Below are 72,089 nucleotides of genomic sequence, written 5' to 3' on the forward strand. Positions count from 1 at the left end.
GGGTCAGACTTGGGAGCCTGGTGAGCACATAGGGTTTTCAACCCACAATAATTAAATTCTTTATTTTCATCAAATCATTCAACTCGATTACCCATTCCTGTTATCCTCACTTTTTGTCCCTAAAGCATCTAATTAAAGGGACATATCCTAAGGAGTATCTTCGTGATAGACAATAATGCTTTGGGGATTCCTCAACAATATATGTCAATAAGGAAACCATGAGGAGGATGGAGTACACTTTGTGAACACTTAATTCAAAAACACCTACAGGTTGCAAGCTTGCTAGTGTTACATTATACTGTCTAGAATAGTCCGTGGTCGTCATCTATACTCCACTAAACGACTGGATCATCTTTAAAGTCAAGGACTCTTATCATTTATCTTATCTTTCATCTTTCATCATCTATATCAGCTTTCATCTACCCATCTTTACCTAACATAATTATAGGTATAAAATACATATACAATTTAAATCAAGTAAAACATGTATAACCCATTCATCCAACATAGATATCAGGAACATAGATAATAGGCACATACAACATGTAATTTATATTAAATAAATCATATCTATGTGTAAGATGAAAGCAACTATGCACTCACTTGTTAAAGTGACGACTCGAAATTCGAACACTGGTTCGCTTCTAGCAACTGTCTTTTCCTTTGACGTAACCTAGTATCATTATCATTACGTCTTAGTCTAATATTTATTGCGACTAATTATTAGTCTAGATTCATCATTAATTAAAAGTATATTTCAAGATCTATGAAGTAAGGATCATCCAAGCATGACTGTTGGGAGGCAGGATCATTTCAGCGTATAGCTTTTCTAAAATCCAACAACCAAGCCAACGTGACCATTCTAGGCCCCTCTCCCGTAAGTAGATCAATCATTATAACGACTTGGAATCACTGATAAATATTTCTTATAGGTTCATAATAAAGATAATGAACTTAAACATAAGTTATACTTAAAGTACGGTAAACATAACTCAACTTACATGTGGTTTAGCGAGAAACCGAACTCTGCGTGGACATAACTTCTAACCTGAAAGCTCTATTTCTCGGGGATTTATGGCGCTCCGAGGCTTCACTAATAACACTTAGGAAGTGCTAGAGAAAGGAATTGAGGCCTGGGGGGGGGGGGTGGTAGAGAGTAAAATGGAATGGTGTGAAGAAAAGAGTAAAAATCAAGTTCTATTTATAAGTTGCCAATACGTAGGGCGTACTCAAAAATTACGCGGCGTGTAATGGGTTTTTAAGGGTTCTGTGCAGCATACATATCCATTACACTAGCCATAATGCACTACAGCATCTGGTGGCAAGCCGTGGGGAGAGAGGTGGGTGCCAGATCGCGACACGTATCGCCCTCTTGTTAATCTTAAAATTATTAATCTTGTAAAATCCATAACTTTCGCATACGAGCTCCGTTTTTGACGTTATTTATATCCACGTGCAGCTATCGATGAGATCTACAAATTTCATTTAGGCGACGGTGGCTAATTTTGAATTTATTTTTAAAGTTATATTTTAGCCGGCTTAGACAGTTAAAGTCCGTTAAAAATTCATAATTTTATCATCCGACGTCCGTTTTCGACTGTCTTTATATCCTTGAGCTCTTATTAATGAGATCTTCAATTCTCATTTTGATTTTGTCGACTAATAATCGATCTATCTAAAATTCGATTTCCGAACTGTACACTGTTATTCGAAAAATCATAACATTCTCAAATGAAGTCAGATTTGGACGTTCTCTATATGCATGCTCCCGGTTTAACGACTACTACGACTTTTGTTTAGATTGATAAGTCTAAAAAGTATTTTTGTCAAAAATTTACTTTTTACAATACATGGAGCCGTGTCGGTTTAATCGTGAAACTTCGATGAGTCATAACTTCTTTGTTATAAGTCAGATTTCGGCGTTCCTTATATCTCCAGAATCTTTGTTGCGACTACTTCAACTTTATTCAAAGATATTGGCTCTATAATTATTTTATTTTAGACACATATTTATTCTTATTTTATTATATTGTTATAAGCACATATATTGCACATAATTTACACATAAATAGCATAATACTCAAATAATTCTTTTTCATTACTTCAAAATAGGTTACAATTGTTGACCCTTACTATTACATCATCATAATAATGCTTAGCCAGAATCGCGGACATTACAATTTTCTCCCCCTTAGGATGATTCTGTTCCGAAATCATGCATCAACAAACAGATGTGGATAGAGACTCATCATGTCACTCTCTATCTCCCAGGTGAGGTTCGACCCATTGAATGTTTCCATCGCACTAGAACTAATTCGACCATCTTGTGTGACAATTTCTTCATCTTAATTACAGTCAAAAATCGCTTCAGGCTCCTCAATTAACCTCCTATCTTCAGCAATCCTTAACTCCGAAAGTGGAATTATATTAGGAACTTCTCCCGTGAACTTCCTTAAATAACACACATGTAATGCCTCAAATTTCATGACAAAATTTCCATTTTTAATCCTCAAAATATTACTCATAAAGTAAAGTCATCACATATATTGTAAGTTATTATAAAAACAATATCAGAGTATCCCAAAATCCTCAAATCTCCATAAGCCGACGGATGTGTACAATCATGCCTCCGCCTTCTTGCATTCCTGAGATGTACTTGAAACATATTTGACACAAAAACTGTAAGCACGAAGCTTAATGAGTTACCTAAAATACCACATACACAAATAATAAGCCTCTCATGGCTATGTCTCGATATGGACCCTCGGGTTATGTGTCTCAGTGAAGACCCTCTAGTCTCATGGCTCGATATGGACCTTCGGTCATGTGTCACAGTGAAGACCCTCCAGTCTCACGGCTCGGTATGGACCTTCCAATTATGTGTCACAGTGAAGACCCTCTAGTCATAGCTCAACATATATACAAAATAATATAACATCATAAGTTACAAAGACATAAAGCATAATATCACATAAAGCAGATAAGACTCTCCGGTCAGTAATACAAATAAGACCTTCCGATCGATAATATAAATAAGACCCTCCAGTCAACAACATAGATAAGACCCTCCGGTCAATAACACAAATAAGACCCTCGGGTCACTCATGAATTACCACACATGTAAGAACAGTGAGAAGACTCACCTCAACGCTTCACGATTAATCCTACACTGTCGTTGTTGCTACTAATCACTCTTGATCTGATCCAAACACCCAACACCATAATCAATAACTAAACAAGGATAGACTCCATCCCAAGGACCAAAGATAGCCCATATAAGCAAGCCCACTAATGACCCAAACCCATTGGGCCCACCACAGCCCAAAACCAAAGGATTCACAAGGGCCCACTAATGGCCCAATCTTCCAAATTAGGCCCAACCCTATATGGACCTAAACCAAAATCCAAATAATCCCTAGTCGCAAAAAGTTGATCTCAGATGGCCCAAAAAGGCCCAACGCAAAAAAGTGGCCCAAGAACGCGAAGCCCAAAACACTACAAGTCCAAGCCCAGCTGAATGTAGTGCGTTGGGCGTACACAGTGAACCAGATCGCGACTCATACACAGTACGCTGGGCGTACCAACTCTTACGCGGGGCGTAACTCGACTTAACCAAAATTGATTTCCTGACTTAACCAATTAAGCTCTTTGCATCCAAACTTCAGGGACTTCGAAATTCACTCTTAACTGATAAAGTTGGCAACTTTATCAGTTTGCACGTCTTAAAGAGGCTCAACAATGCAAATTAATCCTTAAGACCCATAAAAACCACCTTAACACATACATGGTCTATTCATAAGCGTCAAGCAAGCACCTTTATGAACTAATGACCTCATAGATACTAAGAGTAGCAACTCAAAGCCCCTGGAGTGATGGCAAACCACTAGATCTCACCCATGAGACCAAAATGGGACCAAAACTCATATAATACTAGATCTAAGTTTCAAATGAGCAAGGTTTGAGCTTTATACCTCTAATGAGCTAGAAATGAAGAAGAGAGTTCAGATCTACAAGACTTCCCTTTGATCCACCAACTTGCATCAAGTCCCAAATCTTGAATGAACACCAAAACCCATTAAGATGCACACAAGGAGCTCACAATACTCTTGGAGGAGGCTAGGGTTTGTAATTAGGGTTTTAGAACCATGGAGTCTGATACATAAGGGAGTCTTGAGGTTATAATGATATTTATGTTGGAATAGTGTCTAAGCCCGTAACTATATTTGGTATGTACTTGACCCGGTTGTGCATGGTCCTTTTGGGTTGCCTTCTCCAAAGCAACTTGACAAGGTAATTTAAGGAGAAAGAGAGAGTATTATGATTTATTAATATATTATAAGAATAATATATTAAAGGAGAAATCATATTTATTTAATTAGTATTGGTCATAAATTAATTAGGAATTAATTTGGTGATCAAAAGAGATTAATTGAATAAAGGGTTATAAACTGTCAAATGTATGATAGTTGAGTTTTGGGTTAAGGAAACCTAATGGGCTTAAAGGGGAACGAAATTATGATGAGTAACCATGATATTTTCGTCCAAGGCCTTATTCCAGAAGGTTCCATGGGCTGCTTGCTGGCTAAGCTGTCCATTAGGGTTTAGACTAAAACCCTAGTAACCTGTAAGTATAAATTTGACCCCTAGGGCATTGAATTCGGCTACACCTTGATTCTAAGTGATCCCTAGGCCGATTTCTAGCCTCTCTCTCCCTCTCTCATATTACCTTCTCGCTTGTGGGGTTTGTGAACCATTAGAGGAGTTGCATTTGTGACTCTAAGCTCAAGAGAAGAAGAAAGAGAAGATCTAAGCCAACAATTGAAGAGGTAAACATCTAGATCTGATTCTATATGTTATTTTTGTTGTTTATATGCCAGATTAGGGTTTGTAAGTCTTGGAATCAAAGCATGTTCAATAGTGAAACCTAGATCCAAGCATTAGGGTTTGTATGAGCACATAGGAATGTTTCTTATGCATAAAACCCATCAATTTATATAGTGCCCAAACCCTAAAAATAAGGTTTGGCATCCTTATCATTACGTTGGGCGTACCTTTAGGTACACTTGGTGTACCGAGTTCATCCGCGCGTCCCTTTGCTTGACACATGGGACTAAACTGCCAACTTATTCCACCAAGGGCCAAACTTGCCAAAACTTCAAACTATCATAACTCCTTAGTTATAAGTCTGTGTCCAAAGAACCCTATATCCACGAAAAGGTGGCGAGAAGCCCTACGCTTCTAGAAACACATCATAGCCTTAAAACTCCTCGAACAAAAATCCAAAATTCATAAAAGATCGATCCAACTCCTTTATCGATACTCTTGGGCTCTGAAGCACAATCCGAACTCTTTTATCACACAAGCTACCTTATCCATATCCAAAGTTGGCCTAGACTTTCTCCCTTACAGCCTCAAAACCTTCTCATACCCAGATTACGACCCACGAGCCTTAAATCACAAAACAATCTGAAACAGGATGTTACAATACATGGAAAGTGTTATGAATACCATCCAGTTCTTCTGGTAATTCCAGTTTGTAAGCTTGGTTCCCAAACCTCTGAAGAACCTTGAATAGCCTAATAAATCTTGGACTCAACTTTCCTCTCTTTCCAAATCTTATAATTCCCTTCCACGGTGAGACTTTGAGTAACATTCAATCTCCGACTTCGAAATTCATTGGTCGTCGCTTCTTGTCAGCATAACTCTTTTGGCGATCTTGAGCCGCTAACATCCTTTCTGTAATCACTTTTAGCTTTTCAGTAGTCTGATGGAATATTTCGGGACCCATAAACTTCCTTTCTCCGACTCAAAACCAACAAGACGACGTACGACACTTATGTCCATACAAGGCTTTATAAGGTGCCATCTTAATGTTCGAATGATAACTATTGTTATAGGAAAACTCTAGTAGGGGTAAATGCTCATGCCAATTACCTTAAAATTCTAGGGTACATGCTCTTAACATATCTTCCAGTGTTTGAATTGTCCTTTCACTATGACCATCATGTCACACCCCCAAACCAAGGATGGCGGAAACGTCCGGGGGTGGCGAACTTCATGTGTAGTATCATAACGAGTATAATAGTGCTCATAGTAAATACAACCATCATAAATATAATTGAAACAGTTACATTGTAGCATGTGTTCATATATTTCAAAATCAATTACATTATGATGACAAAGTGAAATGTTTGGTGTCTGAGCGTCCCATCCTCAAAAGCTGTTGTTTATTTGGTTCACTGAATTCCTGAGAATACAAGTAGTTTCGAAAAAGTGTCAACAATTAAGTTGGTGAGTTCATAAGCTTTTGAAGGTGATGCTAAAATCATTTTCTTTGTAAAAGTGATTTTGTTAAAAAAAATCCAATATTTCCCTTATAAAATGCATTGTAGTCTTAAAAGTCAAGTCCGAAATGTACAAGTATTTTTCCATACTTAAAGTAATTTATGCAAGTTTAAATCAACATAAACTCGTTTAATTTAGAAGTAAAACCCGTAAATCTTATGTTTTGTTAATACCCCATGTGAGTTATTATAACCATACTATGACTTAGACAGCCTCGTAATACGACGTTCTTCAGGCGTCGCAAAGTTAAATGACACTTGTCACCCCAGACCTGCCGGTCTAGCTGTTGCATGCAACTCAGGTGTGGGTTTGTTAGACCCAATATAGATCTATACACAACTATCACACTGTCCCTACAAGAGACTCTGGTTATACTTTATAAGACTTTTGATTTTGTTACTTTGGAAGTAACGTGAAGCGAATGTCTCACAAATTTATTCATTAACAGATTTACGTGAACTGAATTGAAAACCCCTTTTTGTATAAACCTGGTACTTTGTTTTCACACCCTGTTTATATGAACTGGAAACCTTTGGTAATGAGTTTGAAATGTAAATGATACATAAACTATACCTATTATAGTTTAACATAATTGTTTATAATGTATATGAAACATAAACGATACTTAATATAGTTTATCATAAGAGTTTGTAACGTATACGAAACATAAACTATACCTATTATAGTTTATCCAAAACGTTTGTAATGTAAAAGAACCCTTTTCTATGTAAGTCGAACGTATAGCAAAAATATAACTATGTTTATCACGCCTTGTCTTGTACTATTGGTAATGATAGAGGACTCTTACAAATCAGTGAGTGTTTTCTGTTATATAATTATACCACAACAGGAAGCACATGTAAAATGTGAAATCATAAAAGATTAACACTTTGCTCAACATTTTACAAAGTGTGATGAAAGTTATCAGTTGTTAACTTGTTTCTAACATTTCTACACTGTTTTGGAAAAATCATAGAGAAATCATACGAAGTCGAAAACTGAATCTGTAAACTCTGAGAGTTTAGAAAATGTGTCTAGTTTGTTCATAACTTTTATTATGATTTTTAGAAGTCTCTAACTGGTGTGAAAATGTTCATATTCATAGACTAGTCCGAATTCGTAGCTATAGTGATAGGCAGTTTTGTAAAAATCACCATAAATTGTAGAAAAATCATGTGAATATATGCAAGTAGTCATTTTAAAGGTATAAACCTGAAATATTTGTATCTAATACAGTTTTGAAAACTAAAAAGTTTAAGATGTTCAAAACAATCCGTGAATGGAACTAAACTTTCCTGATGAAAGCTGATGTTTGAGGTTAGTTTAGTTGTTGGTGTTTTAACTTGTATTCTGCCCCTAAAACTTGAAGAAAACATGAAAATGTGGGGGTATGAACTCACCAACTTAATTGTTGACACTTTTTCGAAACTACTTGTATTCTCAGGAATTCAGTGAACTAGATAAACAACAGCTTTTTAGGATGGGACGTTCAGACGTCAAACATTTCACTTTGTCATCATAATGTAATTGATTTTTAAATATGTGAACACATGCTACAATGTAACTGTTTCAATTATATTTATGACGGTTGTATTTACTTTGAGCACTATTATACTCGTTATGATACTACACATGAAGTCCGCCACCCCTGGACGTTTCCGCAATCCTTGGTTTGGGGGTGTGACACGTCAATCTATGGATGGTAGGTTGTACTTAAACACAACTTCGTACCTATTTCCTCTTGTAGACTCTTCCAAAATCTTGATGTGAAACACCTGCCATGATCTGATACAATCGTTAAGGGAACATAGTGAAGTTTCACTATTTCTTTCACATAGGCATTTGCAAGCTTATAATAGACCATCTCTCATTGATTCTGTACTAACAATTTTATTTTTAATAATTTCAGGTTGATATTGGGCAATATAGTTGATGTAAATAGAGACATCATGGATAGTCAGGTAGAAATGTGCACGGACATTGTCATCATGGATAGTCAAGTAGAAATGTGCACGGACATTGTAACGTCTAAAATTTCAAACCAATTTTTTTATTTTTAAAATAAGATTAAACATCCAAAACTCATCTTTTAAATACAAACATAACACCCATTTGTTCCAAATCATAAATCATAATATTAAACCTGAGTTAAATTATAAAGACCAACAATAGTTTCCTAATAGCATCATAATACTGATGCAAGTGTACAATCACATTGTGCCCTTCTGTTTCGCACCTGAACAACCATAAAAACATTTAACTTAACAACATAAACATAAAGCTTAGTGAGTTCCTCGATATAACAAATATTCCACTACACATACAATGCATGCCACTTAATGGCTCACAACCTCACATCATTCCATCATACTCACAGTCTCACATTATTTCGTCAACACATGAAAACTCATGACCTCACAGTCTCATACTGTTCCTTCAACATACCATACAAGTAATAAGAATAAATCATACGACCAAGCAATCACCAAAATACAAACTTGTATCAAAAGTTCTACAAAAATACACATGTATTAGGGCAAAGCTTCAAAGCATTATAAACATGTACAATAACTAACCAACATCAACAAAAGACTATCCCCAAAAGACTATCCCACCAAAATATAACTTTAAGGCATTATAAGCTTGTACATATACATTTAGACATCCCATTAAAAGACTATCCTCAAACCAAACTTATATGATACATAAAACCATCTGGCACTAGACTATCATCTAAAATCCTTCACTACAACACACAACAACACCAGAACAAAAGCATATGATAATTTGTTTTGGCGATTTCAACTTCAACTTCAATACATGTAGCTTAACTTTCAATTGCGAAACCTTATTTTCCATGTTTAAATTCAAGTGCTTATGGGCTTCTTCCACACGACTCACATTTTTTTAGAGTTAGCCAGCATGAGTATTGCCTCAAAAAATATAGTTAAACGATATTGATCATTATTGATTGGAGAATCAAGCCACCTGAGGAAATCATAATTGGGTTTCGTCTTCTAATAATATCAAATAAAGGCATTGTTAGGGTTTAATGATAAATGTAACACATTTTGCCCTAACATACCATGCACAAATTGATTAATTGAAAAATGCAACACGTTTCTTTATAATAGTTGGTTTACTTACAAGAGAGTTGATACATACAATTGTAGAATCTTTACGTAGGGTTGTTAACAAACCAAGACTTTTGCTCTATCACATTTTGTGGCGTTTCGGAAGTTTCAGAGCTGCTTAGTAGACGATCTTGTTGTTTGTTGTTGGTCAAAGATGAAAATGTTATTGAAGAGGTTCGATTTAATGTTTGTAGAGAGTTTAAGTGATCTTAAAAGGGTAACACATGAGTAGAAAAAAGGGTTTTGATGGGAAAACTTATTAATTAAGCTATAAAATTTAAGGTTAATTGCAAAAATAATGACCAACTGTGTATCATTTTTCTAAGGCACACAACATATATTTTTATGATTAAACTTATAATATGACAAATTTGTTGTTTTTATCATTTCATATAAAAAATATTACATAAAACAGTAAAAAAATGTCATTTTTATATTATGTGATAGAGTTGGATACATAAAACACTTAAAAGAGTATGTTACAAGACATAATTAAATGATAATATTTATATTTTATTTTTTAGAATTAACTCGATTATCTATTATATTTAAAAAAAAGTAAATTAGATATTGCATTTGGGAGAGGTGATATCCAATTATGTTTTTTATTCAACCACGTAAAACTTGTTTTTATTAATATACATTCAATTTTAATTAAAAAGAGAAAATCACGATGATGATATAAAAGACAAAACATAAATTTTAAGTTAATGGATCAAAAGCATAAGTGAAACAAATCCCATTGCGTTTAGATAGTAGCGTAATATTTTTGCTTTCACGGATATCTATATTATATTATATAGCATTTTATGTTTTCTTATATTAAGAAATGAATATCTTTTTCCAATAAACATTATAAACAGATTTTTATCTACAAGGTAGGAGTTAGCGACTTAGCTCAATATTGGAACCGAACCAGTACCAAAACGAAATGGCACAAAGTAATAACTGAATATCGAACTTATATATATATATATATATATATATATATATATATATATATATATATATATATATATATATATATATATATATATATATATATATATATATATAGGGGTGAGCATTTGGACCGGATCGGCTCTTGGACCGGACCGGTTATGGAGAAAATTGTGGACCATGGACCGGACCGGATGCATCGTGTCCATGTCCATGTCCGTGTCCGGGTCCGGGTCTGGGTTTTCCGGTTTTTGGACACGTTTGGACCGGTACAACTTTAATTAAATAGAGTATAAGTAATCTACATTGATGTATAATATTATAACTTGCAAACTTAATTTTCCAAATAAAAGCAACTAACATATAATTCATGTTCACCAACAAAAGTTAACAATTTTAACACAAACATACAAAAGTAATACCGTAGCAACAAAAAGTCAAAAATCATAGTTTAAACTTTAAAATTAATCAAAATAACAAACTTCATAAACTTATAATCTAATATTCCATTGGCTTCTTCCCCATATCATTATCATCAATATGTAACATATTTAAAGTTTGTGCAATCTCTACATTACACAAATGAAAATGTTGTTAGTATTTAATAAAAAGTAATAATTGTATAAAAACACTTAAGATTTGTATCGCCAATATGTCTAACAACAAAGAATTAAATTGTAACAACATTAATTTATAAAGAAATTATGAAAGACTAAAAAAAAGTAATAACTTTTCGCCATCCGAGCAATTGTTGGGAACCTAATGGCGTTTACTCTCCACCACCCGAGAATTGAGAAATCTTTTTTATAATTAACTATATTCTCTTTCAAATAAGTTCGTAACTCGTTATCTGTTGGATCCGAGTTGCTACCTCTCGTACAAAGAAAATCACCAAAAAAAATCGTTATCATCATCAACATCAATGACTATTTGACTCGCTTCTTGTTGAGATGATCCACCGCTGTCAAATCGTTCCAAGTAGGTCATAAATAAATTTTCCATCCTATTCTCAACCTCTCGGACCATTTGACGTGCTTTTATGTCCATGCTCGCGGGGGTCAATGATGGTTCCATGTACCCGATCATTTTTTTAAAAGCATGTAACAAAAAAGGTGATTTGGTGGTAGGATCAAGTAAAACCGCAAAGTACATAAAATCATTCATCTTGTTGTATGCACCCCAATACTTGTCGTATTTCGTCCTCATATCTTTTACCATATCGAGAAACATTGGTTTGGTTGACCACTTTCTTAGATGTATGTCCACATCTAAGACTTCCCGGATAAAAAGATTTACCAAAGGTTTTGATGTAGCCGAAACAAGCTCTGTTTTTGTTTTGAATTTTTCAAAGAATTTCACCATTTCGGTTACAACTTCAAAGTCATAATTTTCCGGTACTCTACCGAGATCCCTTTCATATGATTTATCTGTCAAAGATACATAAACAAACAAAATTATAGTCTAAACTGTCACAGATTACAAAATCTGAATAATTTTGATGAAAAGCTGATATATAACTTAAAAATAAATACTACCTCTTATGCCAAATTTCGTAAATGCCTCTCGTAACTGATATGCGGACTTCAATAACTTGAAAGTCGAGTTCCATCGGGTAGGAGTGTCACCACATAGAAACTTCTTCGTTTGTAAGCCACAATCTTTCATCGTCTTCTTGAACTTGTTTATTCTTTGTGGTGACAATCTAATGTACCGTAACGCCTTTTGGATACACTCAACATGATAGTTTTGGTATTTTAGTCCATCCTTTATGATAAGGTTTAAAATGTGGGCCATACACCTAACTTGGAAATGCTTTCCACCCTCGTAAAGATTGGGCAACTTTTTGACCAAAAAGTCAATTGCCTTGTCGTTTGTAGCGGCGTTGTCCAAGGTAATGGTCATGACATTTTTCATTCCCCATCCACGTATACAATCGAGTAATTCTCGCCCCATATCCTCTCCCTTATGGCTATCTATCTCCCTAAAGTTTATAATTCTCTTGTGCATCATCCAATTCTCGTCTATGAAGTGAGTCGTGACCACCATGTAAGTAGTCCTTTGACAAGAAGATGTCCAAGTGTCCGTTGTCAAATGTATAGCGGTCTTTGGGTTACTTAAAAATTGAAGCATTTTGGTTCTTTCTTCTATGTAAAATTTGGAAACATTCCGGGATATTGTATGTCTAGATGGCAACACAACCTTAGCATTAAGTGCATTGGTGTATTCCACAAAAGCCTCGTTTTCAACGAACTTGAAAGGTAATTCGCCTACCACAAAAAGGTTAAGTAATGCTTTTTTGATCCTTGCATTATCATGTTTCCATGTTTTAACACTAGTATCTCCATTTGACTCCTTTTTTAGATTCAATTTGGTTTGAGTTGGATCTTGTAGCTTATCCAGGTTTTTTTGACACCGACCTACGTGTTTGAGTAAACTAGAAGTCTCGTTTCTTTCCACATCCGCCTTTAGTAGCCTTTCACACCAATGACATTTTCCATATCTTCTTTCCATACCATCATCCTCTTTTATCATAACTTTATCAAATGAGTCTTTTTTTTTGTGACTTGTTTTCATTTTGCTATTTGTTCTTTTTCGTTTGTTAACATTTGTTTGATCATCTTTTGCCGAATCATCAACTAAATTGATTTGTGGTGTATCCTCAATAAATTCCTCTTCGTCAACATTTGTATCCTACATTACATATAGTCACAACAAAAATGTTATCACAATTAATCAACAAAATATAACGACATACTTTATCACATTCAACAAAAATTAACAAAAAATCATAACCCTAGTTTACATACAATCAAAACAAAAACTTTTTCACAATTAATCAACAAAATATAGCAACATACTTTATAACTTTCAACAAAAAATAACAAAATTCAACCAAAAAACATAACCTTAGTTTACATACAATCACAATAATTTTTTTTAACAACAAATGACCTAAATATAACAACATACTTTATGACATTCAATAAAAATTAACAAAAATCAACAAAAAATCATAACCCTAGTTTACATACAATCAAAACAAAAACTTTTTCACAATTAATCAACAAAATATAGCAACATACTTTATAACTTTCAACAAAAAATAACAAAATTCAACCAAAAAACATAACCTTAGTTTACATACAATCACAATAATTTTTTTTAACAACAAATGACCTAAATATAACAACATACTTTATGACATTCAATAAAAATTAACAAAAATCAACAAAAAATCATAACCCTAGTTTACATACAATCAAAACAAAAACTTTTTCACAATTAATCAACAAAATATAGCAACATACTTTATAACTTTCAACAAAAAATAACAAAATTCAACCAAAAAACATAACCTTAGTTTAAATACAATCACAATAATTTTTTTTAACAACAAATAATCTAAATATAACAACATACTTTATGGCATTCAATAAAAATTAACAAAAATCAACAAAAAATCATAACCTTAGTTTACATACAATCAAAACAAAAACTTTTTCACAATTAATCAACAAAATATAGCAACATACTTTATAACTTTCAACAAAAAATAACAAAATTCAACCAAAAAACATAACCTTAGTTTACATACAATCACAATAATTTTTTTTAACAACAAATAACCTAAATATAATAACATACTTTATGACATTCAATAAAAATTAACAAAAATCAACAAAAAATCATAACCCTAGTTTACATACAATCAAAACAAAAACTTTTTCACAATTAATCAACAAAATATAGCAACATACTTTATAACTTTCAACAAAAAATAACAAAATTCAACCAAAAAACATAACCTTAGTTTACATACAATCACAATAATTTTTTTTAACAACAAATAATCTAAATATAACAACATACTTTATGGCATTCAATAAAAATTAACAAAAATCAACAAAAAATCATAACCTTAGTTTACATACAATCAAAACAAAAACTTTTTCACAATTAATCAACAAAATATAGCAACATACTTTATAACTTTCAACAAAAAATAACAAAATTCAACCAAAAAACATAACCTTAGTTTACATACAATCACAATAATTTTTTTTAACAACAAATAACCTAAATATAATAACATACTTTATGACATTCAATAAAAATTAACAAAAATCAACAAAAAATCATAACCCTAGTTTACATACAATCAAAACAAAAACTTTTTCACAATTAATCAACAAAATATAGCAACATACTTTATAACTTTCAACAAAAAATAACAAAATTCAACCAAAAAACATAACCTTAGTTTACATACAATCACAATAATTTTGTTTTGACATGTATTCAACTAAATATAACAATATTGTTTGTTATTTCAACAAAAATTAACAAAAAAACAACCAAAAATCGTAACCCTTACTTGAATTTCATCATCATCAAGTCCAATCCAATTAGCAATCCCGTTTTTTGATTCCATTACTTCTGAATCGAGACTTAAGTTTCATAAAAATCTAGAATCAACTAGAGACTTGAGACTTGCGACTTGAGGATTTAGAAATCGAAATCGACTTGCGACTTGCGATTGGAGCGACTCCACACGGTTTGCAACTTGAGACTTGAGACTCACTGTCGATTTGCAACTTGAGAGATCAAAGGGCCTATTTGCGACTTGAGATAATCAGGGAAAAAAACCGGACCGGACCGGATACATATCTTAGAACCGAGAACCGGCCCGGGGGTCCAAAAAACGGTCCGGTCCGGTCCACCGGTCCAAATGCTCACCCCTATATATATATATATATATATATATATATATATATATATATATATAGCACGATACTAGTTCGGTGTCAACTCAGTTTGGGAAAGTAGGTTTAATTTGAATTTGAAGTGGAAAAAGTATCAGGATCGGAATGAAGTAAAAGTATTGTTACCAAAATGGAATAAAAGTAAGAATAGAAAACCAAACAGAAGTATAAGGTATGGTACCAATTCGGTTCGGTACCAACATGCCTTGGACTTGGATTGAGTCTCGTGTGCACATTGATAAGTTTCATCATGCCCTTGGTTCTCGTCGATACTTGATGGGCTAATGCCATAAAAGCCCTCAAATTTTCAAGAAATGCTCGGTTGTATCCTAAGTTCATTTTTTATGTCCACAAAACCGCACATTTGGGTAAAAATTGTCATAATTGCCATATTTTCTGATTTTACCCTTCTATGACATTAGGGGATGTTTGGTTACAAATCGACACATGTTAGGGGATGTTTGGCATTAGAGGATGTCAAAACGAAGTTGGGCATTTTTTGCAACTTCTGTTGGCCTGCAACTTCCGATGAGCCTTCGTGGTCCTCTCTCGTCGTTGGCGACCACCAATCGAGGGGAAGAGGAAGCAATGACGGGGTGGATCGGAGAAGACAAGCGGAAGACGGTCCTGATGGGGCATCGAATTCGTCTGATTGAGAAATTGAACCACGAACGGAAACAGTCGACGATGTGAAGCTCTGATGGTCAAGCAGATCGTGGTGAGGGGAAATGATTCGATCTTCGGTGGGCTCCCATTGGCCTCCTCATCCTAGTCTCTGGTAGCAATCAAACCAAAAAGGAAGCAACAACAACAGTTGACCAATGGAGAGCACCATCGGTGCTCGATCTTACTAAAAAAAAGGAGAACGAAAACGCCAGTAGGTGGGGGGTTCTGTTGGTGCTCGACAAACCAAAAGGAGGAAGGGTTGAAGTCGACAACTGGTGGTGACGGAGCAAGGTGGAAGTAGGCGTCTTCGGCAAGCCCTTCATGGCTCATTCTTCGTGGTTGGCCGTTGTTCGAACGAAGAAAAGGGGAAGCAACAAATCAAGGGGTGTTTGGGTGGCAATTAATAAGTAATACTTGAAGTATAAGATGAGTAATTATTATTAATATGGTTATAGGTGCTCAGGAGAGATGGGAATCCATCTCATCCACTTCTGTGGTTTTACTCTAAGTTTTACTGCTTCAGGTGAGTCTTCTCACTATACTATATAGGTTGCTAAATTGTCTTTGTAACTCTTGAAAGAAAGACCGTTATTGGATCAAAACACATGTATGAAAGATTGTGGTTGGATGACAACAATTGTATGAAAGACTGTGGTTAGATTACAATATTTGTTTGTCTTTATGACTTGCATGGAAAATATGACAATTATGACAATTTTTACCCAATTTTTACATAAAACCATCTGTCACTAGACTATCATCTAAAATCCTTCACTACAACACACAACAACATCAGAACAAAGCATATGATAATTTGTTTTGGCAATTTCAACTTCAACTTCAATACATGTAGCTTAACTTTAAACAGTGAAACCTTATTTTCTATGTTTAATTTGTTTAAATTCAACTGCTTATGGGCTTCTTCCACGCGACTCACATTTTTTTTAGAGTTAGCCAACATAAGTATTGTCTTACAACTCCTACAATTCACTCATGTAGGAATGATGCAAGTACAAATGAAATGTAAAAGTCTAAACCATACTTTAGGTTTTCATTAAAAAAAAAGAAGAAACAAGCAACAAAAGCGACATAAGAATAAGTGGCATAACTCTAGAAGATGACTAGTCAATCGCTTTTTAAAGATAGATAGTCACTAAAATGATCAAATTTGATATCCAAATATCACCCAACGATCACATTTTCAACTTCTACCACAACATGACCACATAATTCTCTAAGCACTCGAGAAGTTTGTGAAGTTCACCAATGAAAATGGTATACACTCATTTGAAAACCATCTCTCATATTCCATGTTGTTGCTACCAAAACATCAAGTGAACTCTCTACTAAGACCTCGAAGTATGGTATCTCGTTCTTGTTTCTTAACTTAATGAGCTCACTCAAGTGACCAAGCAAAGAAGATGATGTTGCTTCACGAGATTTTGTAATGACAAATGCCAAATGACCCTTTTGAGACTTTGATTTTGTAAACGAGTCAACAATTTAGAAAAAAAGTAATATAATTGGGACCGATCGGTTTTATGGAATCACTTTCTATTTTGTTGGAAGATTCATGCACAATCTTATTAAAGTTTACCAAGTTCACGAATTACTTGATAAGTTTGCAAATTATCAAAAAAGTTTGTGACGACATATTTTCACGAATTAACAATATGTTTTTTTTTAATTATTATTTTTATGGAGAGCACTAACAAATATAGTTTCACGAATTCATGTATTTTTTACTAAGTTAACAATGATTTTAAGATAGAAGATCAAAATATGTTCCAACTTCCAAGTTTAGTAAAAATAACCATAGTAACTATCCTTCCAGTCAAGCAAACCCTAGTTAGAAGGCTAATACACATCCACCTAACTAATACACATCCACCAAACAAAGCACTGTTAAAAGAAAAACCCTTCCAAACCCCTCCCCACAATATTTTCCCATTCCATCCTGTTTTATTCTTTCATCTGGTTTCTTATCACATATTGGGTTATCTGCTATCGACCTTCAGCCTCGGCATTTTCGAAGGTATGATAACATTTGTTCATGGTATTATTACTTGATTGAGCTTATTTTTTGGTTTTTGATGGAATTATGTCTGAGATTTTGACGAAGTTGAGCACCACGTTCATTAACAGGGTCTCGCGTCTTTCGGTTCCTGTGATATAGCGATTTATTCCGAGTCTTCACTCTTTGGAGAGACTTTGATTCCATTTCTTAAAAATCAGCTAGAGTGAGATATAGGACAGAATTAGGGAACATTTATCGGGTTTTTGTTTGTGTTTTTATGTGGACGGATGATTTTAGAGAACTAAGTGTAATTATTTTGGGGTTTTGATGAAATCGGGTATTATTTTGATTTCCGATGCTAGATTTGTAAGAATTATGTTTCCTTTTGCAAAGTTTTTTTGGTAGTGTTGATTAGCTTGATATGATTGAGGGGATGTCTAAGGATTTTGGTTGTGTTATCATATACCATGATTTGAATTTGAGTTTCTATTTGTCTCGTTTGAATTTCATGAATTGAAGCCCTGTTGTCTTGGGTTTCTTTTATCAGAGCATATGAATGTGGAAATTTGTTGTAGTTTGGATAACGCTTATATATTGTATATATTATATTATATATTTTCAGGGTAAAGGGATATTTTCTTTAGCAACATGGAGGACATACACCCACCATGGCTGCGTAGTCTTTTGCAGTCATCACGCACCCTCATTCCATCATCACACGTAAGTAATTAAACCCCAAATTAAAACAAACCATTATTTAGGCATTTCTTCCTTTTCCCCATTAAGTGCTATTTGCTGAAAATAATGTTTAAATAAAAAAAAAAAAAAAAACCCTCAAATTCTATGCATATGAACTAATATCAAATTGTTTTTCATCAGATCCATGAAACTACTACATATGAGGCCCATGGGTCGGCTATTCAATCTGATTTTGAGGAATATATTGAAAAGATGGGAAGTCCCATTTTTCCCAAGAAGCCACAAAAATTGTCCAATAAAGACTCTTCTCAGGTATGTTATGGTAGCTCCCATAGTCTGAATGAGATTGTTAATTGTTTTGACACTTGATGGGAAAAGTCCCCTTTCTCTATTGAGACCCTGCATTAATCTATGAATGATATTTATTTGATTCCATTTTTGCCCAGCATTAAAAAAAAAACCATTATTTCCTTAACTTTCCATGAACTAATGCCCTCATTGTTTTTCATCAGGCACAGGGAACAAAAGGTCCTAGATTTGAGGATGGCCCCAATTTTGATATAGCTTTTAGGCTTTTCCATGGACAAAATGGTGTTGTCCCACTTTCTGAAGGATCATTGCAGTTTCCCCAAAAGGTGAAGGCTGAACGAGTGTCCAACCCGATTGATCCTATAACAGCAAAGGTAGCCAGTGTTAACCTTTCGGATTTTCGAGGGTTATATAGTCTTGATTCATTGAAGGAGATGATTGAGAATAACCGAAGAAGGCGCAAATCTTCCAAGGAAGACTCTTTGCAGGTATGTTATGGTAGCTCCTGTCAAGATGAATTTAACATGGCCCACAATCTTCACCTTCACAAAATGATTTTACTCTATGCCCATTTTTGAGCAACATTAAGGAACCAGCTGCCTTCTCCTTTTCATCATTTAAAAAAAAAACAACATTATTTCCTATCTTTCTTCGAACTAATGCCATAATTGTTATTCATCAGGCCTGGGGAATAAAAGATCCTGAATTTGAGGATGACCCCAATTTTGTTTTTCATGGACTGAATGGCGTTGTCCCACTTTCTGAAGGATCATTGCAGTTTCCCCAAAAGTTGAAAGTGGAATCAATGTCCCACCAGTTTAATCCTTTAGCAGCAAAGGCAGCTAAAATTAGTCTTTCAGGTTTCGGAGGGTCATTTGGTTTTGATGCATTTGGCGAAATGTTTAAGAATCAACAAAAAAAGCACAAATCTAACAAGAAAGACTCTTCTGAGGTATGTTATGGTATCTCCCATTTTGATTTAATGATACTGTCAATTGTTTTGACACTTTATGGAAAAGTCTCCTTTTTCTATTGAGACCATGAAGTAACATCATATTATTTTCCATCAGGACTGGGGAACAAAAGGCCGTGCTATTGTAACCAGTCCCCGTATTGATAAAGCCTTTAGCTTTTCCAATGAACCAGTGTCTCATCAACTTAATAATAATTTCTCATGGTTCGACTCTGGTTTTGGTGCATTTAAAGAGATGGGCTTCAACAAGCCTAAAAAATCTAACAAGAAAGACTGTTCTAAGGTATGTTATGGTTGCTCCGTTTTTTCCATTTTCTCAATTTCATTTTGAAACAATGTCCTAGAATGGAATTTATACAAAACATATCTATTTAAATACTCCTATCACTTATCCAAATTTTTATTAATGATTTGACAGAATGGAGACTTGAATATGGGTGGGAATTTTCCTTCTACAAGCTCATACCTTGGTTCATATTTTGAAGATCCCTTCGATATAGCACCAACCGACTCACAATTTTCATCATCCATGTATACCCCATGGCACGTAAGTCAATCAAACAAAGCTTTTATCTTTTTCCAAATTTGTCCTCATTATTATTAACTCGTATAATTAATTTTCACAGTATGGAGACATGTGGCATTCAAATGGTGCGCTTACAAGGTCATGTAGCAACACTATACCAATTGTGGCCAAGCCATCCAACAATAAAAACAAATGCATGCCAGCAATATGGGGGGCAACAACCGCCTTAGCAAACAACTTTTTGCCTCAATCAATGCTCCCACGCATGATGGTGATGTCAGCAATTGGCATGGCGACTAACGTCCCATTAGGAATGTGGCGACAACACACACCCACATTCTCACCTTCTTGGTTCATAGCCACCCTTGCAACTATTCCTTTTTTGATTCCCATGTTTTGTGCCTCCGATTTCATTCCAAAACCCATCATCATGTTTACACTTGGCGCCTCTGTCTTATTGGGCCAAGTTATTGGATCTCTAGCTCAACAGTATCGCCTCAGAGTCATTCCTATTGCTGCTACACCTCCAACTGTGACACAAGACTTGGTTGTTGCTAGGTCTAATGGGGCAGAAGTTTCACCATTCCATATTGAAGTGTCAATAACTTTATGGAGATATCGCGTTGTATTTTATGTTTCTTCACAAAAAATTTCATTGTGTGTGTCATGTAAACATACATCACCTGAAACCCTAACACAAACCACCTCTGCAAACAACCTTACACCTCAACCTTTGCTCAAACAGATATTATTGGCTGGGGCAATGGCAATGGCTGCTAAAATCCCATTGGGGATGTTGCATGGTTTCAAAAATTTTCATTTTTTGGCCAAACTATGTAACTGGGTTTTGATGCAACCACAAACCACCATGTCGTTGACACTTGGTGGTTCTATTCTGGGTATGATTGTTAGATCTATGGCTGAGCAGTATCGCCTGGAACCCACTGCCGCCACACCTCCGCCTTCACCTGAGACAGAAGCGTCTGTTGGTGGTGGTGGTGGTGGTTCTGATCAGGCAGAAGAGATGGCATTCCATATTAAAGTGGTGATATCTTTATGGAGCTATCTCATCTCATTGGACTCTTCTCCATTGGAATCTTCATTCCTGGTGTCACAACAACTTGCATTGCCAAGTTCATCAGAGTGAAAGGATATATCATTTTTTTTGGTTGGTAGGATTTGTTTGCAACAGCATTAGAATTGTTTCTTTTTTAGTTTTTTTGTTATGTTTAGGGAGGTTTTTAAGTGTGTTGTCATTTTATCAATTTCTTTTATTATCAGCTTGATGAGATACAAAAGAAACATTGTTTTACTTGCAATTGTAGAAATGGTTTGGAATTTTTTTGTTTGTGTTGAGACCTGAAAACTGTGCTGAACTGTTCATCATTTGCAAATGGACTGCGATATATATTTTACCATCTTACATATATTCTTTGGTTGAACATATCATGTAAAAGATTTGTTACTTCTATCATAGTGATACATTGTTAAAAGCTGGATACATGAAGCAGTCAAAAAATATGTTACGAATTATTTGATAGTTTATGTTGTATAACTCAAGAATCTTAGTTATATTCAAACATTCTATTAGATTAAATAAAATATTGTGATTAGAAGGTAGCAAAATATTTTTGTCTCTGTTTATATCTATACTATATCATAAAGTAGTTTTATGTTTTCTTATATCAAGAGAAAGAGAAGAGATGAATTCTTTCTGTAGAACATGGTTGACAAAATCTTCACTATGAAGAGTGTGGCGAAAACCTAAAGTTCAATGGCATATTAGAGTTTTGTCCTCAAATGGTGAATTATCATGTCATTGGAGTTAAATCATACAAATATCTAATTATGAATGGTGATATATTGAGAATGTATGATTGTTTATTTATTGTATAATTATCGGATAACTAATTAGTTTGTTATTAATTAAGTATATGGTGAAACATTTGGGAATCTAAATGTTATTTGGGATGTCAGTGACATATGTGACATATTGGAAAAATATATCTATTTTTTTAATTTAATTAATCTATATTGGTAATTAGTAAATTGAAGAGGGTATTTAAAAAAGACAATAAACCAATTAGTGTTACTCATTTTTTGCAATGGGTTGGCTAAAAAGACATCCAATTTGCCATATAGATATCCTAATTAATTTTTTAAATATTTTTATTGGTTGAAGTTGTATTGTTTTTCGAGAAAGCTGATTATAAGTAGTTAATTATTAATTGACTTTTTATAAATATTCTAATAAGGTGTCTAAAGGGTATCTTAATAGCAGCACCCTTTTGCAACTTATTCTCGAGTTTTTTAAGGTGGGAAAGGAAAAAATGGCAGATTTATTTATTTATTTATTATTATTATTATTATTATTATTATTATAAATAAGGGGAAGGAAAGAAAAAATTAAAAACTTTGTTTCTTATAAAAGGAAAGGGGAATGGAAAGGAAATTTTTTCCCCTTAAAACTTATCCTCTAATATGAGAAGATTAAGAGGGGAAAACCTTCTATTTTATTTCATTCCTCTCAATTTTAAACTTAAGACAGAACGTTGGGGTAAGAATTATTGTAAATTTTATTTGTTTTTAGTTAGGGTTTAATAAAGCTTTAACATTTTTTATCAAATTCGCTTTTGTAAAGAAAAAACTTTTCGCCAAAATCCCTTTATTGTTATTATATGATGATAACTTTGTTATATAAAACATTTCGTTGATATTACATAAGAACATCTACAATTGAGACTTTATAGGAAATGTTAACAAGATGACAAGTTTAATTATCATTCAGTGGATGAAACTCCATCAAGATACCATCTTAAAATTTAATAACTTTAAAGTTCAATGATAATTGAACCCTTTAATGAGAAGAAAAAGTTTAAAAAAATTTTATAAAGTTTTATGGAATATAGAATGATGATTTGACAATCTATTGAATTTTATAGAGTTTATTATATTATGGACTACATAAGAAGAACCTATTATAACATACAGTAATAATAACATTTTATTATTTTAAAGGATGTATGTTCATCCATCACTTCACATTCCTTAAGATGAAACAACATCTCCAAACATTAATATACGGAACCATGATATCACATTCGAAGGTAAAACATGGCAAGAGACCAAAAAATGTGAACCCCTCTTAATCCGGTTAATTATCAATTGGCCTAATATCATAATTTCATCATGAATGATCAATCGATAACCCACTACTAAGATGTATACAAAGGCCCAATGATATGTCAACTATCAGTTTCCAACTATATTAGCCCAAATTAGTTTCGGCTATTATATTATATATCTCTTTAGTTTGATTAAAGAATTATAAACCAGCAGGTAGGATACTTCATCTCACAAAAAACCAAAAAGATAATGGACACAAACATATACCTTCAATTCGCAATTTCCCATGCATGAATGATGAAAGTCGATATTTTCCGAACCAAAATCGCAACATATAAAGTGAGTTCAACTCTCTTCACCGGAGAAGCAACACTAAATATGAAGTGTCCGTGCAGTCATCGATAAAAGGGTGTTTGAATTTTGATAGTAGCACCCACAAACACTCCTAAGAACAGAGCAAGGGCAGAATTCGACCCAAAATATGGGAAACTTCCACCTCCGGCAACAAATCCGCCGTGAAAACAAACTGGGATGTATCAGGTCTTGCAGTGATCGCCATCGAATCACAGCCTTATTTTCCGGAACCCACTTCAAGTAACACCAGATGAAAACATCAGGTGAGTTGTGATTGTTTGCCACTGTCAAAGCCACCTTGCTCCACTCATCTCATCCCTGATAACATTTGCCGTAGCAAACCACCGAAAAGGCTTTTTCACCCATGCGCCATTCCCAGCTTCATTGCGGCGCTCTTATCCCAGGAACAGGTGTCATTCCGTTTTATATAAAGAAATAGAATACTAACCCTAAATGTCTGTCAGCAATTTATTACGACCTTACCCCTATGGAGTTACAAAACAAGCCATTCATTTTATACGTTCCACATAAATTTAATAGTCACATTTTCTTTTTTTATAAAAACACAATAACCTCGTCACCTTTTATACAAGTTTCATATACAAAGGCAAGATCACTTTTATACAAGCCCAAATACAAAGACAAGTATTATCCCATGAATCATGATAGCCTTCTATCGGAATGTGTGCCTCAAACATTTAATATTCCAACATCATTATCTAAAATCCAATATGAATGATGTAGAGACTAGTACTCTAGGCTCCACACAAGGATATTAAGACACCCCTTTAAACATCAGTATTTTTATTAAAAATTAACCTATAATAAATTGTTTATAATTGTTTTTCCGAATTAGTATTTTTATTAAAAATCAACCTATAATAAATTGTTTATAATTGTTTTTCCGAAAAACAATGCAAATTTAACAAATAAAACAACCTTAAAAATCAAATATGGTGTCTAAATGGAAAAATAATGTGTCTTTTTAGCCAACCATTTTTCTAAAGGAAATCCGACATATATAATAAATACTTACAATGACGCCCACTACAAGATTAACCTTGGTATTTGCAATATTGGGGTAGTTAGGATTTTGTTTTAAAATAAACAAAATAATATAGAAAATATTTACGAGTGATAAACACTACGAGAAATTAGAGTATTACCGGCGACGAGTGTCACCGCTAAAGGTCGAAAATGTCGCCGCTATTGTCTTCTGTCGCCGTTAAAGACGTGTCGCTGCTAATACTATTTGTCGCCACTAAATGTGTCGCCGCTATTTGTATGTATTTGTATACATATAAATACACATACATACATAATAAACATACAAAATACACATATACATACAAAAACACATACACATATAGAATTTACATACATATACATATAAATGAGCATACAAAAACACATATACATAAATAAAATACACTCAAGATACACATATACATACAAATGCAAATACAAATACAAATACATATCCACATCTACAAACACAAAATACAAATACAAATACACATCTAAAATATTAAAATTATCCAAATTTCGTCATGAATAGTGGTGGTAGCGGTATATTCCAGCGAGAATGATGGGGGGTCTCAAAATTCCGACAACCAACACAAATTTAGTAGGGAGAAGAGAAAAGGAAAAGAAAAAGGGGGGAAATTGAGAGGAAGAGAGGTGAAATATCGAAGATTTCGGTGAAATTTCGATGGGGTCGAAGGTGGCGAGCAGAGTGAAGAGAGAAGAAGGGAAAACACAGAAGTAGATCAGGGAAGAAAGTGAAGACGAAGCAGATTTTATTGTCGATGCTCTTTAGCGGCGACACCATTAGCGGCGAAGGGCAGCCTTTAGCGGCGACACATCGGAGGGAAAACAATCCGGGGGTTTCTATATCATTGGATCATCGCTTAAATCGACGGTTGGGGTTGAAATGACGCGGATCGCCAGAACAGACAATAGCGGCGACGGGTAGCCTTTAGCGGCGACACACCGGAGGGAAAATAACACGGAGTTTTCTACGTCCTCCAAGTCGTTGGATCATCGCCTGAATCGACGGTTAAGGTTGAAATGACACGGATCGCCAACATAAGCTTTTAGCGGCGACAAAAAACGCGTTTGTTTGATATCGCCGCTAAAAGTGTCCGTCACTGCTAAAGGTATCGTTGCTATTGCCTATTATTCTTATAGTGAAAACTCTTTAACCCTAATTTCTTTTATTTAACAAAAAAAATATATTGTACTGACCTTAATTTTTTGTGGGTGGGCTAAGACCCACTCTTACCCTATATTAGCTCTATATTAGCTACGCCCATCTACAATTAAAACTAGCAAATTGTGACATAACCCTCCAACTTAACTCAAAAGTCAATAAAAACATATACCTCTCAGGAATGTTGATAGTCATTCAGCTCTCCCAAACCAAATCATAGGTAGTAAAATGAATTCGCTCTTTGATGGAGAACATCACAAAACAAGTAGTGTTTGGCTTTCTTCACAAAACTATGTACTCACGAAAGCAATTTTGGTTTTTCATTGCATTTTTGTAAACCGTTTTTCATTGCATTTTTGTAAACCTCACATCCGAGAAGCCGATTAGGACAATATCTTTCTCTTTTTTCATGGCGTTTGAGCTTAGCACCCACAAACACTCATGACACCACATAACCATATCTTCATGTTGGAAAGATGGTATACTATTGTTGAAGATATTTCGACTGTGGCAACATGTTTAGTAAGATAATAGTTATGGGCTTGTATGAGTTACACCAGTAGCACAAATATTAAGTGAGAGAAATTAATTTATTATTTATTGAAATATCAATAAATAACTAGAAATTAATGAGTTAATTTATTATTTATTAAAATGATAATAAATAGTTATAATTAATTAATGAGACTGATTAATTATGCTAAAAGAATTATAAGTTGCATCTCACGGCTCTCAGACATCTTCGTTTTATTATTTATTTATTTTTTTTTTTTTTAAGTTGCAGGCGTGTGTATCTTGGGGGTGGTCGGAGTATCAGAAAAACGAGTTTTGAGCATTCCCATAACATATTTGGCCAATCCGAGTTGGCGGGTTAGGGAAGATTGCAATTTAGAAAAGCAGATTAATCGGTGATGTAATTTTGGAGATTCGGACTTCGGAGTATCCCCGGTTAAGAAGAAGAAATAACAGCGATGATAAGAAGAAGAAATGAGAGGGAAATTGAAAGAAGAGGAAATCAGGTGGAAACTTCAATTACCAACAGAATACCTGATACCGGAACTGTTCACCAGGCATTTTGGTTTTCACACGGCATTTGGTTTTTATTTTAAATTTTATATATATGAGTGGATAGAAAAACCGTTTCGAACACCAACCCCAAATACTCCTTATTTCGTCTGGTTTACCTTCATTCATCTGCTCGCAGTTCTTCAGCATCTGCATCTTCGAAGGTATGATTTGATTTGGTCTGATTGGGCCGACTATATGTAATTGTTGACGAGATTTTGACGAAATCGAAAATTAGGTTAATCAGATCGGTCTGGTGTCCGACTTTGGAAAGTTCTGAGGGTTTACTCTCTTAAGAGCTTTTGATTTAATTTCTCAACTCTGTGTATATTTTATATATGGCTGGATGATTTTGATGAAATTGGAAAGTAAGTTTGATTCCACGGGTGTTTATGCTAAAATTAATGACCTAGATCCATGTATTAGTGGAATTTTAGTTTCCTTCCGAGAATCATGTGTTTTTTTTTCAGGGTCAATAAATTGATTTTTTTTTTCTAGGAACATGTGTTGTGGATCTGAACCTTCGCAGCAACAGACAAACACCTACTTATCATCATCATCCATGAGGACCATGACTTTACCATTTCGCGTAAGTTTTCTTATTCCTGTTATTACCTTAAACAAGTACACTGAAAATAAAAGAATCTTTATTTAGTGTCTTTCCTTAAAATAATGCCATCATCATTTTCCATCAGGTAACAGAAGGTCGTCCTGTTTTAAAGGAAGATGCCGAGGCTCTTAGGGTTTTCCTTGACGCGATTGGTTCTGTCCCTCCATTGCATTTTACCAAAAAGGTCAATGATGATGAACCATTTTTGCGCAACATTAATGAGCCAACTAACTTCTCCTTTTCATCATCCATGGCTTTCCCATTGCTTCTCATTTCAAATCAAAATTTTAAAAATAAAAACTATTATTTCCTTATCTTTCCTTGAACTAATGCCCTCATTGTTTTTCATCAGGCCCGGGGAACAAAAGGTCCTATATTCGAGGATGGGCCGAATTTTGATATGGCTTTTAGGCGATTCCATGGACAAAATGATGTTGTCCCACTTTCTGAGGGATCATTGCAGTTTCCCCAAACGTTGAAAGTGGAATCAATGTCCCACCAGTTTAATCCTTTAGCAGCTAAGGCAGCTACTATTAGTCTTTCAAGTTATGGAGGACCATTTAGTTTTGATGAGATGTTTAGAAAGGTACATAAATCTATGCACATGAAGTAACATCGTATTATTTTCCATCAGGAGGACTCCTTCTGGGGTACAAAAGGTCATACGAATGTTGAGTTGAGACTTGCACTAGGGCATTGAGGTGCTGCACTAATTGGATGCAACCATAATATATGAATGGTGAATAATAGTGGCATTATGTTGTGAGTTTGTGTGTGTATGATATGAATGTTGGTTGGATTATTAGATGAGAATGGTGTGCAAAAGGATGAGAAAGAATATCATTTTGCACAAAATTTGCATCTGATGGGTTATAATAAAAAGATAAACCCACCTACACAAATATTCAAATACATATCAAAGTAGTGTCATTCCCTAATAAAATCAGACGTTTTATGACAAAATGATAGCTAATAATTGTGATAGAAAACGGACACATCATTGTACATGAGGTAAAAAGTTGGTACTTGATGGGAAAATCCTCATTTTCTATATTTAAGACTTTATTTTGGCATGCATTAGATAAAAAAAATCCTCAAATTCTATCTATGCAAATGAACTAATGTCATATTATTTTCCATCAGGAGGACATGGAAACCAAAGTTTCTACATATCAGGATATTCAGATTAAAATGATTTGTAGGTTTATTTATGACCATAGTGGCGTTGTACCAGTGTCACAGCAACTTAATGGTGTTGCTGTAAGACATGCCATTATTAGTCTCTTTGGTTCCGAAGGGCCCTTTGGTGCATCAAATGAGATGTCAAAGGAACAACAAAAATCACTCAACAAAGTCGACTCTTCTGAGGTATGACAAGTGTGGTGTCAGTTTCTTTTTGCAAATTAAAGAAGGATTATTTAGTGTCTTTCCTTGAACAAACATATTATTGATCGTTTTCAGATAACAGTGGAACCAATGTATCGTTTTCAGATAACAGTGGAACCAAAGATTTTGAATGCCTAAAACCACCATACATTAACTAAAAAGGGATTTTGAATCTTTCATGTGTTTTGGTTACCACGATTTTGAATGAGAGAATGATTTTGTTTATTATAGTTTATTACAACTTTCAACTCGGTGCCAATGTTGATGCTGGTGGAGTGGGGAGTAGCATGTTCTCGACCTAGGTGGGGAGTATTCTGTAAATTGCAACGAAACTAATTTTGTAGAATTTATAATCAAGTTCAAAACAAAATAAGTAATGTTAGTGTAGTAATTTAATTAAAATACACAATTATTAATAAACCTTCATATATTTATTTGTTCAGAACTTTTAAAAGGGTGTGTTAGGTTTCCACCATGGAAAGTAGGTATCTATTGGGGGTGGAAACAATGTTCACCATAGAGCACCACACCTGCCTCAACTTTACCATGGTGGCCACCACCACCATGCCTTTAGTTGCTGGGAAGGGGCCATGACCCCCCATGTTTTTTAGACTACTAATACCAAAAAAATTAATGAATTAGCTTGTTTTCAAGAATGAAATCAAAGTCAGCCCCTCTAATGATTTTGAAAGTAAGGTGACAAGAGTTAAAATGGAACGCAAATCATCCGCTAACAAACTATTGTTTGGAATAATATACTTTATAAATAAAATATATACTGGCCCTCATAAAATTAAGAAAAATTAAACAAGTAAACTACATTATTATCCTATAACCATCGTTTACAATCAAAACAATGAAATAGGATGTATAATGGTAAAAAAGTGGTTGAAGAAGATAAAAAAAGAAAGCATTAAAATATCAAATTAGTGAGATACAAGGAAATTAAAGAAGCATTGTCTATTCATCTTCCACAATCACCGTCGCCATGCTCATCAACCACCATCACCTAGGACACCGCTGCAACGTTCTCTCTTGATTTGGTGATTAGTTTCATTTGCTTTGGCTTTTGCTTTTAAGACTCACATTCATATACATATTGTTTATATTTATTACTTTTTGTTGATGATTTTATGTGTTGTGTTTTCTAAAGTGTTTAATAAATTATTTTTTGGAGCTTCCTTCTAGGAATGTCCATATTTTAACACGTTTGTGTTTTGTTTGTTATTTAAAAATTGTTTATGTCATTGTTTGTCTTTTTATTTAAGGATTGTTAAATTCATGGAGTTATATATATATATATATATATATATATATATATATATATATATATATATATATATATATATATATATATATATATATATATATATATATATATATACTCCCTCCGTCCCAAATTGATAGTCCAATTTTGACTTTTGAAGTATTTTCTCTTTAATTTTGACCTTAAATATTTTTATTTGTATTATATATTACTTGATAAAACTTATAACACTCAAAAAACATTTAAAATACAATATATTCATATATTTTGCAATAAGTATTATCTATCAAAAACAAAAATATTTAAGGTTAAAGTTGAAGAAAAAAGACTTTAAAAATAAAAAATGGACTATCAATTTGGGACAGAGGTAGTATATATATATATATATATATATATATATATATATATATATATATATATATATATATGCAAGTTTTCAATGTATTTTTTTCTTAATAGAAAAAAAGTTTTGAAACAAACAAATAATAACTATTTTATGGTACAAATTTTTATTATTCAACTATTAATTTTATAAGAAAAAATTATTGTATGTATAGTTTATCACATTTGAATTTTTTTCTCTACCCCCTCTTTATATCGTCCTTGTTCCGAACCTGCCTCGACCATACAAATAATACAAATAATGATAGTGTCATAGTGTGTAGAAGCGGGAAGGGGCACGGGGTTTAAGTTGTGGACTCGCCGAGTCGGGTCCCGGACTCGGCGAGTTTTTTGCTAATCGAACAAAAACCCTAATCCAGGAGTGTGCACCCTATTTAAACATTCTAACTCGGCCTCCCTTGCCCCTAACACTTCCAGAAGAGCTGTAGAACGAAACCCTAGCCCCCATATTGTTCTTGTGAGTGATTTTGGCTTTGTGAAGGAAGTTTGGAGCTTAGAAGAAGAAGGAGAAGGTTGAAGGGTGCAAGGAGGGGAAGTAGATCTGAAATTTACTCTGTGAAAGGCTTCCATTCAGGTAGAAAAGTTCCTACCTTGATCTCAGTTCATTAGATCCCCTTTTGTCCCTAATTTGTGGGTTTTAAGCCCTAAAACCTCAAACTCTATGTGTTTATGCTCTATGTTTTGAAAGGACTTCAGATATGGGCCTTATGGACATCATAGAAGTGTAAAGTTTCTGTGGTTGAAGTGATTGAGGTCCCTACTAAGTGTTTGACCTCATAAAGAGCTTGGATTTGCCTTTTTGAGCTTATAGGGCCATGCATGCATGTAAAGTTTGCAACTTTACGTGATGAGCATGCCCTAGGAACACAGATCTATGGTTTAGAAGCGTTGCATGTCTCAGATTTGGTATGTATGGGAAGTGGGTCGAAGGGACTCGGCGAGTCCTAAAGTGGAACTCGGCGAGTTCTATGAAGATGGTCTTAGACTCGACGAGTTAGATGAACCACTCGGCGAGTCTTATGAAGATTGCCTGGAACTCGAAGAGTTGTTCTTCAAACTCGGCGAGTCATATGAACAGTTACTGAGTTGAGAGGGGTTTAAGTGTAGAAGGTCCAACCCTTCGTCACTACTCGTGGAATTAGCAACTTAACGTGTAGCAATAGTCCCGGAAACTCAAATTCTCATAAAGAATGCCCTGGTGAGAATTTGGAAGTGAGTAGGAGATCTATTCGTGGGACTCGGCGAGTTGTTCTTCAAACTCGGCGAGTCGGATGAGTTTCCTTATGGCTTTCGAATGGGAGAAGAACTCGTCGAGTTGTCGACCCAACTCGACGAGTAGAGTCGCGGATGTGGACGAGTAGAGAGTGAGGGACTCGACGAGTTGATGGCCCAACTCGACGAGTCGGGTCAACTGGAAGTTGACTTTGACTCTTACTTGACTTGGTTGAGGGTAAAATGGTCATTTTACCCTAAGTATAGAGATCCGTTTCTAACTGAGTGTTTGTGGGGTTTGTAGCCGGAGGATTTCCAGAGCAGCAGCAGACGAAGGTTTCCCGCACTGATTATCAACAGCTACTTGTATGAGGTGAGTTACCTTCCAGTAGGGGTGGGTCTAAGGCCACAATGCCGGCCCACCATTGAGGAGTATTTAGAAGATAATTGTCTTTGTGATAATTTATCTTGGTCTGGTATGCGTTTGGTTATGAGTTTTATATGTATGATATGTTACATGATAGGGATAGTTTCCTTGATAGAGGTCCTTAGGACCAGGGGGTAGGTCAGTACCTGGATATGACTGACTGTGTGCTTATATCTTTCTATTGTATGCTAGTGGTAGGGGGTGGAATAGTCCCCAGTTACCGGTTGAAAGATACCGATGACGATTACCGGTTGAAAGATACCGATGTTATTGTATGGTATGTGGTATGATGGGGAACTCACTAAGCTTTGTGCTTATGGTTTCAGGTACCTCTTCATATAAGGGGAAGGAGTCGGCGGTGTAGCATGGCATCACACACACATTTGATTTTTCCGCACGGTGTTTTCTGGGATTGTACTCTGATATGTTATTTGCTTATATTGTGGGTTTGAAACATGATACTTGATTTTATGAGATGACGTGTTGATTCAATAATTTCTAGTGAATGTTTTATGAACAACTTAATTAAAAATGAAATTTTTGGACTTAAATTTTGGGACGTTACAAATTGGTATCAGAGCCCTTGTTTGAGGGATTCGGACACGCCCTCGGGGGGTGTCTGGACTCAAACTAAGGGGCTAAAAGATTTTTACAATAAAATGTTTTTCTAAAGATCTAAATGGAAGGATTTTAAGAAAGACAAGGTATGTGATGCATGCGACCGACCAGGCTCAAGTAAGTTTTCCCCAAGATACCCATACATGTTATGTTATGCTATATGGCTTTGATCCAGAATTGCATGCTAGAATAGGACTAAGGATCTAGGAAGATGCCTTGTGTGTCTAATATATGATTCTGATAATTGCATGCTAGTTAGGGCTAAGGATCTAGGAGGATGCCTTATATGCCTATTGTATGAGTTGTATGCTAGGACTGTTTAGTCAGCAGTTGGATGGCCTGTATAGGTTATGCCTGATTTGGTTACTCGATGCACGAATGCTGCTTGCTTTGTGCTATGGGGGTTCTGGCTATTTCCAACTAACGAAGGAGCAGATATGTAACAGTACCTGCAAGTTAGTTAGGGGGAAATGGTAGGGGCTCCTGGTGCAGCTGGTGGCGGAGGGTAGGTCGGAGAGTGCCCTAGGGAAGCCTAGGATGAGGTTAGTGGAAAGGGTATCGGTAAAGGGACTTGGTGAAGTCGAAGCAATCCTTGACGAAAGCACGGGTAGATGTGGAAGGTAGTATGGGCCCGTACTACTGAAAGCAAAGGACCCTTACTCGAATCAAGGAGGGCCTAGATGAAACCGGGAACCTTGGAGAGTGTGTTAGATCTCTCGAGTATATGTATGATCCTGACTTTTATGCGTGTATTTTCAGCATGGTGACCACACGACTTGGAGCAGGAGGTTCCGAATTAGGATCAGGATCAGGCTCGGGTTCGGGAACCGAGCAGGTTGATGACGGGCTACGCGAGTTTATCGCGTCTGAGATCACGAGAGACACCCACTTTAACCTCCTATGTCTGTCGCACTACCTACCTTCTACGAAAGCAACCACCGCTGGCGTGAACACCACCTATTTCAGCCGATAACCACCGAACATTGTCACCCACAACTTCGTCTTCAACCTCCAGTCAAACACCACCACCCCTTACATGTCACCTCCGTCAGCACTACCACCGCCATCGCTGCTTTACAGAGCATCACCTCTACAGCAAACCTACACCACCGTGACACCCCTTACTTCCACCAGTAGCAACCATCGCACCTAGCAACCACTCTTAACTATCGAGAACCACCACTCACCGGATTATCTCTGTGAGTGACCTCGATCCAAGGAAAAAAAGAGAGCAACTTTTGTGGCTACAACTAGAGGTGGCAATCGTGTCGTGTCGGGTTCGTGTCGTGTCGAAACACTAAACGGGTTGAAAGTGCTTGACCCTAACCCGACCCATTTAATTAACGTGTCGTGTCGTGTCAACCCGTTTATTTTCGTGTCGAGTTCGTGTTGGGTTTCGGGTTAGGGCTATACCTCAAAATATGTCGTGTCATGTGAGGTTAAAAGATTGAGCATGTTGAAAGAGTAGGAGTTAGGTAGGCAGAAATGAAAAGTTAATAGTTTGGAGGCAGAATAGATGAAGTCATAGCAAGTTCAGATGACAAAATTAAAAAGAGTGAGAGTTTAGGAGGCGGATGACAAAGATCATGAGGATGCGAGAGTGGTGAAAGAGACTGGGTAGTTTGGGAGAGAATGGAAAAATTGAAATGAAGTCTTGATCTAGATGGGTAAGTTATTTCAACATTGCAAAACAATTCAATTCGAAGACTTTCTTTTACTTATGGTTTTGATTTTGTATCTCTCTAGTTTATTTAAATAATTCAAATACTTGCATATGAATAAACGAGTCATGTTCGAGTCATATTTGAGTTGAAATTCTCAACCCTAACCTTACCCGTTTAATTTTTGTGTCGTGTCGTGTCAACCCGTTTATTTAAACGGGTTGAAATATCTTACCCAAACCCGTTTATTTCATGTCGGGTTTCATGTCTTGTCAATTTTTGCCACCTCTAACTGCAACACACGAAAAGGAAATAGACACACAAATAAGGCACAAGTATTTTTGGGCTTAATATTTTTTGTGTTAGGCTTACTTGAATTGGACTAGGATAAATTATATTGGGCGGATTATTTGGCTATCTACAATTGCTGGATTTCCATATAACCGTGACTCGATAGTGAAACAGTGGGGAATTTTTTTTTTTTTATTTTAATTTGATTAGACAAAATTATAAAAATGGTCCCTATGGTTTGTCAAAAGTCACAAAGTCAGTCCCTGTTAATTTTTTTGATGTAAATGATCCTTGTGGTTTGTAAAACTTGCAAAGATGGCCATTTTTATTAACACCGTTAGTGTTCAGCCGTTAGGGACTGAATCTGAAAGGGCATTTTCGTCTTTTCAAATATAAAGGGGCTGAATTCGTGACATTTAGAAAACCACGGGGACCATTTTTGAAGTTTGTTTGGAAAAATAAATTAATTGGCTAAAAGAAGTTGGGAAGAATCGAACTCTCGACCACCCCTGTGCATTCCAAAGCATTAACCACTAGAGCTAAATGCTCACATGGTTATATACTCCTAAAACGGGTATCTATTATAACGAAAATGTTAATACATAAATAAAAAATAAATAAAAAAAAAACATTTTTTTTACATAATTTTTTTCAAATAAAATAAAATTGTATTTTAGGTGTATTATAAAAAAAATAGTTTCTTACAAACAATTTGTATGTATTTTTATGTATTTATTTTACGTAAAAAATATTTTTTTTATGTATTTAAAAAATACGTTTTCGTATAAAACATATGTTTTCGTACATAGTTTTTTTTTTTATTTTTTTTTTATTTTTAATGTCAAGAGTAGTATTGATTATCGTTATTTCATAAAGATATGTCACTATTTCTTTTCATCTTCATTTTAACCATACGATTTAGAACTTGCGATTAAGATGAAATGCGTATTTTAAATAAGATATATAACCGAATAGTTTTTTTTATATTTTTTTAAATACATATAACCCAAAAACGGTTTTCAGAAAACCGATTTTCGATTATATGTATTTAAAAAAGATGAAATACGTATTTTAAATAAGATATATAACCGAATTGGTCCAATCGGTTTTCTGAAAACCATTCTTCGGTTATATTTATTTAAAAAAACATAAAAAAGCCTATTCGATTATATATCTTATTTAAAATACGTATTTCATCTTAATCGCAAGTTCTAAATCGTATGGTTAAAATGAAGATGAAAAGAAATAGTAACATATCTTTATGAAATAACGATAATCAATACTACTCTTGACATAAAAAAAAACCGTGTACGAAAACATATGTTTTATACGAAAACGTATTTTTTAAATACATAAAAAAATATTTTTTACGTAAAATAAATACATAAAAATACATACAAATTGTTTGTAAGAAACTATTTTTTTTATAATACGCCTAAAATACAATTTTATTTTATTTGAAAAAAATTATGTAAAAAAAATGTTTATTTATTTATTTTTTATTTATGTGTTAACGTTTTCGTTATAATATATACCGGTTTTAGGAGTATATAACCATGTGAGCATTTAGCTCTAGTGGTTAATGCTTTGGAATGCAAAGGGGAGGTTGAGAGTTCAATTCTACCCAACTTCTTTTAGAAACAAACTTCAAAAATGGTCCCTGTGGTTTTCTAAATGTCACGAATTCAGTCCCTTTATACTTGAAAAGACGAAAATGCCCTTTCAGATTCAGTCCCTAACGGCTGAACACTAACGGTGTTAGTAAAAAGGGTCATCTTTGCAAGTTTTACAAACCACAATGATCATTTACATCAAAAAAAAATTAGCAGGGACTGACTTTGTGACTTTTGGCAAACCACAGGGACCATTTTTGTAATTTTGTCATTTGATTATAAATTGTGTGGTTTTATTTATATTAGTTATTATATATATACATATTAATTTCAACCCCCTTAGGCAACAGTTTTCTTTGATTTCATTGGTTTTTTTTTTCTGTTTTTTTTTTGTAGTTTCTACATTCATTTATTCACTAAAAATTTTTTATATAGTAGATTACGTGTGTTTTCATCTCTGCCCCTGATAGTGGATTACATGTATCTCCACCTCTTCCGTTTTCCTGCTTCTTTCACCGTCCATAAACACTTTTTTCGATATTCCCCACCGCTTTCCATTCTATCATCCACCAATCTACGGACTACTATTTATTCTTCTCTGCCTCATCACTGCCCGATCCTTCCACACCTATTGAATTCTTCTTTTACTCTGATTATTAGGGTTGTGCATGGGTCGGTTTGGGTCGGTTTTGAACCCAAACCCAACCCAACCCATAAATGGTCGGTTTCTGGTTTTCAGAACCCAATAGGATCGGTTTCTGGTCGGTTCGGTTTCTCGAGTTCTGAGGTCGGTTTGGGCGGTTTTTCGGTTTCTTAGGTTCAACCCATATATTCACAGGTTCTTGGTTTAAACCCATGGGTTTTGGGTTTTAACCCATTTTCCATAAATGAAGCAACAAGTTAATTACTTAGAAAAACACCAAATTTAAGTTAAATATTTCAAAAAACATGAGTCTTACAACAAATAGTCTATTACCAGTTACAACCAACGCCCGAAATAGTCTATTAAAACTAAAAAACAATCAAGTATGGGTCGGTTTCTCGAGTTGGATGGGGCGGTTTCTTGGGGCGGTTTGTCGGTTTTAAGTATGGGTCGGTTTCTTGGGTTGGATGGGGCAGTTTCTTGCTTACGGTTTTCAGTTTTGGTTTCAGGTACTTCCGGTAGCGGATGATGGAGCTCGGGATGATCGCATGGCACACACCATATTTTAGTCAGCCTGGGATGTAGTACTCTGATAATGAACATGTGTTTTGAAAACTATTACTTTGATTATGCTTTGAATCGACGATTTTACTTTAAGTAATATTTTATTAAAAGATATTTTAAGTCTTGAATTTTGGGACGTTTCACGTCAGGCACATACTCTAGAGGCAACTATCTGGGCTGCCAAGTCTGTTGAGAACATGATTAAGGGGAGAACCACCAACAAGGTTGAGGTTGGTGAGAAGAGAAAGTTTGAGGGAACATCTGGTTCCGGTAAGAATAGCAAATTTTCGAAATCTGATTCGAAAAAGTTTGGTGGAGGAAAAGGAGGCGAAGCAAAATGGTGTGAGAAGTGCAAGAAAAAGCATTTTGGAAAATGTAGTGAAGAAGTAACCTGCTACAAGTGTGGAAAATTTGGACATTTTGCTAATGAGTGTCCGTCCAACAAAAGGATGTGTTTTGTTTGTAATGAAGAGGGGCACATTTTGAAAGACTGTCCGAAGAAGAAGGAGGCAGCAAAGCCCAACATTCCACCAAAGCCGAAGGCGAGAGCCTTCCAGATAACACTTGAGGCTGCGAAAGATGAAGCTGATGTTGCTTCAGGTACCTTTCTTGTTAACGAATTACCTGCTCAAATTTTGTTTGATTCTGGAGCCAACTACTCCTTTATTTCGCATGAGTTTGGTAGAAAACTAGCTTTGCCTGTTGATAGACTAGATAATGCTTTATTAGTCGAAGTTGCTAGTGGCAGGATTGTACCTGTTAGCCATCGTATGAAAAACATCTTAATCGACCTGAATGGGAATAAATTTCACGAGGAATTATTGCCTATCGAACTTAATGGTTTCGACATCGTTTTGGGAATGGATTGGCTTAGCGCCAATGATGCCAAAATTTTATGCAAGAAGAAGATAGTGAAAGTAAACCCGTCTGGGAAGGAATCATTTATGGTGTATGGAGATAAACGCAGAGTAAATTCTGGAATCATTTCTCTAATGAAAGCCATAAAGTGTTTGACTAAGGGATGTACATCATATTTAGCATTCGTGATTGATGCTAAGAAGGAAAAGAAGGTGATGCAGAATATTCCCGTGGTGTGTGATTATCCGGAAGTATTTCCCGAAGTTCTTCCTGGATTACCGCCTGATCGACAAGTGGAATTCCGTATTGACTTTTTACCAGGAACCACGCCAATTGCAAAAGCACCTTATCGATTAGCACCGACGGAGATGAAGGAGCTAATGATGCAACTTCAGAAGTTATTGGACAAAGGTTTCATTAGACCTAGTTCATCACCTTGGGGAGCTCCGGTGTTATTCGTGAAGAAGAAAGATGGAAGTATGAGAATGTGCATCGATTACAGAGAGCTGAACAAGGCAACAATAAAGAATAGATACCCGTTGCCAAGGATTGATGATCTGTTTGATCAATTGCAAGGTTCGAGCTATTTCTCGAAGATCGATCTAAGGTCAGGATATCATCAGCTAAAAGTGAGAGAGCAGGATATCGAGAAGACTGCGTTTAGAACACGATATGGACACTATGAGTTCTTGGTTATATCGTTTGGACTAACCAATGCTCCGGCAGCATTCATGGATTTAATGAATAGGGTTTGTAATCCGTTCCTTGATAAATCCGTGATAGTATTCATAGACGACATTCTGATTTACTCGAAAAGCCTAGAGGAGCATGGCAGACACTTGCGAGAAGTGTTAGAAGTCTTGAAGAAGGAGAAGTTGTATGTGAAGTTCTCCAAATGTGATTTTTGGATTCGAGAAGTCCAATTCTTGGGTCACGTGGTTAACCAAGAAGGAATAATGGTTGATCCAGCAAAGATTGAAGCTGTAATGAAGTGGGAACAGCCGAAAAGTCCCACGGAAATCCGAAGCTTTTTAGGATTAGCCGGATATTACCGAAGGTTTATCCAAGGATTTTCTTCGATCGCTAGTCCATTAACAGCTTTGACCCAGAAAGGAGCTACTTATTCTTGGAGTGATAAGCATAAAAAAGCATTCGAGAAGCTAAAGAAGAGACTATGTGAGGCACCAATACTTTCTCTACCCGATGGAGTTGAAGACTTCGCTGTTTCTAGCGATGTGTCTGGGGTTGGATTGGGTTGTTTTTTTACCCAAAGAGAAAAGGTGATAGCATATGCGTCTCGACAGTTGAAGGAGCATGAAAAGAACTACCATACTCATGATTTGGAGTTGGCAGCGGTAGTTTTCACTCTAAAAATATGGAGGCATTACCTCTATGGCACGAAGTGCAAACTTTTCACTGATCATAAGAGTCTCCAATATCTCTTTAGTCAGAAAGAATTGAATATGAGGCAACGACGCTGGCTAAAATTACTTAAGGACTACGACTGTGAGATACTTTACCACCCCGGTAAGCTAATGTTGTTGCTAATGCTCTCAGTTGGAAAGTCAATCTTGAAGGAAAAAGGCCAAGAGCGTTGAGAATAGAAGTTGTCTCGACCATTATGGAAAGTATAAAGAAAGCTCAAGAGGAAGCTTCTGAGAAGAATGACCGAAAGGAGGAGCGTTTGGGCAAAACGTTGGTGTTTGATACAAACGGTCATGGACTAACGGTGCTCCAAGGTCGGATTTGGGTACCTAAGTCCGGAGGGATAAGAAATCTTCTGATGGAAGAAGCTCACAAAACCATGTACTCAATTCATCCTGACAGCACTAAAATGTATAGGGACCTGAAACCCTACTACTGGTGGCCAACGATGAAGCTTGATGTTGCAAAGTATGTGGCCGAGTGTGTGACTTGTGCGAGAGTCAAGACACAACATCAGAAACTATACGGGAGTTTAGAACCTTTATCTGTGCCTATGGGTAAATGGGAAGACATTGCGATGGATTTTGTCACTAAACTACCCAGAACAAAGAACGGTCACGACATGATTTGGGTGGTCGTTGATCAATTCACTAAGAGTGCGCACTTCATAGCAGCCAATGAGAAATGGTCTATGGATAAGCTTGAGAATTCTTACGTGAAGGAAATTGTAAGGCTTCACGGTGTTCCGTTAACGATTGTGTCAGATCATGACAGTCGTTTCACCTCACGATTTTGGAAAAGTCTACAAGAGGAATTGGGTACCAAGTTGTGTTTAAGTACAACTTACCATCCGGAGACTGATGGTCAGAGTGAAAGAACAATACAAACACTTGAAGATATGCTGAGAGCATGTACCCTGTAAGTCCTAGGTAACTGGGATGAACATTTACCTTTGGTAGATTTTCCTATAATAATAGTTTCCACTCGAGCATTAAGATGGCACCTTATAAAGCTTTGTATGGACAGAAGTGTCGTACGCCGTTTTGTTGGCTTGAGGCTGGGGAAAAGCAGTTTATGGGTCCCGAGATGGTCCATCAAACCGCTGAAAAGTTGAAAATAATTAGAGAAAGAATGTTAGCAGCTCAGGATCGTCAAAAGAGCTATGCTGACAAGAAGTGAATGCCGATGACTTTTGAAGTTGGAGATTCGGTTTTGCTTAAAGTATCGCTGTGGAAGGGACTTATAATATTTGGTAAAAGGGGAAAGTTGAGTCCAAGGTTTATTGGACCGTTTAAAGTTCTTCAGAGGATTGGGAACCAAGCTTACAAGCTAGAACTACCAGAAGAATTGAGTGGTATTCATAACACTTTCCATGTGTGTTATTTGAGTAAGTTCACGGGAGAAGTTCCTGATATAATTCCAATTTCTGAATTGATAATTGATGAAAACAATAGGTTAATTGAAGAACCAGAGGCAATTGTTAACCGTAAGACTAAGAAGCTTCGACGCAAGATGGTCGAATTAGTGCTTGTCCGTTGGAAACATTTGAATGGGCCAAATCTCACTTGGGAAACAGAGAGTGACATGTTGAGTCGCTATCCGCATTTGTTTGTCGATGTGTGATTCCGGGGACGGAATCATTCTAAGGTGGAGAGAATTGTAACGCCAGCGTTTCCAGGCTAGGCATTTTCGTTGATGTAATAGTCTAGGTTAACCCTTGTAATTCTTTTGAAGTATTAATGATGAAATATTTGAGTATTATGTGAATGATGTGAATTATGTGTTTATTTTCTTAATTATTATAATTTAATGAATTAAGAATAAAATAAGCGTCAAAATTAAAGTATGAGATAAGCCCGATATCTTTGCATAAAGTTGTAGTGGCCGAAACGAGGTTTCCGAAAATATATTGAACGCCCAAATCTGACTTCGTATGAGGAAGTTATGATTTTCTAAAGTTTCGACTTAGCAGTGTGCAGCCCGAATCCTCGATTTGAGATCGAGCGGTTTATAGCCGAAACAATCTAAACGAGAATCGAAGATCTCGTTGTTAGTAGCGAAACGATGAAAAGTTAGGCGAGAACGGACGTCGAACGAAGAAGTTATGAATTTATAACGAAGTTTTCCTGTCCGGGCCTACTAAAAATAAATAATAAAAATAAAGGCAAAATTAGCCGACAGAGTCTAAACGAAAGTTGTAGAGCGTAGTCTCACCTACGCGTGGATATAAAGAACGGTGAAAACGGAGCTCGTATGCAAAAGTTACGCAATTTAGAAGTTTAATGAGTCAAATTACGCCGAGCGTAATTTGAGTACGCCCAGCGTACTCAGGAGGATGCAAGTTGCCTGACCAATACTCGAGTGCCACCGATTGACGCATGCAGTGACGTCAAAGTACGCCCAATGTAACCAAGTTACGCCCATCGTACTGAGTACGCCCAGCGTAAATTGAAATTACGCCCAACGTAATCCCAGACCCCCAGCTTATAAATAGAAACCGAGATCAACCATTTTCTCTTGTTCAAACTCTTTATTCTCTCTAGTTTTTGCCTTGATTTGTGTGCCAATCATATCCCGAAGCCCCGGTATCATTCCCGAGCCCCAAAGCAAGATCCGAAGTCCCGAGGATCCCGAAGAGCGTTATTCCTGAGCCGAAGCCTTGTCCGCGAGGAGTCCGGTTTTTGTGAAGATCTTCCAGATCTGTCGAAGAATACTACTTCTACAAGCCGTAGTGTTGTCCGATCATCTTCTGATCAAGTGAGTGTGTAGTTACTTTCTTCCAACACATTATTATGAAGTTTTTTATATAAAATACGTGCTATGTGTATATATTTTGTTGTTATATGTGTGAATGTATATCCACTCTCTTCTATCTCAAAGATCTGATTTAATCTCTATGAAATACGTGTTATGTGTGTGCCTCATCTGTTATGTGGAATATGTATTGATTAAAGCATGCTATACAGGTTTTAAACTATGTATAAAAATATATATTTTTATCTACTAATATGTTGGGTAGAACATGGGTAGATAGTTGGTGTGTAATAAACAGATGAGAGACCTCGTTGTTTTGATTTAGTCATCTAGCGGAGTTTAGATGACGACAACAAACTTTTCTAGACAGTCCTGTGGAACACTAGCAGGCTCGCCACCTGTAGGTGTAATGAACTTGGGTGTTCATTCGCTGTACTCCATCCCCCCATGGTTTCCTTATTTGACATATATTGCCGGGAAACCCCCGAAAGCATGTGTTGTCGCCCCGATGAAATATTCTTAGACTAGGTCCCTTGTATTCGTTATTTTAGGGACATAAAGTGAGAATAATGGGAATGGGTAATCGGGTTATTGTTGGTTGATGAATATTAATTTAATTATTTATTGCGGGCTGAAAACCCTATATGCTCACCAGGCTCCCAAGCCTGACCCACTCAGTTTCTCTGTATTACAGGAAGTGGCACGAGGGCATAAGATGGATAATCATCAAGTTGTTTTGTTTACAAGTCTGTATATGTATATATTTGTTGAATGACTTGTAATGTTATCGTTTATGCTTTATGGTCTGTATCGGAACATGACATCCCGGGTTTTTTTATTATGGAATGAAATTATATTTCTTAATGAAATGTTTTGATAAAAATCTATTTTATCATGTTTTGTTTTTGGGAACAAATTCCGCATATCTTTTAAAATCAAAAGGATTTACTCTAAAAATGTTTAAAAAGCATAAATGAAACCGGTCTTTTCTGGCCGAGATTTTGGGGATGTCACAATTATGTTCGGGATAGATAATAATGTTCATGGGCTGCCTTAGAAGTATATGTTAATAAGGCAACCATGGGGGATGGAGTACACCTGGTGAACACTTAGTTCAAAAACACCTACAAGTTGTGAGCATGCTAGCGTTCCACTGGACTGTCTAGAATAGTTCATGGTCATCATCTATACTCCGCTAGACGGCTAGATCATCTTTAAAGTCAAGGTCTCTCACCCTCTATTTCATCTTTCATATCTCCTCATTTGTATCATCTTTCATCTACCCATCTTTCCCCACTATATTTATAAGTATAAAAATACATATACAGTTTAAATCAAGTAAAACATGTATAAAACGTTCACATAGCATAGATATCAGGAACACAGATAATAAGCACATATAGCGGGTATTTGTCTTAAATACTTCATATCTATGTGTAAAGTGAAAGTAACTATGCACTAACTTGTTAAAGTGATGGCTCGAAAGTTAGACAGTGCTTCGCTTCAACACTTGGTTTTTCTTTTGATATGACATAGGTTCAATTATCTCTAAGTCTTAGTTTGTTACCTCTTATGACTAATTAATAGTCTAGATTCCTCAACAATCCCAATGTCTACCGATCTATAGCTGATAAGAGACAACCAGGTAAGATCATATCGGGGGTAGGATTTGCTTGGTATACAAAGTATATTGTCTGGAAATCCCACTTTAAGCACCCCACTAAATTCGACCTAGACATCATCCCTATAAGTAGATCAATCAGTAATATGATGTTGGAATCACTGGCAAATCTTATTTATAAATTCATAACAACGACTATGAATTTAAACATATAAATTACACTGAAATAAGAATAGAGTGTAATTTAACTCATAGAGATTCCCTAGATAAAAGTCTAGAAATTGAAACTCCCCTTGATCCGCCTCAGACTGGTGTATGACATCATCGGGGATCACTACAACTCCCTCAGGGCCAGAGGAGATTGAAGTCAAACTACAGGCGAAACCCCGCCTCTGCTGAACGCATCGGCCAACATTGGCAATGCCAACATTAGAGATGATCATGACACTTGAGATGATCCTGTCCTTGTTGTCTTCAACCACTTCACCGGAAAAAGGCGACACAACCACAGAGATCGGATGAACATCCAAATGTCGCTCACCACCGGTTACAAATGTACCCTCGTGTGACTGCCCCAATAGAGCTAGAAATACAACCAGAGGCTTGACACAACACGGTGGTAGTAGAGTATCGTGGAGGTCAACCTCACGATGCTCTAACTTCCCTCGATTCCATTTCCACAGAACAAAGTCCATCGACATTGGAGACCCGGTACCTTCCAAAGCAATAAAAGTATTGGCCAGTCGATAAGTATGTAAAACAAGAGGGGGAGAAGAGAGTAAGATCAGAAACACTTACCATAAACGACTTCCGAATAATCATCAGGAACGACCTGGATCGTCTTTAAAAAGCCAGTAGTAGCCTGGTTGTGTGGAAAAAACTTAAGGGTACCATCTGAGATGTTGTTCACCCAAAAGTGATAGTGACTAACTTATTCCCAGTTAACCCATAACCATTTGTCTTATTAGTTCTTGTGATTTTTACCATCAGGAACCAGGACGTGACCATCACGATGGGCGGAGAATGTGAATGTTTCTCTAGTGGCACTAAACCAGCAGAAGAACTTGAAGACAAAGAAATCGTGAAGGATATCGTTAGCCCAACAAATCATCTCAAATGCCACTATCTTGTTGACTGTGTTTGGAGTGAGCATATGAATGTTGCAACAATTCTTCTAGAGCAACTCCTCCTGAAAGTCAGTTAAGGGAAGACAGAGCACAGTATCGAAGGTATTTAAATCGATATGAACCTTCTCAGGAGGAGGTGATAATGTCATCGAATCAGCAACCAGAAGCTCCACGTCGTCTACCGGAGAAAAGCCATAAGTGTCTCATTAAAGGTCAAACTTTGCAGGAGATGGAAAGATGCCAGGTTGGTTCGCCATGAAAGTAGAAAAAGAAAGCAGAGTAGAAAAGTTAAAGAGGAAAGAAAGAAGGAACAAGATAAAGGGTGTGAATAGAATAAGGAAAAGATCTCCACTTATAAGAAATAAGGGAAGGTGGGATATTTAAAATCCTGACAGATGATGTAAATACCTGGCATAAAGGGTAGCCATATCGCCAAAAAAACCGAAGTGTCGTTGGAACCCTAACTTGACGCGTGTACATGCAATTAATTCCAGAACATCATATCTAGCCTAGAAAACTCTATAACTATTGGATTGGGGGACTTGATAACATGCCCTAGCATAGGCTAGGAGTTGCGGTCAGCCATGCCAAAGGTGTCTCAAGGCAAGCCGCTAGACCAAGCTACTCCCAACGTATCCACTCCGATGCCCGCAGAGCCAGATGCCAACATGGAAGGCATAGCCTTAGCGGGCACCTTCCACTCCGCTACAAACCCAACGGCTCCAAGAGACAATAAGTATACTCAAATCATTACTACCTGAACCAATCATTAGCTCTAGCGCGACACTAAGCACGATTAACCAATCAAGGTGCCAGATCATGTCATACCTGACGACCTTGTCCCATGTATGCACTGGAAGGAGGTCTCAATATAAAAGGCCTCATCCGCAACCTTGAAGAGTAAGTCGACCCCTCTCAGCTCAAACCATACACTCTTAGTTCAGTCACTGTCTTGACCGTCAAAGCGTTTTCCTAGGAGCTCCTCCCAAAGAACGGCTGACGGTTTTCCCATGGTGTGAACTCGCAGGTCTTCCAGGAGTAATTAGAGCCACCACATAGTGATCAGAGCCACTGCATCAGATAGTCGGAGGACCAAGTTGCATCAACCTGTAATACAAGGAATTGAGTGGGTCAGGCTTGGGAGCCTGGTGAGCACATAGGATTTTCAACCCATAATAATTATATTTTTTTATTATATATTTATATTCATCAATTCATTCAACCCGATTACCCATTTTCGTTATCATCACTCTATGTCCCTAAAGTATCTATTTCAAGGGACCTGTCATAAGGATTATCTTCGGGATAAAAAAAATAGTGCTCAGGGGATACCTTTGCAGTATATGTCAATAAGGCAACCAAGGGGTGGAGTACACCTGGTGAACACTTAGTTCAAAAGCACCTACAAGAGTCGAACCTGCTAGCGTTCCATTGGACTGTCTAGAATAGTCTGTGGTCTTCATCTATACATTGCTATATGACTATATAATCTTTAAAGTCACGACCTCTCACTCTCTATTTCATCTTTCATTTATCCTCATCTATATCATCTTTCATCTACCCATCTTTACCCAATATATTTATATGTATAAAAATAGATATACGATTTAAAACAAGTAAAACATGTATAAATCGTTCACATAACATAGATATCAGGAACACAGATAATAGGCACATATAACGAGCATTTATCTTAAATATTTCATATATATGTTTAAGGTGAAAGTAATTATGCACTTACTTCTTAAAGTGATGACTCGAAAGTTAGACAGCGCTTCGCTTAATCACTTGGTTTTTCCTTTGATATGACCTAGGTTCAATCATCTCTAAGTCTTAGTTTATTACCTCTTATGACTAATTCACAGTCTAAATTTCTCAAAAATCTTGATGTCTAGTGATATAGCTGATAAGAGACAACCATGTAGGATCATATCGGAGGTAGGGTCCATTTGGTATACAAAGCATACTTTTTGGAAATCCCACTTTAAACATCTCACTAAATCCAACCTAGACATCATCCTCATAGGTATATCAATCATTAATATTATAACGCCCACAGATTCGGGCTAGTCAATTTAGGGTCCATTTGATGGAAGATTATTTAGAATGAATAATCTTAACCAAGTTATATTATATGTCACAAGAGTTCTGTACATATAAATAATGCCAAAATCCGAGTTATAACGAAGAACTTATGACCGGTCGAAGTTTTATGGCAAAACCGACACGGCACCGCGTAACGTAAAAAAGTGAATTTTCGATAAATTACTTTTTAGCCTTAGTGATCTAAACGACAGTCTTATATACATTAAACTGAGAACATGCATAAAAAGAACGTCCAAATCTGACTTCGTATAAGGAAGTTATGATTTTTCTAAGACTTAGCATAGCAATATACAACCCGAAAATCAAATTTTAGATCGAGTGATTTTTATCCGAAACAACCTAAATAAGAATTGAAGATTTCATTAATAGGAGTTCAATGATAAAAAGACAGTAAAAAACGGAGTCTGTATGTAAAATTTATGAATTTTACACGGTCGTTAACGATGTAATCTTCTCACATTGTTAAATATCAAAATCGATCGAGAATTAGCCAATTGAGTCAAAAGGAGAGTTGTAGATCTTGTCAATACATACGCATGGATATAAAGAATGTTGAAAACGGGGCTCGTATGCGAATGCTACGGATCTTAAAAGTCAGAAATGTGTTGCTGCGAAGTGGGGTGACGTGGTGTGATCTGAGCCATTACTTTCTCCCCACGCCTTGCCACCAGATGGTGACATGTGGCACTAACTCGATGAGTTGGAGGCTAAAACTCAACAAGTTTGACCCAATTCCAGCCTATAAATGACATGCGAGAATGCCTTCATTTTTCACACCAAAACCCCCTCACTTCTCTTTCTAACTTCTCTCTAAGCCTCCCCAAACCCTAGTAACCTCAAGGTGCTAGAGGATAGCCCCAGAGCGCCCGAAGGCTCTGAGAAAAAGAGTTTTTCGGCTCGGAAGTTCTACCCCGCAGAGCCCGGTTCCTCGCTAAACCCTTTGTAAGTTGAGTTATGTTTACCGTACTTTAAGTATAACTTATGTTTGATGGGTTTTAGCCATAAGAACATCCTATGTGCTCATGCAAACCCTAATGTTTGGATCTAGGTTTCTCTATTTTACATGCAATTCATCCAAGACTTTAAACCCTAGTTCTAGCATACAATTAATCATATTAACATGTGAAAGGGTTTTAGATCTTACCTTGATTGTTATGTAGCAATAACAATCTCAAATCCTCCTTGTAATGACTTTAGAAAGCTTAGAGTCACAAGTGTCACTCCTCTAATGGCTTACAAACACCAAGAGCAATAGGATGAAGAATAAGGAGAGAGGAGGCTGCCCAAAACGTGTGGAAACCCTAAGGAATAAGTTCACACGTTTTTGAGTCTCAAGGGTCCTTTAAATAGTGAGGCTATTAGGGTTATCTAACAAGGAAACCCTAATTTGGATGCTTAGGCCCTAAGAAACCCATGGACTCCCTCCTTAGAGGCCTAGGACGATTTCTAATGGGTTTCCCCATAGAATTCGTCCACCCCTCTAATATGGAGTCCATTAGCTCAATATTCAACTATCACACAATTGACAGTTCTAGTTCCTTAAGTTTAATTAATGTCTCTTAGCCACAAACTTAATTCTTATTAATTCTTGACTAATATTAATTAAACAATATGATTTATCCTTTAATATATTATTCTCATAATATATTAATAAATCATAATTAATCCTCTCTCTCCATAATTCATCCTATCAAGTTGCTTTGGTGAAGGCAACCCAAAAGGACCATGCACCATCGGGTCAAGTACATACCTAAAATAGTTATGGACTTAGAAACTAATCCAATAGTCTCCCACTTGGACAAGTCTAATAACTATTCTGCGTATGACTTTAGATCCTGATCTGTAATCGTAGCTTTCCAAAAGCCGCTGTCAACTCTAATCTTCTTAGATACACATGTCCTTTAGATAAGGGATCATATATTCCTCCATTTTAGATATCGTATAGATATGAGACATGAACTTAATCATTCTCTCTATACTATTTCCCGACTTCCAATTTATGATGACTGACAACAGACTACAATTGAACCATCAATTTAGTCCCGGCTTGGCCAAGCACTTAGGTGTCATCACTAAATCATCGAGGGGCCCAAATATATCGCTTTTATCCTACTTTGGATAAAAGGAACGGATAAACTTTGATTCAATGCTTGCTTGCACTCACTTACCGAATCACACACAACAATATGTTTTATAACACCAAGTTACTGGTGCGTTTACATATTATCAATGTGCAACTGACTCGCAAGATACAACTCACACATCTCGGTTTCAAGAATATAAGATGTTATCGTCTCACCAATCACTCGTGATAAAATCCATGAAGTGATCCAAGTGAGCGTGGGTTTAATCCAATGCTCAAACTCATATTCATAAGCACTCATGAATGTTGCAGCAAACATTTGCTTATGTCTAATACACTTTAGACAATCCACACACCAATTCACGACAGTCTCCATTCATACCTACTTCCAACATATGAACGACTGTGGCCCGTTCGAATAATTTGACTGTTCTGAACCAATTAAATTATTCAGGAAGTCAAAACATGCAAAGTGAAACACAAGAATAATACTAATACCATATGGCCTCAAACCTTTGAGTATAAATAAAACACCTTTTATTTATCATCATAGCGATTACTCATTATTTGTTGTTTCGGGTAATCAACTTCTTACTTGAATTATTACAACACTTGTCCCATGCTCTTAGCATGCACACAATGTTTACCTATGGTTCTTACTTTGTGAAATAGATCAAATGAATACATTTCCAATCATATTCATTTCACAACTCCCAATCCTTGTCACAAATGAAAGAATATCAAATTCTTGCCACTTATAGAATATGCTAGATTCTAACATTTTATGCAATGATCCTTTCGTAACGTCATAGCACAAAAGTCACAATGACTATCGCCAATGAAATTACAAAGTCCTCTATTTGAGATTGTTACAATACAATTCCATAGACGTGATGTCTCTCACTCAAAGTACATTCCTTTGAACATCCTTTTGCATAAAAATTTCTAATCTAGATATAGATTCTCAATATCCAACTCCTAATATGGAACCATTTCCATATTTTCCATATGACAACTCATTCTTAATAGAATCTTTTCTATTCATAATAATGTCGATATGGTCCATCAAATACTATACTTCCAACTACTCACAAGTGACCAATCCTCAGCGAGCTTTAGATCGTCCTTTGATAGTTGTTTAATTATCTTAGTCAAAACCAATTCTTGTCCTTTTCCCTTCTAAATGCGCTAGAAATTTGGAAAATTTTAGAATGGTCAAATATTATAGCACTTGCAATCGATCCTTTACCCGAAGTGTATGAGACACGATGCATAATATCTTACATAAAGATCTAATACTTTATCAATCTTCTGCCATAATATTTTATGTGTCACATTCTCATAATTCGATTTATGAAGAGGGATGCCATAATCATAATCGAAATTTGAGAATGCACTAGGTATCCTTGACTAAATTTATTAACATTCCACAACCTAAGCCTTTAGATTTGAAATGAAGCATAATATTCTCTCCCTTAATACCATTACATATTACTAAGAACAGATAATTCTTCGAATGATAGGTCTCTCCCTACAATGGTTGGACTCAAACAAGAGCTTCGAAATAAGGCTAAACCTAACCTTTTGAAATTATTTAGTCCTCATAATATGTAACTTAGAGTATTCGTTCACTAGTTAGTTAAATATAACTAGAACTCCTAAAGCATGAAGTAAGCAACATTCAAGCATTGAGTAATCAAAACCAAGCATATCCTAATCAGGCCATCATATCATTGACTAATCAGTACTATCATGTAGTTCTATAATCTCATACAGTAGGCATACAAGACATCCTTCTTAGATCCTTAGCCATAATCTAGCATGCAGTTCACATATTCACAATTCATATCATAACATAAACATGTATGGGTAATTTGGGAGAACTTACTTGAGCTCGGCTGATTGCATTTCCCACACCTTTTTCTCTTTTCAGAAATCATTTTTATAAAAATGGTTTTCTTTTGAAAATTTTATACCAAGTACTCAGTTTGAGTTCAGACACACCTGAGAGTGTGCCCGAGTCCCTCAAACCAAGGCTCTGATACTAACTTGTGACATCCCAAAAATCATGACCAAATATTTCATTTTTAAATCATTGGATAAATCGTAGTTATTAAAATCATCTTATCATAACAGAAACCATATTATATCGAAACATCATAATCGGTATATCCATATCAAAACGCATGTCAAATATATCAGAGTAACATCCCAGGCTATACATCATGGTGTGTGTAATGCAATTATCCAGAGCTCTTCCCTTTGCTACCGAAAGTAACCGAAACCAAAACTGAAAACTATAAGCATGAAGCTTAGTGAATTTCCCCCAAACTACCACATACCATACATGTAACATGCAACTAGGAGATACGGGCCTTGCCCACACTTAAGGAGATATAGGCCTCGCCCACACTCGGATGACAGGCCCTGCCTACGCTTAGTGAGATACGGGCCCCGCCCACACTCAACTATCTAGGAAACATGGGCCCCACCCACACTCGGCTATCTAGGAGTTACGGGCCCTGCCCACACTCGACTATCTAAGAGTTACGGGCCCCGCCTACAATTAGCTACTAGTGAGATTCGGGGCCCACCCACACTCAACTAACTAAGAAACACATACAAGTATCATACAGACAACAAGTATAACCAAATATACCAATCCATTCCATATCCATACTTAAATAACGCTAAGATACGGGCCCTGCCCACACTTAGCTACTAATCAGCACACATAACATACACGATACGACATTGGTGCCTTCGACCTAATCAAACCATGAGGAAACTCACCTCAAATGTCGGATGATAGCTGAAACGTCTCCGGCCCGAATCAGCTCTACTCACTCCCTGAACCAAAGCAACCTCTTAGATACCATTTCATACTCATAACCCTTTAGGGTCAACTATGGCCAAAGTTAAGTCGAGGTCAAAGTCAACGCTCCGAGTTAACTCAACTCGCCGAGTTCCCATAAATCACAGAATCGTGAAATCGCGATCCAACTCGTCGAGTTCCACCTTATTAACAGTATCAAGACTTTCCCAATACAACTCATTGATTTCCCCTGTGGACTCGTCGAGTTCCTTCTTTTCCAACGGAATCGGGAACATTCCAAACCAACTCGCCGAGGTCCCTTATGTACTTATTGAGTTCATCAGTCTGTTAACCCTTCTTAATGCATTAAGCCATTTTTCTTCAAATCCAAGTCCCATATTCCAAATTTGGTCTGAAAATACACCTAGGAGGGTAAAGTTTCCAACTTTACCCATTAAAACCCACTCTAGAAGAAATATGCTCTAACCCTAACCCTAAAAGGCCAAGTTCTTGATCCAAAAACAAACAAAGCTACAGGATAGACCATTAGGTCATAGACCTGGTCTCTATGAACTAAATGATCATGTAAAGTCTTAAACTTTATCTACATGTTGTTGGATTAATGTCTAAGTCCATAACTATAATTGGTAAGACTTGACCCGACCCAACATGGTCCATTTGGGTTGCATGGCCTCATGCATTTGGATAGACTATAATGAGAGAAATAACACTTAAGGTTTGTTAATATATTATAAGTTATAATATATATTAATAAGATTATTTAATTAGTATTGATCAAGAATTAATCTAGAATTAATTAAGTGATCAAAAGAAGACTAATTAAATATATGGGTTGATTGTGTAAATCATCCATACTTGTATAGTGGGCTAATGCTCCATGGATTGTCAAGTTGGGCTAAAACCCATAAGATGCTCCATGGTGTATTTGAACCCATGGATCCAAGAAAATAGAAAGCCATGACAATTAGGGTTTACCCTAATTGTAACAACTATATAAGATCATATTCTTTGGCAAAATCGGCACTATGGGTGAATAGAGAAGGGCTAGCCGATTTTAGAAGTGTTCAAGTTTCTATCAAGTTATTCCAAGTGTATTTTGTGTTGTGTGAGCCATTTGAGGTGTCACACTTGGGGCACTAGGCACTCAAGCTTCTTGAGAAAATTCTACATCAAAGAGGTATGTATTCTATCTTGATATATTCATTGTTTTGTATGCTAGATTAGGATAATACCTTGGATGTTCATATTTGCATGTATAATAGAGAAAACATAGATCCAAGGTATATAGGGTTGCATGTACACTTAGGAGTGTTAGAATGCTCAAAACCCAACAGTGGTATCAGAGCCTAGGCTTGTTTTCTTATTATACTTGCAAAATTGGCTTAAAAAATCGAATTTTGATGCTGTCTGCTTAGCAGACTCGCCGAGTCCAATGATGGACTCGCCGAGTCCAATGATGGACTCGCCAAGTCCAAGGCAAAATGCATCCAACTTGCCGAGTTGGTTCGTGCACTCGACGAGTTGGACCCCCTGACAGCATATATTCGATTTTTTTTGGCTGAAATTGGACTAGGAACATTACCCTAAGATGTTTTTGGACTTATAAACTTGTTTTTGATGTGGTAATGTTCATGCTAATCCAATTTCTAAGATAATTGTCATAATTTCAAGATTTATATTAGTTTATATGTTCATGCTAATTTCTTGAAGATTGATGATTTGAATTATCTTGTTCTTAGATTAATAGAAAAGTTGTGTGAAATAGTTGATTTCAATCCATTTTAATCTAAGAGTTGATTCCAAAGTGTGTTTTTGTAACTTGTCCTCAGGTTATATGAAAAGTCACATTTAAGAATCATAAAACTCATAAAAGTTGGCAAAGGTTACAAAATGAAGAGTCTAGTTTTAATTAAATGGTTTTATGACTCCATAACTTGTCCTCAAGTTATGGAGGTTCAAGAGTCTCTTCATTAAATAATAATAAAAAAAGTGTAACCTTAATTAGTTCCATAAGTTACAATAAAAAAAAAGTTATTTTTTTATTACTTAGTTTAAAGTCTTCCATAACTTGTCCTCAAGTTATGGAACTTGAAGAGTTTTTAATTAAAACTACTTTAAACTCATGGAATTAATTAGTTTTGAATAGTTTCAAAACTTGCCCTCAAGTTTTGGAATTTGAAAAAGTTTTCTCTTATGAATACTTTAATTCCAAGTTAAGCCCTTAGGATTTTAAAAGTTAAAATTCAATCCTTATACTTTATAATATTATAAGTCAACAATATATATATATATATATATATATATATGTATATATATATATATATATATATATATATGTATAAGAGTAAAAGTCAGTCTTACCGTTAGTAGGCCTCATTCACGAAGCCGGTCTATAAGGGGGTATAAGGTTACTGTCTATAAAATGACAGTTTAATGGGTGTCCACTCTCACCCACCGCTTCCTTGACTGGTGGAGGGTCGTTAGCCGAACGGGTAGGACAAAGACTATAAGTTCTCCCTTCATTAAAAGTATTAATGATAAATACTAAGTAACTAAACCCTTATAATTCCCAATCTTAGTTACTTAGGAAAATGTGAATAAGGTGTTAACCCATGAAATTACACGCCAGCCTACTCTTCGAGTTGAGGCCTCCTAACTTGTCGAGTAGGTTACTTAAATTACGCGGCCCTTATGATCTCTACTCGACGAGTTTGGGGCTCTCAACTCGTCGATTTGCTCTATAAAATGGAATAAATTTAAGTTAAATCGTATCAGGAACCAGACGTTACATGAAAGGCCCACACACATCGGTGTGTATGAGATCCAACAATCCCTCACCTCTTTCACAAGTACCAGTGAAAGGTGATTTAGTCATCTTTCCAAGCAAGCAAGATTCGCATGTATCATCTGACCTTAGGTCAAATGATTCCATCACTCCATCCTTTTGGAGTTGGGCAATGCGCTTCTTGTTGACATGTCCAAGATAACAATGCCATAAACATGCTTTATCTAAACCATTAGACGAATCAATATACAACACACTATTTCCTAAATTGTCTACAACCATCACAGTTTCATATACACCATCACAAGGCAATGCTTCAAAATAAAACAAACCATTATAATAAGAATTAATAGAACCAATTTTCTTTTTAAATGAAAATCTAAAGCCTTGTCTATACAAACTGTGAAAAGAAATAATATTCCTCGTCATTTCTGACGAGTAGCAACAATTATTCAAGTCTAAAGATAATCCACTACTAATCTTTAAAGAATAAACACTGATCTTGGTAATAGTTGACGATCTCCTATTACCGATTATCAGGTTCATCTTCCCAAGCTGCACATTCCTACTTTCTCTTAGTCCTTGCAAGTCAGAGCAAATGTGAAAACCACATCCTGTATCAAGGACCCAAGAATTAGAATGCAATGAATTTTTTTTTGACAAAATAGTGTAAATACTTGCCGATGTAGTCTTGATTTTGCTATCCTTAATGCCCTTCCAATGCCCCTTGCCTTGGCAGTAGAAACACGTTGTATCTTTTGGATCCGAGATAGGGGTAGAACCAGATTTTGCTTTGGGTCCACTAGTAGACCCTTCATGGGACTATCCTTTCCAGCTTTGCTTAGAGGGAGCTTTCCTCTTTTTCCCCTTACCTTGTCCGATAGCCATGATTGGAGCAACAATAGTAGGAGGAGTGGATTTAATAGACTTTCCTTTTAATCCACTTTCAACAATTCAAAACAAGCCTTGAAGCTTGCTCAATGTGACTTCCTCTTTGCTCAAATGATAAGTCATTTTGAACAGATCATAGCAAGGAGGAAAATAGTGTAGGATTATGACATTATGTCAATAGCCAACTCTTCGTGAAAGTTCACATTTAACTTGACAAAACAATCCACATATCTCTGCATGCATTGCAGGTGGCTCGTGACGGACTTTCCATCCTTCATCTTGGTGGTGATAAGTGACCTGACTATTTCATACCTCTCTTGACATGCTATTTGATGGTACTTCTCCATCAATTCTTGGCACATGTAAGGCCAATATTCCCCATAGAAAAGTTGTAGCTTAGGAGTCATAGTGGCCACCATGATACACGACACTTTGGTCGCGTCCTTGCAGTGGGCCTTATACTCAACTATCTCTTCAAGAGTAGATTTGGACTCATTGATATCATTCAACTCTTTGTCGAGGACATATTCCTTGTCCTCGAAACATAAGGCCATTCGGATGTTTCAGATCCAATCATTGAAATTCAACCCATCGAATGTCACCTTGACACAGATGCTCAAGAGCGAGAAAGTGTTGTTGGAGGAACTAGGAGCGTTGTTTGAGGTAGACATCTGCAAAATACGAAGGACAAGTTTTGATTAGATTAGGAATCCTTAATATAACACCTAAAATGAAATATTAAGGCTAGGATCCAACACAATAGTTCACAAATCGAAAGAGGGATGCCGTAATCCAATTGTAAATTATTTGAAGGTAGGTAAATGACGATTTACCAATTCCACCATGAACACAAAATTTTAAAATGAATTAGGTTTTAAATGGAATGAAACTCCTAGATCTTTGAGATTCATTGAACTATTCAATGGCATGTTTAATCTCGATTATGCCCTTCAAATTTGTGACTGGGATACTGATGATCACAAATAATGTGTGAATAACCATGCAAATTAGCTTGGTACTCTCGTTGTCATTTACCACCTAATCAATGTGTTGGTTAACCACACATGTTCCATTGATCAATGATAATTTACGAGCTACCCATTGCAACTCTTTGTTAGTCCAAGTTAGTGTGCCGGTTAACCACACACGCTCCACTAACGACTTGACAAAGTGCAATGTGCAATTTCATGGATTAGCATCAAATTCACATTTTCCTAAAGGAACTAAGATTGAGAATTTATAAAAACATTTAGTGACTTTATATTTATCATTATACTTATTAATGAGAGATTAATTTCCTATCCTACCCGTTCGGCTAACGACCCTCCACCAACCAAGGAAGTGGTGGGTGAGAGTGGATACCCATTCAACCGTCATTTTATAGGCAGTTTCCTTATACTCCCCTTATAGATCGGCTTCGTGAATGAGGCCTACTAACGATAAGACTGACTGTTCTTATACATATATAATATTTGACTTTTAATTTTATATAGTATAATGGTGTATTTTAAACTTTAAAATACTAGGGTTTTAAAATTTAATATTTCAAAATTAAATTTTTAATTAAATTCTAAATTCCAAAACTAAAAGGTGTAATTTGAAACTTTTCAAAATTACTTGATCAAATTTTAAATAATTAAATTAATAAAATAATTTTGTCATTATCTTAAAAAATTTGACCAAATCAATCGTATTTGATAAGGAAATCAGATTACCATTCAGAAAATTCAATTTAAGGCATTAAAAACGAATTTTGGTAATTATCCTAATCCAAACAAGATTTGAAAATCGAAAAATCTGGCATCTGATGAGTCAACTCGTCGAGTCAGGCTATGAGCTCGTCGAGTTCAATAGACAGATTGCGGAATCTGTTATGCTTCTGCTTTGGACAGTTCATCAATGCATCAAATTTAATAGAAAAATATCTTAGGCTTTGATACCACTAATGAGTTTTGAGCATAACAATATCCTATGTGTTCATGCAACCTTAATTGCTTTGGATCTAATTTTTTCACTAATTGAACATGTAAAAGAAATTCCAAATCAATAACACTAGGTCTAGCATATACAGTTCGAAATTCATATATAAAAAGGTTAAGAATTCCTAGCTTGATCTTGACCTTTGAAAGCTTAGTGCCTCAAATGTTGCACCTCTAATGGCTCACAAACACTTGTAGCAAAAGGATGAGAGAGGGGAGAGGAGGGATAATGCGGAATTTCGGCTAGGGTTTATATAATCTAAGCATTGGACGAAAAACCTAGGTGTAGGGGTCTTTGAATAGATGAGGCTGTTAGGGTTTTCTGGTGGAAACCCGAATCTATTGCTTAGGCCCTAAGCAGTCCACATACCTCCACTTCTAGAAGCCTTGGACGAATTCTATAGGGCCTCCCTATAGATTTCGTTCACTCAATCGAAAAGGAGTCCAGCAACCCAGTTTTTACAACTATCAATGATTTGCAAAACAGTCCCCGCTCTTTTAACCAGTTTCTTTAATCCCAAAGTTAATTCCAAATTAATTTTTGATTAAATACTAATTAAATAATATGATTTATAATTAATATATTATTCTCATAATATATTAATAAATCATTTGTTAACCTCTCTCCCCAAAAGTCATCATGTCAAGTTGCTAAAGTGAAGGCAACCCACAAGGACCATGCTACTATCAAATCAAGTTGATACCAATTATAGTTACGGGCTTAAACACCTATTCCAGTAAATATATCTTTCTGAATGATTGATCATATATGTTTTATGTTTTATAGGGAGTTGAAAGTAAAGGAAATGCTACTACAATGATTGGCATACACCGCGCCCCTGATGGTGGCATGCCAAGTTGGTTGAACTCAAATGACATTCTAATATTGGAGAGGGAGAGAGAGAGAGAGATAGAGAGTTCCGAAATGAATTTTTTTATGCAAGATGTACAAATACACAATGTAATTATTTGTTTTATTCTTCAAGCCATGCACAATGTTAACCCACCCCACCTAAATGATATGCATGTTGTATGGTAAAAATGACGTGACAATGAGATGGATGTCAAAAAGTTGAGATGATATCGACTCTTTCAAACCTTAAAATTATCTTGGACCTCAGTAAAAAAAAGTACAAACCATAAGAAGCATATGTACAGTTTTGTCTTATAAATTTGTGATTCACCGATAATAAAAGTATGAGAAATAAAATATTCATCTAGTTTTTGTTTCGATCAATCTTTATACTCATTAGATCAGATCAAGTGTCAACATTAAAAAAATTGATTATATATATATATATATAATCAAGATCAAATAAGAAAGAAATTTTTGGTAGGAAGGTAAGAGATTTTTTTATATGTATATTTTCTTAGAAAAAAATAAAATGAATCATTAGATGATTCAAAAATAAAAAAGCCCCACCTAATATTAGGGGTGTCAATTTATGACACGACACGACAAAAATACACGATACGAAACGAAATCGGAACGAAATCAAAATTCGAATTCGTTTTCGTGTCGTGTTCGTGTCAAGTATAAAAAACATGATGTCGTGCCGTCTCGTGTTCGTGTTTACAAATTCACACGAAATTGACACGATTGAGCATATGTTTGTCGTGTTTTTCGTGTTTGTCGTTTTTATCGTGTTATATATGATTAAATATGAATTAAATAAAATAATAATTATGTAATATTATCTTTGTCGTGTCGTGTCGTGTTTCGTTTTTTAATTGATTCGTTTTCGTGTTAGTGAAAAAAAAACACGACATCGTGTCGTGTCGTGTTCGTGTTACGAAAAACATTGTCGTGTCGTGTCGTGTTAGACAAAAACACGACACGACGGCCCGATTTGACAGGCCTACCTAATATCACTATGTCACTAGAATAGAAAAACTTCAAAAATGGTCCATGTGGTTTCCAAAAATATCAAGTTTAGTCCCTAAGTTCAAAAACCCTCACAGATGGTCCTGTGGTTTCAAAACTTTTAACAAATGGTCCTTCCGCCTAACTCCGTCAGCTTTCTACCGTTAAGTGAGGGGCATTTTCGTCATTTCAATACAAAGGGACCATTTATGAGGTTTTCTCTATATATAAAAAAAAGAAAAAAAAATTATTTAATTAAAGGGCCCCACCCCTTCTCTCTCTCTCTCTCTCTCTCTCTCTCTCTCTCTCCTTCCTTGGCCCTCTTTCATTTGCCATCACTTACTCTAATCATCGATCAAATGGATTTGAAGTAAAAAAAACCTGTCGATTACTCACAAGGACCTATCATTCATGGTGTTGCAGGTTTCTGAGCTCATCCAGATTCATGTCGCTTTCCATTGGATTAAGCTCAATGATTCAGGGGATTCTCAAAGATTTTCAAGATTTGGGTTTAGTGTTAATTGAACACAGTGATGCAGAACCACATAGACGAGGTCAAGGGTTCGATGGTCATGAGATGGGATCAAACCACAAATCAAATTACACGGAAGATAAGGTGGTCCAGTGAATCAAAACCACAAGGATCCATTCTTTCTTGGGGGCGGCGACGGCTCCCATAGACCGCCGTGAGGATCGACAACGTCGATCTTTATTTCTATCCCTAATATATGCTTGTTTTAATCAGACACTTGGTCCAGAGATTACAACAACCTTTATCCAAATAGATTTCCTTTATCTCCAGTTTTAGATCTGGGTTGTTTTTACAGGTTTGAAAACCCATCAAAGATTCCGACGAGGCATTCTTGGGTTTTAAATCTAGTGGCTGATTCTGACAAGTCATTCTTGGGTTTCTTCGACTCTGATGATGTGTGCGTATAAGTTGTGTGTGTGTGTGTTTATCACTTGCTTTTCTTTCCAGACACCTCCGATTTTCTCAATTGATTCTACGGAGAGGATTTGATGAAAACAAGTCGACAGTTTGTGTATTTGTAAGAGATAGAGAGAGCTTCATCGGGAGATTATCATCGGAATTGGATTGATATTGGTGAGGAAAGTGATTGCAATGGAGGCAGAAGGAACATGTCCAAATTTTGGTGGAGAATTCGACGATGGAAAAAGGGTTGAGTATGAATCAGAAATTATAGTTGTGGAGAAGGAGTAAGGGAGGAAAGGGTGATGTTGGGTAAGGGTTTGATTGGAGTGTAGATGGTCGGAAATTGGGATGACGATCTTGGGTTTCCAAATCCAAGAACTGTTTCATATTGGGTTAAATTGAGAGAGAGAGAGAGAGAGGCCCTTTAATTAAATATTTTTTTTTTCTTTTTTTTTTATATATAGAGAAAACCTCATAAATGGTCCCTGTGTATTGAAATGACGAAAATGTCCCTCACTTAGCGGTAAAAAGCTGACGGAGTTAGGCGGAATGACCATTTGTTAAGAGTTTTGAAACCATAGGGACCATCTGTGAGGTTTTTTGAACTTAGGGACTAAACTTGATATTTTTGAAAACCACAGGGACCATTTTTGAAGTTTTGTCTTTGATATATATTATATTCATATTTTTAATTTAATGAATTAATCAAATAATCTTTTTTTCTGGACGGTAGAGTAAGATTTTGCCGCTCCACGTTATTCCATAGAATTAATTGTGGCAGCCACCAAATCCTGACCAATTTGATCGGAAAAAGTCATAATTGTCAATTTTGGCGTGTGCAAGACACGACGTCGTTCCGTAAGTTTCAGATTCTTCCTTTAGGAGTGTGGAAGGCATATTACCCCTCTTCTGTTTTCGTTGTGCGTTTGTCCCACCTACTCCTCCATACCCTTTCTCGTTGATTTGTTCACCTGTTTTGTTATCTAATAAGATCTCAAACTCATCGGGGTTTGGATTCATTTATCTGCTTTCGATTCTTCCGCATCGGCATCTGCGAAGGTATGATTAGGTTTTTGTTCATGTTATCGATTACTTGATTGGCTGACTTTTAGTTTTAGATGGAATTGTTGATAGGATTTTGCGAAATTGAGAACTAGGTTAATCAGGTGGTATTTCGTGTCTGATTTCGATCCTTTGGCGTAGTGAAAATTCTGAGTGTTTACTCTTCCAAGTGCTTTTGATTTAGTTTCTTAAGTTTCTGTTTATGTAAGATATATGACGGAATTATGCAATTCCGTTCGTTTTCGTGTGCATTTTATGTGGATCGATGACTTAGTTTGATTTGATGGGGGTTTGATGCTAAAGTTCATGACCTAGATCCTTGAATTAGTATAATTCCAGATTTTTCACCTTTTCACGAATCATGCGTTCTTTCCTCTTTCTGTTATATCAGATATATGAAAGAGTTACACTTTTTTGTGTTCTTTTGTGCCTTTTTATCTGAATCGGTAACTTGATAGCGTTGACTTTACCTTTTTGACAGAATTGTTGATGGTGATGAAATTGAGGCCTAGGTTGATTACATAGTTTTTGATGCTAAAACTCATGACTTTTTCCTTTATCAGATCATAAGATATATGGTGGAATTACACTTTCTGTTTGTTCCTTTTGTTCATTATTTATGTGAAATGATAACTTGACAGCACTAAGATTGAGCTCTAGATTGAATAAAACTTGCAGTTTTGATGAAATGGAGTATTAGTTTGATTCAATGGCTTTCTGATGCTTAAATATTTATGTTTTCCTATATTTTCAGGGTATCATCTGTCAAGAAATGAATTTTTTCTGTAGAAACATGGCTGACGAATCTTCACCTTCACAGAATGACATCATTCGGTGCCCATTTTTGCGCAACATTAACGAACCAACTAACTTCTCCTTTTCACCATCCATGGCTTTCCCATCACCTGTAAGTTTTCTCATTTCAATATCAATCCAAACAATTTCACACCAAATTAAAAAAAAAAAAAACATCATTCCCTATCTTTCCTCAAACTAATCTCATCTTTTTATCAGGCCCGAGGAACAAAAGGTCCTATATTCGAGGATGGGCCCAATTTTGATATGGCTTTTAGGCTTTTCCATGGACAAAATGGTGTTGTCCCACTTTCTGAAGGATCATTACAGTTTCCCCAAAAGTTGAAAGTGGATTCAATGTCTCACCAGTTTAATCCTTTAGCAGCTAAGGCAGCTACAATTAGTCTTTCGAGTTTTGGAGGGTCATTTGGCTTTGATGCATTTAACGAAATGTTTAAGAATCAACAAAAAAAGCATAAGAAAGACTCTTCTCAGAATGGAGACTCGAAACATGAAGCAACAGGAGAAGAATGGCTAAAAAGTGGGAATTGTCCAATTGCTAAATCATACAGAGCAGTAAGCCATGTCATCCCACTTGTAGCCAAAGCATTGAAACCACCGTCCGGGATCAAATACACCTGCCCGCCCGCAATTGTGGCTGCCCGGGCTGCCCTAGCGCGTACCGCGTTTGCAAAAAACCTCAGACCGCAACCCCTGCCCGCGAAAGTGCTTGTAATCGGGGTTATGGGAATGGCAGCTAATGTCCCTTTAGGTATATGGAGAGAACACACAAAGAAATTCTCACCTTCTTGGTTTGCAGCTGTTCATGCAGCTGTTCCTTTTATAGCCATGCTTAGAAAGTCGGTTTTGATGCCAAAATCCGCCATGGCGTTTACAATCGCTGCCTCGGTTCTCGGGCAGGTTATCGGGTCTCGGGCAGAACGTTATCGCTTGAAAGCTGTCGCTGCCCGAACTCCTCCTGCTCTGACCGAAATGGAAACCGAAATTGGTGGTGGGTTTGATCGGGCAAGGGTTGATGTGGGTCGGGCGGGGGTTACGGGCGGGCATTGTGGTGAAGCGGTTGAGTGGAAAACGGGGCCCATGCGGGTTGCTGGGCCTTCGGCGTAGTGTGGTTGTGTTATGTTGTGATATGTTATGTTATGTTTGCCTTTTTGTGGGCATGAGTTTGAAAGAATAAAAGATATATACTGGAATTGTTATTTTTATAAGTGTTGCCGAATATGTGTAAAAGACTGACTCGGCCTGTTTTGGCTATGATGATGTGGCAGTGGCTGTGGGTTATGTTTAGTTGTCTAAATGTTTTAAGATGTGCGTTTTGTAATCTAATATAAGATGTTATGTGCATGATCTTGTGGACTGAGGTTGTGTTTGATTGAACTGGAAAGCGAGCATTTAAATTGAAATGGAGGGATTTTAGTAAAAGTACAGATAGGGCTGTTAATCAGGTCAACCCGATCGGGTTTCGGGTTAAACGGGTCGGGTTAGTCAGGTTTTTACAAAAAATAATTTAACCCGGTACCCGACCCTATTAAGGTATGGGTTGGTCGGGTTCGGGTTAATCGGGTTTCGGGTTAATAGGGTCGGGTTAGCCGGGTTAGTCGGGTTAATACACTAAATACTTAATTTAAACATAATATATATGGTTTTTTCAAGAGTGCAATCTGATATAAATCCAAACCATTTTTTTACTCTTTTCTTAACATCAAGAATACATACAAATTTAAACAAATTAAAAATAAAAGATCATGGACCTCATGGTTATTACAACATACGAGAAAACATGCATACGACAATAGCTAAAAGAGTTCTTCCATTATAAATATTAAATAGATGAACTTCAATCTCTAGTTAGCGATCAACACCATATAGTTTATTCATGTTTATAGTTAGTTTAAAGTAGAAATAAGTATCAAAATAAAATCTTTACTTTTTCCGCCGCTCTAGTAATTTTGAGATATGGAGGTTTTATATCTTTTTGGACTTCAACTTCACAAATGGGAGTTACTTGACCCTCATATGCTTCTAGAGTCACAAAAATTTATATTTTCAAAGGACTTGTAGTCTTTTTGTATAGTTCAAGTAAAGAGCAGTGGAATATGTAAAGGTTGTGAATTCCTAACCGGGTTATTCGGGTTGACCCGAAACCCAATTTTTTTTTTGTAAAAATCAACCCTAAACCTGACCCTAACTACAAATCGGGTTTGTCGGGTCAACCCGAATAACCCGATTTAGAATTCTAACCCTATTGAATCCGACCCTAATTACCTTATTCGGGTTAGGGTCGGGTCGGGTTAATCGAGTTCGGGTTTTTTTGATACCCCTAAGTACAGATCAGATTAAGAAATCTAGTAATTAACGAATTAGAGAGATATGATGGAAGTAAAATGATAGTATAGATGAGATAATCTTGATTCTTTGTCGTAAGCTTCAAAAACAATATCGATCTTAGTTGTTATTTTCTTCAACAAAAGCGTCGTGAACAAGCATTAGAAACTAAATGTATGTTTGTAATTAAACATTATCAACAAATTCATTAAAATGATAAACAATAATCAGTATTGAATACTAACCCGATACTGATCAAGAAGAATAAAAACTAATAAATGAATGAAGTTTCATAACAATGATAACAGAGGATGCTCAATGAAACTGAATTTTTGATTTGGAAGGAAGGGCAGGGAGAGTGGATTTGTTTTTTTTAATCACCACCACCTATAAGGCTATAACCTTTATAAATGGTACAAACTTCTTATTTGGTCCAAATTCCTCCTACTAAAATGAGCTATACTGACTCCGAGAAGTTTCCACTCATTCTCATGTCCCTCCCTCTTTGATTTTTCTTCTCTCATATTTAAATGCATTACACTTTGATAAATCTCATGAATGCAAAGATATTACCCAATCTATCCTTCTTCTTTTCAAGTTCTGAAAAATCTTCCATAACATTACATTCGAACCGTTTGGAATGTTAGCAAAAAAGAACGTGGTTGCAACAAGTGTGTGAGAACTAAAACAAGTGTGTGAAGTTGCGAACTCATAATCAACTCATCATTTTCAACATCAAAAACACCAATCTTCTCCAAATGCTACATCTAAGACATATGTAGGCTAAAAAAAAGATTTGATATATATATATATATATATATATATATATATATATATATATAGGGAGTGGTTCAAATGAAAACCATAAAAGATTAAGAACCCTAAGAACCCCCATTAGTTAGTAAATATTTATATGATATTCTTATTGAACATGTGAAAATCCTTTTTTTTTTCTCTTTTTGATACAAAAATGGCAAAATTGTAATTTTTGCAATATAATATTTTCATTCTTATATGTTCTCATATTTGAACACAAAACTTATATAAATTACAAGTTTATATAGTACATTGATAGTTTAATTCACAACTTAATACAAATCATTTTATAATAATTCACAAACTTAAAGAAATAAAAAATTCAAACTCTACTACCATCACCACACGCTGCCACCAACCACCTGTACCAACATCGCAACCATTATTTTCTTCCAAATCAGTCCTGTAAACAAAATAATGCATTAATAACATATCTACTACATTCACAGTCTAATAAAACTATTTATTTCACTCATTTTGAATTAAATGCAAAATTATTATTAAAACTAATGTATTCTTACATACTTATACATCACAAAAAATAAATATATTCAGAAAAAAATTAACAAAAAAATTTATACATAACCATTCATATTTTAAAATTGTGAATTTAATATATTAAGCCGTGAATAAAATTTACATTATTTCAAAAGCAAACAAAAAAATTATAAAATAATCACAGCTTAATGTCAATTCATTCACAACTTAATACAATCAACTCATAATTTAATACACAAAATTCACAGCTTAATATAGTCAATTCATAGTCTAAGAAGAAAATACACAGTTTAATGCAGTCAATTCACAGTTTAAAATATAAAAATCATAGTTTAATACACAAAATTCAAAGTTTAATATACAAAAAGTATGCATCTACAACCATATTTTCAACTTAACACTCTTTATATAGTCAATTCAAAGTTTATACACAAAATTCATAGCTTAATACAAGTAACTTCATAGTTTTATACACATAATTCACAACTTAATCTAGTCAATTTACAGTTCAAACAGGAAATTCACAGCTTAATACAATCAATTCGTAGTTTAAAAAGAAAATTCAAAGCTTAATGCAATCAATTCACAGTTTAAAACACAAAAATGACAGCTTAGTACACTAAATTCACATTTTAATACTCAAAAAGTAGTATTCACATCCATATTATCAACTTAAAACACTTATTACAAATAATACACAATTTAATATAGAAAATTCACAAACTAGTATAATAAATTTAAATTTTAATTCAAAAAAAATTATACATTCACAACTTAATAGCAGTTAAAACTAAGATTACCAAAATTATACGACAAATGAGAGATTAAAACATCAAATTCACACATTAACAGAAAAAAAGAACTATATCATAGAGATCCACAACAAATGCCAGTAGAAAAGCATATTATAAACTTAAAACTTTTAATTCATAGTTAAATATAGAAAAATCATTGTTTAATACAAAAAAACTATGTATTCAAAAGCATATTATCAATTTAAAAATTTAATACAATCAATTCACAGTTTAATACAATTAATTCCTAGTTAAATATACAAAGCCCACAACTTAATATAGTCAATTTATAGTTTAAACAATAAAATCACAGCTTAATGCATTTAATTCACAATTTTAAACACAAATATCACAGCTAAATACACAAACTTCATAGTTTAATATACAAAAAATATGCATTCACAATTAAATTCACAGCTTAATAACTTACCAAATTTCATTGAGATATTTCATCAAACACCTTGTCTACATCTTTTTTCAGAACTTCCTTTTATAAACACCATCAACGTAAACATCATACACACCAGAGCTAACCTGAAAATGGACAAACACATCAGATCACAACTTAAAACTTTAAGACCTCCACAAAAAACTAGACAAATTAAGAGTAAACTATCATATCTAATAGAGATCTAAAACACATTAACAAAGATATGAAGTAAACCAACACATTAGAGCATGATCGGGGAAGAATTTGCTCAAAATAACAACAAAAAACTCATTTTGACAAGCTCTAGAAATGAATGAAAATACTAAAAGCATGTACACAAAAGAAATAAAATGATTTTACCTGTAATATCTGCCAGATCTGGAACAAAAAACACGTGAAGCTTGTCAATCCCATAAGGAATCACCATCGACAGATCGAAACCACAAAACTAACACTAGTGACAAGAGATTATAGTTATTAAAACTCAGATTCACTTAGATCCAACCAGATCTGGACATATCTAAACTATGAACACCATGAGAAACAAGAAAAAACCATCAGACTCTCATATTTAACCAGATATGAACAAGAAGCGCCAAAAAAGGCATCAAAATCACGAATCTGTCAACATGCCACCACACGCGACAGGAAGATGTGGTTGTTCACCAGAGATCATATAGATCTAGATCTAGAGGAAAACAAAAAACAAATTTCGTAGATCTAGATCTAGAAAAGAAGAATACGAAACCCGATCAGAAGAAATTAGTTCCAGATCTAGACAAGAAGAAGAGAAAACCAGATCTGAAGAACTCAGACCTAGAATCATGAGCACGAAGCACAAAAATGCACTGATCTGAGACGTTGAGGTGGTGGTTCGACATCAGAGGAGGTCGACGTTGCTAGTGGTTGTTAGCGTCTGCAGCGGCGACGGAAAGGCAGTTCGAGATCTGAAGTTCCGACGAAGAATGTAGGTGTTTTCGCAGGTGATCGGAGGTTGTGACAAAGGAAGAGGAGTTGGTTCTTAATTACAGCTTATGCCATTTCGTATTTTGACAAAAATTTCCCTTAATTAGTTGGTTCTTAGGTTCTTAATCTTTTTTGGTTCTCATTTGAACCTTTACCTATATATATATATATATATATATATATATATATATATATATATATATATATATCGAAATTAGCATGTATGCACAATCAGCAATTATACGGACTGCGGATGAGCACAATCAGTAGTCCTATTAACTATGAATGTGCACAATCAGCAACCATATAGACTGCTGATGAGCAATCAGCAGTCCATATGACTACTGATTGTGCTCATCAGCCGTCTGTACAACTGCTGATTGTGCTCATCAGCAGTCATACAAAAAAAATTGTCGAAGTAGAGGCGACGGAGGTGGCGATGGTGGGATCAGTTGGTGGAAGAGGTGGTAACGGTGGTGGTGGGGAAGGTGGCAGGGGGGAAAAGAAACAGAAAATGTTTCATAATCAGTTATAATTATAACTCTCACGGCGCGCAAATATGTTGGACCGCTAGAGGGCAAATGAAAAATATATGACTGAAGTTGAATCTCAAATCTTTATTTTTTTGGAATATCAACGGAAGCTATATATATATATATATATATATATATATATATATATATATATATATATATATATATATAGGCTTAGGTTATTGTGTTATAACAAATTATTTTATGGATGTAGGAATGAATGTGGACCAATCAATTTAGTTTATTTTAAGAAAATGATTAATAAATATTTTTGAATTAAATATAATTGAAAAATATCATATACTTTCATTGTAAGGGTATTTTAGTCAATTAGCATAAAAAGGAAATTTGAAGATTTTATGGAATAATTATTTCTCTTTAATTATATAAATCTGGTTTTTCTGGATACTAATTCTATTAATTTAGACATTTTAACAAAATGTGTTTATGATTATCTTGAAAAAAAAAACATCATATTCCGACAAAAGACTATAAGTATATATTATCCAGACCAATAATTTTTAATGAATATATATTTTTATATAGGAAATAAATCTTGATATTTAGAATCAGTAATTAATTATTTCTTAAAGAATACAACTATGAACATAAATTACAATCATTTTTGAAATCTCTTGCAAAAAACTATCGTCATTCTTGAACGAATCCCTATTCACCTTCTGGTTTCGTTTCTAGATGTCATGTGTATATTTGACCTTTAAGCCACTTCAAAATACGCTAGCTTTCTGTGAGATTGACATTATGTTAGAATTGCATTGCATGAGAATGACTTTATTGTAGGAGCTGCATAAGGAGATAAACTCAAGGATGGTAAGTGATCCCTAAGTAATACTTGAAACTTCTAAAAAGCACAAGAAACAAAAATCATGATAAAACATTAAGCCAGTTGCAATAGAACCCTGACATAATCATTCTTATGTGATTTTACCATAATCTTTCTTATGTGATTATGTTAGAAATACAATTCTGACATAATCATTCTTATGTGATTATGCAAGAATATGTCACACCCCCGAACTAGACGGCGGAAACGTTCGAGGGCTCGTGTGACTATCAATTGAAATATCATCACAATGAATATAAATGAAACATAACACATTCATCACCACACATTACATATTACAGCTGGTATTGTTCACATCAAGTACATTGTCATAGGTTACATAAATCCAAAGTATTAATAGTACGATGAGTGATGTTACACAACATAAATCCATACACACTTCAACATCCTCATGCTTAACGATTTCCTGAGAATACAAGCTATTTTGAAAACGGTCAACATATATAATGTTGGTGAGTTCATAAGTATGTTTGAATAAAGTCATTGTATCTTTTGTAAACCCAAAAAATCCGATATTTTCTGTAAGATGTCTGAAAAATGATGTGAAAATCGAGTATAGATGCATGTGTGAATTTCATAGTAGTAACATATAGGAATGTAGTTTTAGATTTCTTTGTATTCTTTTTGCTGTAAGTAAGTGGTAATTAAATAGCAATATTTTCCCAGAAAATCTGGTATTTTTCTGAATTATAAAAATGTCGTGATCCTCTTACCGTAGAAATGTTTTGTACCATTATGACTTATGAGTTTTTAATTTTCCGTAATGTCTAAAGGGGAATGGATCTCTATATGAGTCGTTATAACCATACATGATAGTGACTGATTTGCCTGTCTTGGCATTTTTCCAAATGCCGAATTTTCATTCAAGGTTTTGTCACCCTAGACTGGCCTAGTCTAACTGTAGCGAATAGCTCAGGTGTGGGGGAGTCACCCCCGTATAGATCTATACACAAACTCTTGCTCTCCCTCCAGGAGACATCTGATTATAACTACAAGCTACGACCATACACTCGGTGGTGTCAACCGATACGTCTCACTAGATCCCATTTGTTTCCACATGAATTTGTATAATGTTATATGTATTTAGAAGTTCGAACACTAGATAATGTGTGAAATGAAAAGGATAAGGCCCAACAAACATGAAGAAAAGCCAACAATGGCCCATTAGACGTGTAAGTTATTTCCGGGCTAAATTAGCATGTAAATGGACCACTAAGGCCCATTTAGCATGTAATTGGGTCACTTAGGCCCAATAGACATGTGATGAATACATTGGGCCCAATAAGCATGTAATTGGACCACAAAGGACCAATAAACATGTATAACAAATACTAGGCCCAATAATCACACTATTGTAGTATCTCATTTGTTCGTTATAGTATAGTTTGTTATGTCGTAATTCTAAAACTTGAACTTGTTTTTAATAAAACTTGCACCTTAAACCTCCTAAGAACTAATTTGAGACATTTAAAGGCTTATTTCGCAAAATGTCATTTTTGGTCTATTTTAGTTAAAAATAACATTTTAGCCCATTAATTTATAAAAGTTCTATATTTTCTGCCCAAATGTTTAATAATTGACAGATTTGACCCAAAAATACATGTATTGGCGTTTTCAGCCCATTTTTGCAGAAAATTACATTTTGAGCCATTTTCCGTGAATTTCACATTTTCGGCCGAAATTCCAAAAACTTTGCATTTTTAGCCTAATTTAGAAATAAATGTTATTTTCACCCCTAAATTCGGTTTATTAACATTTATGGATCAAACTTTGGTCAAATGACATTTTCAACTCCAAAACTCTTATTTTTCGCAAATTTGGGCCCAAAACCGTGAGACCCAAATATTAAGCCCATTAGGCTTTTGGCCCTTTGAAAAGTAGGGTTATCATAAAAACCCA

At 35.5% G+C, this 72,089-nt stretch overlaps 3 protein-coding genes across 14 annotated transcripts; all 3 read left to right on the forward strand.

Moving 5' to 3' along the window:
• Positions 1-17,752: 17,752 nt before the first annotated feature.
• LOC145072239 (uncharacterized) lies at positions 17,753-21,789 on the forward strand. 3 transcript variants are annotated; one of them, XM_079018635.1, is made up of 8 exons: positions 17,753-17,882; positions 18,487-18,584; positions 18,744-18,875; positions 19,076-19,360; positions 19,555-19,824; positions 19,943-20,128; positions 20,264-20,392; positions 20,472-21,789. In XM_079018635.1, exons 2-8 carry the CDS (start codon positions 18,513-18,515, stop codon positions 21,516-21,518), a joined length of 2,121 nt encoding a protein of 706 aa, XP_078874761.1. In that variant the 5' UTR covers positions 17,753-17,882; positions 18,487-18,512; the 3' UTR covers positions 21,519-21,789. The 3 variants fall into 3 exon arrangements, with proteins under 3 accessions (XP_078874761.1, XP_078874760.1, XP_078874762.1); XM_079018634.1 differs by having other exon boundaries at positions 17,778-18,584; XM_079018636.1 differs by having other exon boundaries at positions 17,779-18,584; positions 19,076-19,198; positions 19,663-19,824.
• A 5,038-nt stretch (positions 21,790-26,827) lies between these two features.
• LOC145072316 (uncharacterized) lies at positions 26,828-37,908 on the forward strand. Of its 10 annotated transcripts, XM_079018722.1 has the most exons (9): positions 26,828-27,292; positions 27,627-27,717; positions 27,824-27,922; positions 28,091-28,324; positions 28,882-29,106; positions 29,356-29,426; positions 31,279-31,367; positions 32,310-32,378; positions 32,759-32,927. In XM_079018722.1, the coding sequence occupies exons 1-8, from the start codon at positions 27,051-27,053 to the stop codon at positions 32,375-32,377; spliced, it is 1,119 nt and encodes a 372-aa protein (XP_078874848.1). In that variant the 5' UTR covers positions 26,828-27,050; the 3' UTR covers position 32,378; positions 32,759-32,927. The 10 variants fall into 10 exon arrangements, 8 of the variants coding, with proteins under 8 accessions (XP_078874848.1, XP_078874849.1, XP_078874850.1 ...); XM_079018723.1 differs by lacking the exon at positions 32,310-32,378; XR_013690976.1 differs by lacking the exons at positions 29,356-29,426; positions 32,310-32,378 and having other exon boundaries at positions 26,829-27,292; positions 31,275-31,367.
• A 23,980-nt stretch (positions 37,909-61,888) lies between these two features.
• LOC145072772 (uncharacterized) lies at positions 61,889-64,250 on the forward strand. The gene is made up of 3 exons (XM_079019248.1): positions 61,889-62,144; positions 62,902-63,054; positions 63,162-64,250. The coding sequence occupies exons 2-3, from the start codon at positions 62,920-62,922 to the stop codon at positions 64,068-64,070; spliced, it is 1,044 nt and encodes a 347-aa protein (XP_078875374.1). The 5' UTR covers positions 61,889-62,144; positions 62,902-62,919; the 3' UTR covers positions 64,071-64,250.
• The last annotated feature ends 7,839 nt before the right edge of the window (positions 64,251-72,089 follow it).

Source organism: Lactuca serriola, chromosome 9 (genome assembly GCF_051521515.1).
Source record: "Lactuca serriola cultivar US96UC23 chromosome 9, Lser_US96UC23_V15, whole genome shotgun sequence".
Lineage (NCBI taxonomy): Eukaryota > Viridiplantae > Streptophyta > Magnoliopsida > Asterales > Asteraceae > Lactuca > Lactuca serriola.

Excerpts from the sequence above, each read along its gene's own strand:
- LOC145072239 (XM_079018635.1), top strand. The coding sequence starts at position 18,513 with ATGGAGGACATACACCCACCATGGCTGCGTAGTCTTTTGCAGTCATCA. Across the intron at positions 19,361-19,554 it reads CCAAGGAAGACTCTTTGCAG|GCCTGGGGAATAAAAGATCC; the intron begins GTATGTTATGGT and ends GTTATTCATCAG. Across the intron at positions 20,393-20,471 it reads CCATGTATACCCCATGGCAC|TATGGAGACATGTGGCATTC; the intron begins GTAAGTCAATCA and ends TAATTTTCACAG.
- LOC145072316 (XM_079018722.1), top strand. The coding sequence starts at position 27,051 with ATGAGAGGGAAATTGAAAGAAGAGGAAATCAGGTGGAAACTTCAATTA. Across the intron at positions 27,923-28,090 it reads CATTGCATTTTACCAAAAAG|GCCCGGGGAACAAAAGGTCC; the intron begins GTCAATGATGAT and ends GTTTTTCATCAG. Across the intron at positions 29,107-29,355 it reads ACAAAGTCGACTCTTCTGAG|TTTATTACAACTTTCAACTC; the intron begins GTATGACAAGTG and ends TGTTTATTATAG.
- LOC145072772 (XM_079019248.1), top strand. The coding sequence starts at position 62,920 with ATGAATTTTTTCTGTAGAAACATGGCTGACGAATCTTCACCTTCACAG. Across the intron at positions 63,055-63,161 it reads CCATGGCTTTCCCATCACCT|GCCCGAGGAACAAAAGGTCC; the intron begins GTAAGTTTTCTC and ends TCTTTTTATCAG.